This window comes from Xenopus laevis, chromosome 5L (assembly GCF_017654675.1).
Source record: "Xenopus laevis strain J_2021 chromosome 5L, Xenopus_laevis_v10.1, whole genome shotgun sequence".
NCBI lineage: Eukaryota > Metazoa > Chordata > Amphibia > Anura > Pipidae > Xenopus > Xenopus laevis.
Window position 1 is genome coordinate 79,225,692 of NC_054379.1, and position 72,089 is coordinate 79,297,780.

Sequence of the window (72,089 nt, forward strand, 5' to 3'; positions counted from 1 at the left end):
ACTGCCTGCAGAATTTTTCACCACAGCGGGCACTGATATACACTATGGGGCAGATTTACCAAAGAGCGAAGTGGCTAACGCTAGCGACAAATCACTAGCGTTACTGCCCGCAGGGACATCGCTGATTTAACAGGAGCATGGTTCACTGGACATGTGTTTTAAAAAGTGTAATTTGTAAGTATACAAATTTAACATAAAGACGTCCATACAACTTTAAATTTCCTCCCTATGCAATTGACCTAGGCGCAAGATCACTAGTGAAGTTTCGCAAAGCAGAAATGAATGCTAGTGCATCTTTACTATCAAATGCTCGTATTGCTGAAGTAACGCTAGCGAAAAATCACCATAGTTCTTCACCCACGACGCCATGGATGCGAATCAGTCGCTGGCGACATTTGACCTTTAGTAAATGACCTTTAGTAAATCTGCCCTTATATTGTGGGGGTCGCAACTTTTATCACCTATAGGCACTTTCAAAAGTTCAGGGAGCAACACAAGCATGAAAACATGACTCCGATTCCAGATACCCAAAATTGCTTCAGACTCCACGACTCCAACACAGATCTGCTTGCCTCCAAGCATGGAATTGAAAAATAATCACCTGTTTTGAGGCCACTGGGAGCAACATTCAAGAGGGCAACGTTAGGGATTAAAACAACCTAACCGGCGAAAATTCACCAGCGACGGCAGCCATTGCAACACTTCACCATGCGTAAATTCGCTAACACAATGCTAATTCACTAAAGTGCGTCCAGGGCATCGAACGCTGACAAATTTTCGCTAGTGTTACTTCAGCAATCAAAGCAAAGACTTGCTAGCGTTGCCTAATTTGCATAGGACGGGAAATTATAAAGTTATATCAACGTATATGTTCCAGGGAACCTTAATAAATAAAATAGAGTTGTTATAATGCCCTACACATGTGCCCACTGTATAATTTATGTTCCATATGTTAGAAAATGGAGGGGAGAACCTGGTTACCCAAAAAAGGTTTTACGGACCTTTGCAGGCTATCACTCAGAAAAAAGGAGAAGACCCCAGCGTTTTTTGGGACTTTTGCACTAAAAATTGAGGAAGTCCTATGCACTCCATTGCACTTCACCTGGTCTGAGCTGGCGAAGGCAAGTCTGGCGAAAGAGGCAACGTTCAGTAAAATCCACATCTTAGTGAATTTGCGGAGTTACGTTCATTCGCCAGAGCAAAAATTCGCCTGGAGTTAGAGTGCGAAGCAACGCTAGCGTCTATCTCCTTTGCTAGCAAAGTGATGCCTGCGCCCGTTAGGAAATCGGCGAAGTCCCTGTGGGCGGTAACGCTAGCGAATTGATGCTAGCGTTAGCCACTTCGCTCTTCAGGGAATCTGCCCCAAGGGGTTGGAGAGCAACATGTTGTTTGTGAGCTACTGATTAGGGAACACTGGCATATTGGCTAATGTGTCCTAACAGTGGAAAGTGAATACATTTGTGTTGTTGTGGAACAAATCCAGGGCAGAAAACTTGACTGCAGTATTCTTTATTGGGGAGTAGAGTTACACAACATGTTTCGGGCTATGCCCTTTGTCAAGTGTAACAGAGGAAAGTGCACACATAACCATTTATTTACTCTGTAGACTGCTTATACTTAAAATATTAAGGGTTCATTTTGATAATTTTATCAGAGAATAAGCCCTGCTCTTCATAACGGCACTCCAATTTGGAGGGTTCTGACTCTCCACGTGAATTGCCCAGATCAACCTAGAAGAATAACTACTTTTTGTAATAATTAAAATATATATTATGTGTCACCGCATTCTGCCAGTGATATATAGGGTCAGGGGCAAGCTGCAGTGCCTTCTTTCTTTTTCAGTTATATTTATTAGCATTTGAAAATGTCTGCAGTGCTTTCTATTGCTGTCAGTAGGTAACCCACTACAAGTGCCTGGTGTTTTGCTGAATATTGCCAGTAGCCTGTGTGCCGTTGCTCTAGTGCTTACAAATAGGAAAGTGAAAAAGCCCATTGGTTATCCTCTGGTTACTCAAAATGAACTTTAATTTGCAACTTTGTTGCTAATATATAATATGGGATTCTCTTGTGTCGGAAGATATAATTTGTCTTGGACAGAGTCAGTACTTTTATGATACAGAAGTGTATAATTTATGAAGAATTTCAGTACAACTGAGCGTGTCAGTAAAGCAACATGTGGCGCAACTTGTAGCAACATTTTAATGACATCAGTATGAGTGTGTATTGGAGGAATATGGGGCTCAGCCTCAGGGCTGGATTTACAAAACAGGTGCCCCTAGATCCGCTGCCACTCATCGCCCTGGCACCTCCGCTTCACTCATGTGCAAATCTCATTTGTTAGGTCTGGAACACTGGGGATTGGCATGTGGGAAATTTAAGAAAATCTCCAGTGTGTCCCCAGTGCTTAGGAACCAATGAGAATGCATCTTGGCGGCATGCCACCCCTAAAATCCTGTGGCCTTCCCACAAATCCAGGTCTCCCAGCCTCAAAGTACAGACAACCCGCCACCATTCTTTTTAGCAAAGCATGAAGACCCAGGCAGCCACTAACATGGCATTTGAATTTCAGGCAACTCATGCCACTGGCAGGTGATCTCCAGCCTAGATAACCAAATGACACACATAACCAGCTGCTAAGGCTCAAACTAAAACCCCAGACAACAGCTGCTACAGGCAGTTCTGTACACTAATCATACTGCAAATCCCAGGGTGCCCTATCACAGGTATTTGCACAGACCTTTTGACTCCTATCCCATGCCTTTAATAGTTCTGCCCCAGTTTGAAGACCTGTCTGGCCACCAGAGCTCTGGCACAGAATAAATACCAAAGGGACCAGGCTGTGAGGATCATGTTGGCACAGCTCAGTGACATCAGCGCCATTAATTATCTGAATTAGCCCCTGGTTCCTGACACAGGCAACTTCACCCCCCACTCACCAGCAGCTTATAAAAATCAAACTATTAGCAAGACTCATTTTTGCATATATTTTATTAGTATATAGGAGCATTCCAGTAAAGATCACCAGCCATAGCTTACTAAACATACAGAGAGATACATTAAAAATACATTCATATTTTTCCAAAAATAATTGATGCTTTCTAAGTTCTATTTTCATATTGAACGTCCTCCTACTGCTAATTTGCCGACAAAGTTTGAGTGCACCACCCACATATGCAGTGATTTGCAGTTCAACAATAGTGGTGTGCCTGTATTAAACTAATAACGTTCAGGCTTGTCTGTTCTTTAAATTAATGACTATTCATTGGCCTGTTATTTCAAACTACGCTATTTGTGATTCCGATTGGCAGGCGTCAGAAGAAGGGGTGTGGCTGTATGAATTTAAGGCCATACTGATAGCCGCCTGATGTCTTTGACAAAGCTTTTTTTTTTGTGGGATAAATGTGGGTGGGGTGGTTCTGTCTGAGGGGAGTATACTAGTAATTAACTGTATGTGACTGCTCCAGTAGTGGGGGCAGCGGGGTGGTTGTGATTCAAGTGTGAGCAAATGCTCATTCTAGAGGTAGCAATACATTTGAGAGCAAGAGAGAAATCAGGGGAGAATAGTGTTGTTCTGATGTCCTGGTTTATTTCCTGTAGTGAGGCAGGGATAGAGGTGAGGCTGAGCCTACCTGATTCTACGTTGAGCTCAGTTGTTTACGAAAGCACACTACAATTGTTGTTACACACATGATTTGTTTGTTGTCTGGTCTGTTGGAATGAATACTAAATGCTGCTTTCTAGAAATCAGTGGAGAGGTGGTTGTGTTTTTCTTCTGAAAAAAAAAAATATGATAGGTTTGTAGCTTGAAAGCTATTTCCACAATTATTTCAAAGTTCCACTTGGTGGTGCTGAAGAGCTTCGACTGATAGAACTAAGTAGTTAATGAGAACCTCTTCCAAAATGGCAAATCCTCATTTTTTTCATGTGTTACCATTGTAAGACACTAATAGGGTTGTGCAGCGTCACAATACTAAGTTCATACATTCAACTATTATTGTCTCCAACCCCCCAAAAAGCTACAAAGTTATTCACCAGAAAATCCATGACAACTCACAAGCAACTTTATTACAGTAAATGTAGTAGCCCACATTTTTCATTCAAGGGGTGTATATATTTTAGAATCATTTTTAGGCAAGATTTAGGTCTAAACAAGATTTAGGTCTGAAGTAAAAAACTTATGTTTAAACAAAGAAAAATGAATTATCAATATCACAGAGGTAGGTAAAGAACTGCAGCTGAACAAAGAATTAGACTATAAATGATACCATAAGGACAAAGGCAATTGTAATTGATACTACAGGTGTAGGATCCATTTTCCAAAAACCCGTTATCCAGAAAGCTCGGAATTACGGAAAGGCCATCTCCCATAGACTCCATTATAATCAAATAATCCAAATTTAAAAATGATTTCCTTTTTCTCTGTAATAATAAAGCAGTAGCTTGTACTTGATCCCAACTAAGAAATAATTAATCCTTATTGGAGGCAAAACCAGTCTATTGGGTTTTGGTTTGAAGTTCCAAATTACAGAAAGATACGTTATTTGGAATACCCCGGGTCCTGAGCATTCTGGTTAACAGGTCCCATACCTGTACTCAAAATGGATAGTCATTGCACGTATTGATGCCATTCAGGTACTTGCATCCAAAGACTTTCCTTTCACTTCCTTATAGTTGCATGAACATCCATCCAGCCTTCTTTCCAAAATTTGTGCATATAATAATGCAAGGGAACCACCACCTCCTTCAAATTGGGAATAATGTCAGTGTTCTCCCTGTGGCTCGTGTCAATATCTGCAGGAGACTTGCACCTGAGATTCACATGCAGACACTGAGCATCAGAAATGGCACCATTATGTCTACTTTGTCAAATGCGTCCAAAAGGTTGTACACATTTGATGCATCAGGTGTAATTACAACCCCCCTCGTTGATACTAGTACTCTGGAAATGTGGGAAAAAAACACACTGTTCGAAGTGAAAAACATAGTGAATTGCATCTGAAATAGTACTTTGCTCACTGAACTTGCGTTTCTAAATGAGCCCTATTATATTTGGGGCCTTTATACCAGCTCAAAGCCACTACATTCTTTAGCAGTAAAGTTATGTGCCTCCAAAGATCCCCAATGTAGCTCCTCATCTTCTTTTCTGTGGATTCAGTGAACATGCTCTGTGTATCTATCTTAGCCGAGCTTAACACACACTATGAAGTACTATATATATATATATATATATATATATATATATATATATATAAGGGCCCGCACCCCCTAAGGGCACTGCGGCAGCCAGCGCACCACTAAAATGCGGGTTGAAAAATTGTGTACGGAGGGGGGCGGGGGCCCGGCTGCGCGTCACGCACCAGGGCCCGCCCCCCTCTAGTTACATTACTGGCTGCAACTGTCTTTGCTCTTATTGCCACTTCTCTATGTACCCTGATAACCCCAGATCCAGACTGCCAATCTGTGGATTCTGGCAAACACCAGATGGGCTGCGGTAAGATGCCAAGGCATAGACAGTCACTATTTAGTGGGATTTTTGGGCCTCAGTGTACTTTAAATTCCAGGGCCTATTTTGAATCCCAGTCCAGTCTTGTATAACCCCTCCCATGCATTGGGATATATATACAACTAAATGTCATAAATTGTGTTATATTGTTCCTATGGCAAGGTGCAACTAGAGACATGGGCTATGTGCATAATACTTTAATGCCTGTAATTATAAGGCTATTACTACACTCACATCTGATGAAAATGCCTTAAAGGGGACCCTTCACCCAAACAAATTAGTCAAAATCCTATTTTATCACATTAGTTAAGCAAAATGAACTTTAATTATACTATATAAATTATTTCTTCAGTCTGGGGATTCATAATTATAGCAAGCAGACCATTTTGTTGACACTGTTATTATGACAAGCCTTGCATCATCTCAGAATCTTGTTTGTGCACCAGAATGGGGGACCTGATGTCCATCCCCATGCCCTGGTTACACAATTAAATGGTAAAGAGAACTGGGGGAATGTGTGGAGTACATCTAGGAAGTGCTGAATGGAAAGTGAAAGTAATTGCCTAAGGCATAGAGGAGGGGCAGACAATATTTGATTGACAGCTGAGATTTTAAATGAGCTTACTACAGCTATGAATACTTTAATAAAAAAAAGAAATTGGATGTCATGTTTAATTTGAAAAGGACTTTTATTATACAGATTTTTGTGTCTGGATGACAGGTCCACTTAAATATCTGTTGTCCTGTATCAGCAAGTAAATGATTTCTTGTCAGATATTATTTACAATGAGAAAAGTTTTTATCCTAAAGGTGTGTAAGAACTAATAACATTGTATTCTAAGCAGGCCATTTATTATTATTTATTTATTGTAAAGGGTGCAAAGTGCAAAAGAAAACAGGCTGGAGTTTCCATGTTTTCCACAATGTGATGCAGAATATGCCTGTGTTCCGCAGTGCAGTGTTCATGAGGGGCAGGCGGGCAGGCACATAGGTCCCATATTTACAATTCAGCATGAGGTGCATTACAGGACTCAACCATTTTGTACCCAACCGCGTTCTACGATTTGCATTCAGGGTTAACATAAATGACCCCATTTATTTCTTTTCTGCTACATAAACGTGTCAGACCCTTAAGAATTCATTGGGTTTCATTTGCCAACTCTGTCACTGCTTCTGATGTTAATATATGAAAACCACAGAATTCAATGCACAAAATGTGGTCACCTGCGGACAGGTGCATTTCGATCTTATCTCGCAGAATTTTAGCAGCTGTGTGCCATAGCCAATGTTGTATTCTGATCTGGTGCCACTCTAGGCTGTGCCCCATCAGCACATGCACAGTAGGGAAGTGACATCATTTGTGTGTGTATTTTGTCACTTCTGTCTGTCAGGGGCCAGTCAGGTACCCCTCACCCCCCATTCTCCCAGATTTCGTTTGGAAGTATCTATCAGTGATGAGGGAGATTTTTTTTAGTTTTTTTTTATTATGTTTTTATTTACCATATAGGCACATGACAGTCGCTCTCTAAAGCTGCCTACCTAGGCACAGGCCCACGTGTGCCTGTATATCATCAGTATGGCCTTGGTCTTAGCACTAGTACTTTAAAGTAGCTTACTTACACAGATAATATTACATACTGAGTTTTCACCAGTGCATTTACATGCATACATCATTTACTAGTGGTAGGACCTATTAAGAGAAGAGACAATTCCTGTGGCCTCTGACCTGATGATCTTATGTCACCTGAGCCACAGCTTTAACAGTACATGTACAGGCCACATTTCTGTGGGATAATACAATTGTTCAGAGCCAAATCTTTGTGTATAACTCTCAGGGGACTCGATAAGAAAAACGGAATTACCCCTGTGTGTTTATTGGTCATTTCATTTGGGTACATTTGGCAAGATACCTATCCCTACCGGACAAGAACCAAGCAGTTAAACAGTGGAGACATCATGGTGGGCTGGTGGGCTTCTAGGAACTCTTAGAATAAGACATGGAATATTCCCCAGGGCAGTCATTATTTGAAAGCAGAAATGAGTGCATGTGAATACCTGTACCATTAATGTATGTCGAGGAATTATTGGCATGCGAATCACATATTTGAATCATTTGGGGGATTTCAACAGATCCAGTGTCACTGACATGTTTTCTTTGATCAGTAATGGCAGAAACAGACACGTAAAACACAAAAACATGTGGCCTGGAATGCAGCCAGGGAGATTATCACAACAAAAAACTAGAAAATGTGGGAGGCCTGTCACTGTAATTGCTCGCTCTTGGTAATTGTAATGTTCCTAGTTCCAGATCATGGTGCTAGGCATTTAGCTGTGCTGGAGTGGAATTCACTTAAGGATATCCGGCACCAAGTTATGCTTGTGTTTATTTTATAACGTACACTGTGATGTTAAAGCTGTGCCTCTTCAACTTTAGTTTTTGTGAATGGCTGAAACTTTCTGTCATTGTTATACAAGTTGTAAGATAAAAGGAATATACAGATGGAAATCATCACATGGGGTGCAGGCTGCACACAAAACTACATGCCACAATATCACAACGTTCATTTTAGCAGAAAAGGTGTTATAAAGATCTGTTTAAATGGATGAGCCATCTGATCCAAATCTTCAGGATAATATTTTCTCCATCTGTATACCAAATGTAGTCTTGTTATTACTAGTACCAACGGCATGCATTTGCTATGGGGGGCAGTTTTATTTGTCTCACCATACATCAACTTAATTGTTTATTTTATTCTGTACTGTGAATAGCTACATTGAGTGTCTGTCAATGTCTGTTACCCATTATGTGCTCATGTGTGATAAACTAGTAGAACCCTGTGATTTTAGTCAGGAGATGTGAAGGGAATTGTTTGAGGGGTGGGAATATGTTTACTTAGGGCTAATAGGGCTACTCAACTCATAGAGCAGCCCTATGGCTAGGACATTCACAAGAGTGGTTAACTGTGTGAATGTCAGGACCATGCGGCGCGGTCCGTCCGTCCAGCGCCTCCATTGGCTCATCCAAGATGGTGGCGCCCATTGAAGACACGTGGCCATCACACGCATGGACTTATAACCCAAAAGCTTCCTCCTTGGTCCCTACTTCTCTATGGTGGGGAATAGGAATCAAGGAGGGGCCGATAGGCCCCCTGACAGTCAGAAAGTTGATCCTTTTGCACTCGGTGTTCAAAGAACAGAACTCAAGGCCTCTTGTCAAAGTATACTTGTACTGTTGGTTCCCTAGCTGCATGATGCAGGCAAAATGTTTTGTATTAAACTGGCTTCATAACTGATATTTGCTGAGGTTTTAGGGGAGGATGGGGGGGGGCATCTTCCCTGGCCTCCAGCAGGCTGGAGATCTCTTCTGATCAGTACTGGAATATCAGCGGAATAGGAGTCCTGTAAGCACCAGCCATCATCTGGGGTAACCATAGAATACCATTAAAATAGTTGCAAGAAGTATTTGCTAGGCATAGCCTAAGTAAAAGTCTTTGAATGGGTGCAACATCCATATCTGTGTGCTGAGTATGCTGTATGCATACAGACATTGTACTGTATTGTGAAAGAGATTTCCTCCCTTGATCAGCTGTTGGCTTGGAACCAGCTTCTCAGTTGGGTCCAATGTGAGCAAGTTTGTAGGGGTCCCTCAGTTACAACTGACAATGTTTGGTTTTCAGATCTTTAGAGACATACCTTAATGGAGGTTTCAGGATCAGCTGTCAACTTTCAGAAATGAGTAGCACTCTGGGTGTCAGATTCAAAGCTGGCCTTCCAAGAGATGAGTTTTCCAAAGACATCTCTTGGCTCTAGGTATTACATTCATATTACACGGTAATACATTACATACACGGATGGATGTCCATAGAAGAAGAAATTGCCAGGAAAGACTGGAAGAGGAAAAGCTCAGCACTTGGCTCAAATGGCAACTGACCTGCAAGGAAAGGGTTGGAATAGTAAATGTTTACCTGGTCCCATTGTTTCTATAACTCGCTATGTGTACTTTTTCGGTTCATTTGTTTACTAAATTAAACACAGTGACAACAATTTATTGATGATGTGTCTGGTAACATTGCTTGCATCTACATTCTTAAAAGTTTACATGTCTTGTATAGATGCAAACCCTTTCCTCTATGGGAGACCTTCAAACCCTTTTAAAATTGTGCTAACAAACTTTGCCAAGTGAGGCGCAATAAGATAGATATCACTAAGTACGTGACTTCTCGTCTTGTGTGGATGATATTGACCCCCTCCCTAGGAAGACCCGTTTTATTTTCATGTCACACAAGATGTCAGTAACCCGTGTGTCTCCTTGGCCAACAATAAATCCAACTAAATGTTTTTGGCAACTCTTGATCAGTAATGCACATCGGCTTGTAGGAATTTTAGCCCATTCCTCCTTCCGGAACCATTTCAATTCAGGGATGTTGGTGGACTTCCTTGGATGAACTGCCTGCTTCAGGTGCATCCAGAACATTTCTATAAGATTAAGGTCAAGACTCAACCATACCAAAAAATATACTTTCTTCTGCTTTAACCATTCTTTGGTAAATCTACTTGTGTGTATGGTATCATAGTCTTGCTGCATGACCTACTTTCTCTTGAACTTCTGTACACAGATGGATACCTGTGGATAGCGAGTCGTGGTGGTGTTCTGGAGTGCGCGGCCTACAAATCTTCTGCTTGACCTTTGGCGTCCCTTCCTAGTGACGGACTCGGGGCTGGCTGCACCCGGGTCACCTTTCCAGCGGGTTAAGATTCGTGATTTTACGCCTATTGCTCAATTAATTGCATAACGGAACTGGAATAACCCGTCGTTTACGTTTAAGAGTGGGGTCCGGGGCAGGTTGCACCCGGACCAATCTGTTTCTACGGTGAGCAGGGTCCAGTGAGCCTTAAGTTAAATTATTTGAATCTATCCCCGCATCCTGTTTTTTACTAAGATTGAATATAACTACGGAGCCGGATTCACTTTATGGATACCTGTCATGCACACATTGCTGTTTACAGTTCTCCTGATAGTGGAATGAAGGCTCTATTACATTGGTAATCATCAGTGACGTTTACCAATGTAATAGAGGCCTTCAGTTCCTTAGGCATTATCCTGGGGTTGGTTGAGATCTCCTAGAATAATACATGTCTTGCGCTTGGTGTTATCTTTGTCAGTCAACCACTCCTGGGGCTGGAAATTATGGTGTTTAATTGCCTCCATTTTTACATGATTGACTGTTGACTAGTGGAACCCCAAACACTTTATTAATTGTTTTATAACCTTTTTCCAGCCTGATGAGCAGCAATAACAGTTTTTCTGCAGTCCCGAGAAATCTCCTTTCTTTGAGCCATAGCACACTTCACAAACCTGAATTGTTCAGTGTAAAACATAAAAACTGGGTAAGTCGATTGTATGTGCAAAATAAAAAATATTTCTAATATAGTTAGTTAACCAAAAATGTAATGTATAAAGGCTGGAGTGACTGGATGTTTAACATAATAGCCAGAACACTACTTCGTGCTTTTCAGAATGTGGAGAAAGGTTTTGTGATATTTGTATGGGAACCCATCTGGCCCAGGAGTTTTAGCAGTAGGCATTGATTTGAGCGTCTCTGCTATCTCCTCAGAGGTAATCGGACTGTTGAGTGTTTGCAGGTCTAGTTCTGTCAATTTTGGGAGGTTTGCTTCCGCAAGAAAATTTATAAGGGGGTTTGGCTCCGTTAATGGGTGGGTCGGTGGCTGCATATCTAAGTTGTAAAGCTGATGATAGAAATCATGAAATATCTGCCCTATTTGATCGGGGTTGTAAGTTAATTGGCCCTTCTGGGTTTTGATAGCAGCTATTCTATTGGTAGTTTTTTGTTCCCTCAGCTTCTTTGCTAAGAGTGTGTGCTGCTTGTCTCCTTGCTCGTAATATTTTTGTTTTGTCCATACTATAGCTTTCTTAATCTCCTTATATCTTGCAGACTTCAGTTTACTCCGTAATTCTAGAATCTGGTTTATTAGAGTGTCGGATTGATGGACGCTATATGAGCTCTCTAGTGTGCAGAGTTGGGACTGCATATTTTTGTAAGACTGAGTGTATTGGTTTTTTTTTTTGCGCTGTCAGTGATATAAGTTGGCCCCTAATCGTAGCATTGTGCAAAGAGTTGACACAGACGGCACTGAGGTTTTGTTTAGCTGGAAATATTCTTTTAATGCCATTTCAATTTGTTTAATTATATCTGGGTCGTGGAGGATGGTCATGTTTAACTACCAGTGTGGTTCTCGACAGGGGGTTACAGTAATTTGTATTTGTATGGAAATAGGGGAATGATCCGACCATGTAGAGTACTGTAATTGCAGGCATGAGAGATAATGAAGTAGTCTATGCATGTGTGGACTTTATGAGGATTAGAATTGAATGTGAACTGTTTCTCATTGGGGTGATTAATGCGCCAAGCATCAAATAGAGAGTATAGTCTGAACAGTCTGAATTTCTGGGAGGTATTATGGGTTATATGGCTTTGGGCTTGTTGAGAGCAATCCATGGTCTGTGAGTATGTCATGTTAAAATCACCTCCAATTATTAGGTAAGGGTGGAAGATATCTGAGTATCTTTGAAGAATCTTGTGTAGGAATGTATTTTGTCGTTTGTTAGGGGAGTATATGTTGAGCAGACTAATTGGTATCCCTGCATATGTGGCTAATAACAGTAAGTAGTGTCCTTCAGCATCCCTAATGACTTGGTTGAGCACAAGAGGACAGTCCTTGTGGATTAAAATAGCTACCCCAGCTTTCTTGCGTGGATTAGAAGCATAGTAGCATAGTAGCTAACAGGGTAGTATTTGGAGCTCAGTTTGTGGGGTTTATAGGCGTCAAAATGTGTTTCCTGTATGAAGGCAATGTCTGTTTTAGAAAGCCTTAGCTCCTTTAGAGCGAGATACCGTTTAGTTATGTTTAGTTATGCTGTTATGCTGTTATGCTGTTTAGACCTTTAACATTTAATGATAGCAGTTTAATCATCATTAAATAGAGAAGACCATAGCGCTAACCTGGTAGAAGGGAGAAACCTGTGAATGACATGCCTGTTATCCATTCCTGAAAACATTCCCAATTTACCTGTCATAATATAATTATACCGTTGCAACAGCATAAATCGCCTTCCAGCAAAAGCTCTGCTATCTAACTGAAGTGGGTTGCAGAAAATGTCAGCAGAAGTAAGCAAATATACAAATACAGAAAAAACAATGCGTTTCAAGGCTGAAAAGAACTTAAAAAAAAACATAGGTAACTGTATGTAACTTCCAGTATGTTGATAAGCATATTGTCTGCACTAGAAACAGAGGAAAAAGTCTGGGAAATATTAATCCTGGCTCAAATAGTCTAGCCATTTATGAGCCTATACGAGCCCACGGCTCTGTATGTGGGGGGGGGGGTAGGTGTTCGATGGGTTAACACACATCCAGTCGGCATCCTGCCTCAAGACCGTTGTTTATCTATTAGTTCAGATATTGAAAGGTCTGTTAGGTCAGTTCATCCATCTCTCGTTGGAAGAGATGGGCTTAATGTAGGCCTAGGCTTTTGTGACAAAGTAGGAATTCTGCTCCATTGAGGGGTTAATGTTGGTTTAGCAGGAGATTGTCGAGGTGAGGGATTAGGGCCTTTGGACTGGAGCCCTAAAGCTGCAAGTAGTTAGTCTACTCTGGCCGGGTTTAACAGCGTGTGGTTTGTGCCTCTGTGGTTTACAACCAACTTAAAGGGGAAACCCCAGCGGTAGGGAATTGCATTCTCTCTCAGTTTTTGTGTGACTGATTTGAGCTTCCTCCTTTTAGTTAAGGTGACCGGGGAGAGGTCAGCAAATATCTGTATCCTGTGGTTATGGAAGTCTACCGATTGCATAGAGCGTGTTGTAGTGGCAATCATCTCCTTGCCTTCATAGTAGTGGAAGCGTGCAATTATGTCTCGTGGCGGTTTGGTATCTGGAGGTTTTGAGGCCAAAGAGCGGTGGGCCCTATCCAAACGCCAGAGATCAGAGGGGGTCTGAGGGCATAAGCTCTGAAATAGTTCTTGTAGATATTTTCCAATATTGGAGCCTCCAATGGATTCAGGGATCCCTCTAAATCTTAGATTTTGCCTTCTGGATCTATTCTCTAAATCAGGGATCCCCAACCTTTTTCACCCGTGAGCAACATTCATATGTAAAAAGTGTTGGGGAGCAACATAAGCATGAAAAATGTTCCTGGGTGGTGCCAAATAAGGGCTGTGATTGGCTATTGGTAGCCCCTATGTGGACTGGCAGCCTACAGGAGGTTCTGGTTGGCTGTACATCTGGTTTTCTTGCAACCAAAACTTGCTTCTAAGCCAGGAATTAAAAAATAAGCACCTGCTTTGAGGTCACTGAGAGCAACATCCAAGGGGTTGGGGAGCAACATGTTGCTCGCGAGCTACTGGTTGGGGATCACTGCTCTAAATCCTCACAGGCATCCTTGAGATATGTTACTTCCTCTCTCAGTGTGAAATTCTCCTCCTCTAATAACCCCAATCTCTGTGCTATATCATCTGTGAATGTTTCCAGCTTATCAGTTCTTTCACCAAGGTCAGTCACCTCTCTTTGCATCTCTTGCATGACTACCACAGCCACAGCCTGAGAGACTGTTAGTGTAATGGATTCCTGAATCGCATCTTTAAGTCGCACGAGATGTTGTGCAAGTATTTGAGTTGTAACTGGCTGTAAATGAGAAGTGTCCCCTGCGTGAGACTGACCTGTACGATTTAGCGTCGGGCGGTAATGAGGAGGGAGACGCACTTGACGAGTTGCTGTCCATATGCGTGTTAAGGCTGTCGGCGCCATCTTGCGATGCGGCCCGTCTCTCCCGCACTTGAGATCTTTGCAGGTACGGAGACTTTGTCGCGAGTTCGCAAGCTTTTTTTTGCCCATCTTGTGGAGCAGAGTGCTTCTGCTATTATTATTATTATTATTAGCTGATTGCTATTTTTCGGGTGTTTTTGGCCTTTTGAAGCTAGGAGCTCTCCCTAGACGCGTGTACTCTCCAACAAGGCCAGCCACGCCCCCAGATTTCTATCTTATAAACAAGGCAGGGCCTCCCACACGTATACCCGATTATCAATCCATTGACTGAAATACCGGCTCATTTTTCATTTAGATGCACTGAAAATTGTAGAGGTTCACATATTTTTATCACACACAAATGTGTAACTTCGGATTAATAAATTAACACATTTAATGCTCACTTATATGATTGTGTTCTCATCTAGTTTTTGGAATTGCATGAAAAACACATCATGTTTGGGGTAACATTTATGAAGAAATATTGACAATTCAAAACGACTGAATTCTAAAACAAACAGTTTGGATAATGGTTATCCTTTCACGGCAAGCTGAAAATAAGGGGTAACCTTACTTTGCCCAACCATTAAAACCTAGTGGAACTTCTTATTATCCTTAACCTTTAAACTGAGGTCCTCAGTTCTATAACTGATTGGATGCACACACTCTATGATGCTGTAATTGTATTGTTTGTCAGCACTTTGACATGCGTTAGGTTATCATAGCTAAGTTAAGTTTCTCAGTAAGTCATCATTAAACCCTCCATACTTGCATATAATAGAGCCTTTACCGAGTGCTGATACTTGTTTATACATCTTTTATAATTTCATGCCCCAGTACATGCCCCAGTACATAATGACTTATATAATTGTATACATCATTTTGTTACTCTGCAATGCCTGTCAAAAGAATGCATCACTTGTAGAGAGGTACATTTAACAGCTGCAAAAATGCAGTAGGTACCAGGTGCAGAGCTTACCCTATGGGCTTAAATAGAATCAGATATAGGCAAGCAGGAAGTTTGTGGTTAGCTATGCAAGTGCACAAGCACTTCTATCACTGCTCTTATTCTAACAGTGATATCAAGCTCTTGTTTATTACTGACTAATGATTAGCAGAACTGATGTTTATTTCACTCAAGAAACAATTTGTAAAAACAAAAAAAAAAAAACAATGCCATACAGTTTCTAAATAAGAATCCAAATGTATGCAGAATGCATTATTTTATATGTGATTCATTTCATGGAAATAAGAACTTTTAAAAATATAACCAATTAAAAAGTCTGTACTGTTTCTGGCATAATCAAGTCTCCTATACCCATCTCAACAAGTAGGAGTTGGATGGCAAATTTTAAGTGATGGTAAGGACAAATACAGTACATTGATGTGTGCTCCCTTTGCATAGATAATGTATTAGTCAAATACTAAGTTTAGTAGAGAGGACCCACAGCTTTGTAGCTCTTTTTCTCATTTCCTTCTGTAGCAATGTTTCAGGCACAAATAAAAGGTAGCCATACCTCTCATGCTATCAGTGTAGGACTGGGATGCCAGGGGCCCACCAGAAAACCTTAGACCTTGGACCCACTGGAAAATCTTAGACTGTGGGACCACTTTTCAAACTATTATTCTTACTCTCCTCTCTCAAACTCTTTATTCTCTTAGTCTTGTATTACTTACTTCTACTTACTATATTCTTCCATTATTAAGCATTTTTCCCCATAAAGAAATAGGGAATGACCATGAAATAGGCTAAATGTTTAGAAGCAAGACGCCTGGGCCCACCGGGAGTTTTCCTGGTATCCCGATGGGCCAGTCCAACACTGCATGCTATTGTATGGTTTTGGCTGGCCGGTTATAATAGCTTGTCTGTTTAGTCCATGTATGAACACCTTAATGGCGATTTTACACAAGGAAAGAAATTTGCAGATGTGCACATTATTTAACCACAAACATATGATATATTTATGGAACAAATATAATATATTTATATATTTCTTATATTTAAGTATACAGAGATAAAAAATAAAGCAACCTGTATTTTAGCTGCTGTTCCAGCCTTCTATTTGGTATACCCATTATCTGTCTCCCTTTCCTCTCTTCTATCTCTACTCTGTTTGTACCCACTGCCTTTTAGCCAGCTCCTCCTCATCATCATTTCCCAAATACACAAACACTCTTTGCTACTCTCCTATTCCAATTTCAGGGTCTTCAGAGCCTTTCCTTTACAAGTGAGTATTTCATACTGTATATACAGTAAATAGTAATCTGTACTACTGTGTAAAACTCAGACATGAAGGCAGAGAAACCCAGTGTTCAGAGTGCAGTTGTACATTGGGCCTTGTTCCTAAAAAATACTTGTTTTTAGCCCATTTGCACAACCACAAGACCCCGAGGCTGCCTATAAATACAATAAAAACAAAATCAAGCTTTATCAAGATATTGAAATATTTGCATATGTGTTGGTGTTTCAACATGCTCTTTTATGTCAGCGAGTCTGCAAGGTTTTTGTTTCAGTTGCTGCAAATATGACATGACTGGGAAACTTGCTTGGGAATGTTTCTTGCTGTGATTTCAAAGAAAGAATCAACACTTAACAGGGGGGTACAGGCTCCTAATTCTGCCTTGTGGGCTTTGGCCATTGAGGACAGATGAATTAGAATAGTTACAGGCACAAACACACTGTGGGACAGCATTCACTGTATTTAATGAACATATTATATTTTTAACCCAATATTACTATTAAATAACATCAAAGTGACAAGTTACAATTACATATTTTATGCATTAAAAGCTCACGTCTTTGGTGTTGAATTGTATTATGTATTAAGAATTGTTTTGTATCTTACAAAGAAAGCTATGAGTAAACTCACTGGGTCATTAATTCTTATGCTTTTTTTGGTCTTTTCCATGTTTGCTCATTTCATCTAGCCAAACCCCTTGATTTCTAGGACAAACTACAGTACGGCCATAAAGAACATTGCGTCAAGAATAGGGACAATGATGGAGACCATGGGCAAAGCAGAATCTGCAAGAAAAATAAAAAAAATTTAGGTAAAACAATTAATTTTATATTCAACTTTTAATATTTCCTTTTGACAAATACAACCCTATATTATTGTCGGTATCTGCTACAGTGTATGTCATACATGTCTGTCTGTACAGTGTAGGTTTTACATCTACATATCCAGCATGTCAGCATTTCATTACATATTGAGCATCCGAGGTTCTAGGTTTTCTGCAGATCATAAATCAAATAATGATGGAGTTAGCACTGATTGCAAATTACCATCAAGATGTGGTATTGCTTATTTGGTTTTATTGCATGTGTTTTTAATATGTTTTTGCTGGTTTTTAGAGTGGAATAGGATCGACGGTTGGACACTCCACAGCTGAGTAACCTTCCCCGTTTCCTAATTTTTCACCTGCACGGCTTACAAGTCAGTGCTGCTTGGCAAAATGAACCTGCCTATTGATTGGATGCATGCAAAAAACACATTTGCTATTTATATGCATGATGCTTTTTGTGACCTTGAAGATAATGTTGGAGTTCTAAGTATAAACATGTGAATTTGTGTATCTCCAGTGTGACTTTATTATATTTGCAGTTATAGCAAATAAAAGGTGGCCATATGTGTCTTTTCCAGAGAATGGTTAACACGTTGCTTAAGGCCCACTAGTGCTGTTACACAGCCAGCTTCATACCAGGTAAATTCATTAGTTACGGTGGGTAGAATGTACTCCATATGTGTCTCTGCCAGAGAGTCGTTATTACTTTGCCCTAGGCCAGCAACATTCTGTATGCAGTCATCTTTGTACCAGGTAAATTAATTAGTTACAGTGGGTAGAATTTGCTCCATATGTGTTCCTAGCAGAGAACTGTGCCCCAGGCCCACTAGCTCCTTTATAGAGTCATCTTTATAGCAGGTAAATGAATCAGTTATGTCGATCCTCAACAATCTCAGGTTCAGCATGGAGTTGGACGACGCCACCAAAACAAAAGGCCATAGTGGAAATATATTTACAGTAACTTTATGGAGCTAATTCTTTTGCCCGAATTATAGACAAGCAAAATAAAAAAAAAGTTGTTGCTTAATTGTAGCAACCGTCAATCTACTGGAGGTACAATAATTAAAGTAACTCTCTAATTGGTTGCTATGGTTTGGCTAAGCCATCAGCGTAATCATGGCTTCTTCAACAAATGTTAATACACTTAAATATGCAGACATATAAGGCTCTGTGTGGACTAACCTTTACTATTATATTTTATGAAAATAAATAGAAAAATAAAAACATATACACTCTGCTCATAAATAGGTTATATTTTCCTTTAGAAGGTCAGCTGTACTAGTGCAATATTGAACAGAAACATTCAATATTGCATCTGGTAGAATGACACTGAATTCGTGTTGGGTCAAGGCAGGCATATAAAGACAGGAAAATGCAATCACTTAGGGGGTTATTTATCAAGGTCCGAATATCCGAACCTCGAATAATTTGTGGTTTTCGGAGAAAAAAAAACTAAGATTTTTTTGTGATTTATCAAAGTACGATGGTCTAAAAACTCAGAATCCGAAACCCCGGCATCTAAAAGCTCTCGAGGTCCTGTATAAGTCAATGGGGAAGGTCCCAGTGTCTGCGCTGATGTCCGTACCAAAATCTGATGAGTTTGTGGTTTCTGTGCAAAAAACTCAGAAAACATAGTTTTTTTCATAGAAACCACGAACAATTCAGAGATTTTTTTCTTCATAAATAAGGTCCATTCGGGCAATCGGAGTTGCTGGGATTTCTAATTTAGAAATATTCCGATAAATTCGGACCTTCATAAATAATCCCCTTATAATTACAATTGTCAGTATGCATACAGGTGTGGTTAGTGGTGTAAGGCAGATTGCATCAGGTTTAGGATAGGTTAGATATCCAGAGGGTCCTGGTCACACCAGTCCCAGTAAATCTTGTCAAACTTATCGTATGCTAAGTTTCATAAATTAATCGTTAGAATTAACTTATGAAACAAGGGGTCAGAGAGCAACATGTTGCTAGGGAGCCACTGGTTGGGGATCACTGACATAAGGTCTTTGCAGTAAACAGTGAAGTATCAGACTGTAACTTGTTGCATCAACAGGACATTCCTTACACGCATTCTACTTGCATTAGCCGAGGCATCGTCTTTAGACACCAATAAAAACTCATCTGCTAAGAACAACTAAAGGTTTACAATCTACTAAATATGGAGGATGGTTCAGTAGTGGCAAGCAGTGTTGCACAAACTGCTGATATATAAAAATACAAGACATATTCTGTTCAAACATCAATCTAGAGCAGTGATCACCCAACCAGTGGCTTGCAAGCAACATGTTGCTCACCAACTGCTTGGACGTTGCTCCCAGTGGCCTCAAAACATGTGCTTATTTTTGAATTCCAGTCTTGGAGGCAAGTTTTGGTTGTATAAAAACCATGTGGACTACCAAACAGAGCTTCCTGTAGGCTGCCACACATCCAATAATTGGCACCCCTAGGAATGTGGCACATGGATGCAAAAGGTTGAGGACACCTGATCTAGAGCATCCAGTCCAGAGTCTTCAGTCATAAATTCTTAAGAAACACATGCAATGCAACACACCTAGCAATATGCCATATTAAATATTGGAGAATTGATTCAAAGCAACAAACTGTGCTAATATTTATTGTAACCAAACTTGAAAGAGATTGATCTTTAAATATATACAGTCATATGAAAAAGTTTGGGAACCCCTCTTAATTCTTTGGAGTTTTGTTTATTATTGGCTGATATTTTAAAGTGGCAACTTCCTTTTAATATATAACATGCCTTATGGAAACAGTAGTATTTCTGCAGTGAGATAAAGTTTATTGGATTAACAGAAAATATGCAAAATGCATCATAACAAAATTAGACAGGTGCATAAATTTGGGCACCCCAATAGAGATATTACATCAATACTTAGTTGAGCTCCTTTTGCAAATGTAACCGCCTCTAGACACCTCCTATAGCCTTTAATGAGGATGGCTGTATTTTTGACCATTCATCCATACAAAATCTCTCCAGTTCAGTTCAATTTGATGGCTGCTGAGCATGGACAGTCTGCTTCAAATCATCCCATCGATTTTCGATGATATTCAAGTCGGGGAACTGTGACGGCCATTCCAGAATATTGTACTTCTCCCTCTGCATAAATGCCTTTGTAGATTTCAAAGTGTGTTTAGTATCATTGTCTTGTTGGAATATCCAACCCCTGCGTAACTTCAACTTTATGAGTGATGCTTGAACATTATCCTGAAGAATTTGTTGATATTGGGTTGAATCCATCCGACCCTCGACTTTAACAAGGGCCCCAGTTCCTGAAAAAGCCACGCAGCCCCACAGTATGATGCAAACTCCACCAAATTTGACAGTAGGTAGCAGGTGTTTTTCTTGGTGTCCTTCTTCCGCCATGCAAAGCGCTTTTTGTTTGAGTGCAGAAAGGGCTTCTTTCTCATCACCCTGCCATACAAATGTTCTTTGTGCAAATTGTGCTGAATTTTAGAACGATGTACAGACACACCATCTGCAGCAAGATGTTCCTGCAGGTCTTTGGGTTGTCTGTAACCATTCTCACAATCCTCCACATATACAACTCCTATATTTTTCTTGGCCTGCCAGACCTGAGTTTTACAGCAACTGTGCCTGTGGCAATAGAATTCTTAATGAATCAGATGCAATTTGAGTGTAGGACTGGCCAGATATGGGATGACTTTGACGTAGTTGGCCAGCTTAAATATATTGCAATATATGGACAAACAATCCCTGTTTTGTTTAAAGGGCAAGGCATTTTTCAGTAGCAGTATGCACAAAATGTCTCTGTCTTAAATATATTGATGGTTGAGTGCAGGGGACTCTTGTATTTGTCTATATGTATTTTGTGGTCACACCCTCATTGCACCCCCGCCTAATGGTTTTAAAATTAGTGGTGAGCACAACTTTCCCTTGTTTGTTGCCACAAACATTAATGAAAAGTCAGTTATGACCAATGAATGACTATTTATTTCTAGTGCCCATATAAAAGATGACGAGTCAGTTAACCTGGATAACCAAGAAAGGTTGAAAAGTCTGACAGATGCTTTGAAGCCACTGGGAGAAATAGACAAGGGTTTGGTGAGTAAAATGTTGCTCACATGCCACTGGTTGGGGATCACTGGGGTAGATGTTTGCTGAAAAACAATTAGGGGCAGATTTACTTATGGTCGAATATCGAGGGTTAATTAACCCTCGATATTCAACTGCCGAATGTAAATCCTTCGACTTCGAACATCGAAGTCGAAGGATTTACCGCAAATAGTTTTAATCCATCGATCGAACGATTTTTCTTAGACCAAAAAGATTGCAAAGCCTATGGAGACCTTCCCCATAGGCTAACATTGACTTCGGTAGGTTTTAGGTGGTGAACTAGAGGGTCAAAGTTTTTTTTAAAGACACAGTACTTCGACTATCGAATGGTCGAACGATTTTTAGTTCGAATCGTTCAATTCGAAGTCGAAGTAGCCCATTCAATGTAGCCAAAAAACCATTCGAAATTCGAAGTTTTTTTTATTCTATTACTTTACTTGAGCTAAGTAAATGGGCCCCTTAGTGTCCCCAAAGTTATGATTATTTTTATAGGAGTATTGCACAGTATTTTAAGTAACTTCCCTCTGGTCTGCTACATTTTGCTGCTTTTTGTTAATTGTTGCACCAAATATTTTGAAGGCATCCAAGTATGCTTATGTGAGTATTGCCCCATGGTAACCAACGGACTCTAGTTTCCATTCATCTATAAATACACTGGACTAGTATGGTACAATTCTTGTATCATTCTTGCAAGTTATAAGGCACAAATGTTTATGGAATGATTCAGATAGTTGGGGCTGGATACAATGTAGAAAGTGATATACAGCTTCCATTTAGATGTCAATCAGTTATTAACTCACCCATGGTTTTCTGTTCTTAAAACCCCTTTAAAGTTGTCACACCCCGAGGCGTTATTCATTGTTTATAGATACAGAATGACAGCAGAGTGCTCTGGAAGAGCTGCTTCCTAGACACAAGGTGGCTAGTGGATATACACGGAAAGGAATTATTTTAGTTACAAAAAATTGAAAGTAAGCAGAATGTGCTATAAAAGAACGAGTGCAAATAAATGATTTAATGCAGAGCTTGAAAGAAATGAAGCATATTACCCTTATTGACACAGAGCAAAGGCGCAGGCAGTTCTAGGAATGAAACAGGATTGTATCTCAAGTAGCCCCAGGATACAGTCATACTGAATCTCTTTCTTACACATGATAATAACTAAATTGCACTGCAGGGTTAGTATTGGCTCTTTTCTTAAACTCAGAATGGTTATGTTCATAAATAATAACTGAAACTCAATAAATAGAGCATAAACGCAGCATTCCGGGTAAAATATCCAGAAGTTGCCATTGGGGCGGTTGGCAGCAGTGTTTTACCTTATCGGTTGCTTTGTTCTTTCATCTGTGTGGATTGTAATGCCTAAAGGCCTGCATTTCTTTAGGAACTATGCCTCAAGACTGAGGGATCAGGTTATCTGCATACAGACCCCCAAGGTCAGTTTTTCTGTGTCACAATCTTTCAGTTTAGTCTTGATAAGCTGTCACCTCAGTGCATCAGACTGCTGCCTGGCAAGTGTAGAGACTAGGCTTTATTTAAAGGGGATCTGTCACCCAGACATAAAAAGCTCTTTAATAAATGTCCTTTTTAAATTAAACATGAAACCCAATTTTTTTTAATTAAAACACCCATACCGGTTAAAAACATGTTTAAAACTCTCAGCTGTCAATCATATATTGCCTTCCCCTCCTCTATGCCTAGGGTTGCCCCCTTTTCTGGAAAAAAATACTGGCCTTTCAATATATTTATCTTTTTTTTATCTGGATTTTTTCAATCCGATATCTTAGATTGAAAGGTGAAAAAGGAGAAAAGGCACAGGATACATAGCTGACAATAGATAAGCTCTGTAGCATACAACAGTATTCTTCAGAACTTATCTGTTATCTGTCACTATGGCTACCCAGCAGCTTGTTTACATAAAGTACAGTTGTATTTCTGAGGCAAACAAGCCAGTTTTACCAGTGCAGAGCACCAGTACTTTATATTGCCTTTCCTATAAAAGGCTTTCATTTTTGAATGTTACTGTTCCTTTAAAACACTCCTTAACTGATCCTGGTTTCACAAATGCAACAAAATAGTATCCCTGACATGACTCCATGCTGCACTAAATGAACAGGTACAATGGAATGAATAGTGTAAACAAGGTCCTACTATCATACCTCACACAGGTAATAATGTTGCTGAAGTGATTGACTGGATGTGAGCTGAGGGACATGCATTACTGCCCATACAGTTTGGCTGCAAACCATTATGAAGCAATGCGACGAAACGCATGCAACTTGTCGGATGTTCTGACTATAACAGGAAGTGAAGGAGAAATCGCAGGAATGAACTACATATATCCGACTGTCAGATGAAAATACAGTGCAATAGTCTAAACGGAAAAAGATAAGGGCATGGATTAGTGTATTGGCTGTTGTTTGCGAAAGAAACGGGTGTATCTTGGTTATATTGCAAAGGAAGAAACGACAGGTTTTGGCAGTATTATTAATATGATTAGAGGAGAGGGACTGGTCAAAGATGACCCCTAAGGAGCGTGCTGAGTTAACCGGGTTAATAGTCATGCCATCAAAAGTAATGGTGAAAGGAAGAAAGGGGCTCAGTTTGTGTGGAAAGACCATGAGCTCAATCTTGGCCAAGTTGAGCTTGAGGTGGTGTTGGTTCATCCAGGAAGAAATAGCTACTAAGCAGTCTGCTATCTGGGTTTGAACATCAGAGGTTAGTGAGGGAGTGTCTAAATATATCTGTAATGCCCCACAAACGACTGCTTTCTAAACTAAGGTCTGTTGGGCTTAAAGGGGTTGTTCACCTTCAAACAACTAGTTGGTTTCAGATAGATCACCAGAAATAACGACTTTTTCCAATTACTTTCTATTTTCTATGTGTGACGGTTTTTCTAATATTGAAGTGTAAATTGTCATTTCTCTCCTTCTGAAGCAGCTCTGGGAGGGGGGATCGCCGATCCTGTAAACTATTCTAAATGGATACATTTAGTTGATACATTTCTTATCTTTGTCCCTGATGAGCAGAATCTCTGGGTTTCATTACAGGCAGCTGTTAGACTTGATACAATTGTTGCTAATACTCCAGAGATGCTGCTGAGAAATGGATCAACTCAATGTTGCAAAATTGTAACAGTTCAGAGTCTGCACCTGAATTACTGAGCTGCCAGACTTAAACACCACAGACACAAACATTCAACTTTACACTTAGATTTTGGAAAAAACTTAAAAAATAAATAATGGAAAGTATTTGAAAAAAGTCTTTATTTCTGGGGAACAATCTAAAAACAACTGAATTAAAAAAAGTGTTTGGAAGGTGAACAACCCCTTTAATGAAGTCGTTTACACATGGATAGGAAACTGGCTACAGGATCGGGTACAGAAGGGTGGTTGTTAATGGGACATTCTCTACTTGGAGTAAGGTTCTTAGTGGGGTCCCCCAGGGCTCAGTATTGGGTCCACTTTTATTTAACTTGTTCATTAATGACTTAGGGGAGGGTGTTGTAAGTAATGTATCAGTGTTTGCAGATGACACAAAATTATCCAGCCCAATTAATTCCATCCAGGATGTGGCATCCTTGCAGCAGGATCTTGACAAACTGGCAATCTGGGCAGCTAAGTGGGAAATGAGATTCAATGTTGATAAATGTAAAATCATGCACCTGGGATGTAAAAATATCCAAGCCACTTATACCCTTAATGGGACTGCACTAGGCAAATCCATTATGGAAAAGGACCTTGGAGTCCTTGTAGATGATAAACTTGGCTGTAGCAAGCAATGCCAGTCGGCAGCATCAAGGGCAAATAAGGTCTTGAGCTGTATTAAAAGGGGCATAGAGTCACGGGAGGAGGGGGTCATTCTTCCACTGTATAGAGCACTTGTAAGGCCCCATCTAGAATATGCCGTACAGTTTTGGTCTCCATCACTCAAACAGGACATTATTGTATTAGAGAGGGTACAGAGAAGGGCAACTAAGCTGGTAAAAGGTATTGAAAATCTTAGCTATGAGGAAAGACTGGCCAAATTGGGGATGTTCACGCTGGAGAAGAGGCGCTTAAGGGGTGATATGATGACTATGTATAAATATATAAGGGGATCATATAACAATCTCTCTAATGCTTTATTTACCAGTAGGTCTTTCCAGTTGACACGAGGTCACCCATTCCGATTAGAAGAAAAGAGGTTCCGCCTAAATATTCGGAAGGGGTTTTTTACAGTGAGAGCTTATGAAGATGTGGAATTCTCTCCCTGAATCAGTTGTACAGGCTGATACATTAGTTAGCTTTAAGAAGGGGTTGGATGGCTTTTTAGCAAGTAAGGGAATACAGGGTTATGGGAAATAGCTCATAGTCCAAGTTGATCCAGGGACTAGTCCGATTGCCATTTTGGAGTCAGGAAGGAATTTTTCCCCCTCTAAGGCAAATTGGAGAGGCTTCAGATGGGTTTTTTGCCTTCCTCTGGATCAACTGGCAGATAGGTAGTTAATAAACAAAAAAAAAAAAAAAAGGTTGAACTCGATGGACATGTCTTTTTTCAACCTTACTTACTATGTTACTATGTCATCGGCATACATGTGATATTTAAGGCCAAATGAAGATATAAGGTCTCCTAAAGAGAGAGTGTGCAAGGAGAACAACAGAGGACCAAGTACAGAACCCTGAGGCACCCCCACATTAAGATGATCAGGAAGAGAGGATTTGTTTGCAAAAGTAACAGAGAAGGAGCGGTCAGAAAGGTAGGAAGAGAACCAGGATGCAGCTTGATTACGGATACCAACATATATACAGTAGAACCCTCATTTTACATTTTTCAGGGGACCAGAAAAATGGTACAGGTTAAATAGTGAATAACAGATAACACCATTATGTTCTACAGAGCTTATCTGTTATATGCTGTATATCCTGAGCCTTTTCTTCTTTGAATGGCTGCCCCCCATTGCTACACAGCAGCTTATTAATATGAACTATAATAGTGTTACTGAAGCAAACACATCAGTTTTAGTAGTGCAGGTCAACACTGTATAATATTTTTATTTTTTAAAAAAATTTCATTTTTCGATGTTACTGTTCCTTTAACTTGTAAAGCGTCTTTATTATTGAGTGCAGCATTTCTTGTTGATGCCTGATCTATAAATGTTGGTGAATGCATTCCAAAGCTAATATTAACAATTTTCAATGATGTCGTTTTCTTGATCTTGTTTTCAGAGTGCAGAATTTGTCCATATGTGGTAACCCACAGCAGGCAGTCAGATGGGGAAACCATATGGGTTATTGGATGTGTAGAAAACCTTTTATTACATGACCCCTGCTTCCCTCAGATGTTTACTGGAAAACATAACTAAAAGGTTCAAGCAAAGGCTTAAATCAAAAGCCGGAACATATACCTTAATACAGTGCTACCGGGCTTTTTTTAGGCGATTCATGCTGTGTTCAGATATGTCGTACAATTGGGGCCATAGGGAGCTTGAGGGCCTTAATCTGGGAAATATTTGGCCTAACAGGTCTACTAGTTGACAGGTAGTTACAGACTAGCATAGGTTTGATGGATTTAGGGACAGGATTACAAATAGCAGACTGCTCACATAAACGTGACAAATTTGAATTGGTGTGGTAACCACAGCAATGACATTTTCCTGTTCCTCTGCATGGCAGTTGGCACCAATGGGATGTACCCACTGCCATGCTACTGTCCAGGAAAAGGAAAGAAATCTCAGTAAATACATTATTTTTTCTTTAATTTTTATACTTGAAGTAAATCAAAGCACTGATAGCTATGACTACTTGTGCACATTTGCCCAGTGATTAAATGATTCCCAATATAATTATATGTACAACTGTGGTTGCAGTAGCATGACTTAAGAATTGAAGTTGCACACATATTTAACGTTATCCTACTCCCCATAGAAAACTTTCATATAAGGGATATTTGAGAGTAGGTACCTGCATTATGCAAAAATCCAAGTGAAGAGAAGCCCATTTCCAAGTAAAGCAGTAGCTCAAGTCTTGATAAATTAAAAAGACTTTATTGGGACATGCATAACCTGAAGCGTTTCATGCCTGTGTGGGGACTTACTCATAGGCTGTATGTGCCCACACAGGCACAAAACCAGTTAGGCGTATGCATGCAAATAGGAAGCATGGATTATTTGGGTAGAAGGACAAGCTTACTGCTTTCCACGGTGGGTCCGGGTGCTCATGCCCCAGACCTTCAGCAAAGTGGAGTAACAGACGAAAAACTTAGATGGCAGGCAGGCACCACTCCGGAACAAGTAGTTAAACAGTCAATGGAATCCAGGAGTCACATTTATGAATAGGAGAAAAAAGTCTTTATTTTACATTATGTAGAAAACTAAAAGCCTGACACGTTTCGTGTCCCTCCAGGACAGATAATCATAGGCTTATGACCAAGTGTCCTGGAGGGACATGAGTGTTCCGGAGTGGTGCCTGCCATTTAAGTTTTTTGTAGGCTACACACGGTCTAAAAATAGTCAAAAACTTAATTTGTATTAAGTGCTTTAGGCACTGGCAAGACTAGTCCGGGTTAGCTATGGATCTTCATATTTCTTTAATCGCCTCTCAACAAATGTACTGAATAATGGGAAGCGAAGCTGAAAGTGTGAGGTGGTTGCTTCCATCCATTGGGCTCTGAAATATTAAATGAAGCAGCATGATTGGATGGAGAAATGGAACAGATACTTTGATGCATAATGATCTTGTAGCCTAGAGAGCAACTATGTGAAGACTTGGAGATGATCACCATAAAAGCTGGGAAAGTAGACTTCCTAAATAACTATGTCCAGAGATGAGAAGTGCACCAAGGAGGCTGTCATGGCAACTGCTGGTGAGTAAGTTGCTTATGAAGTGCCCTTGGCTATTACCTACTCCAATTCCTTTTGAACAAGGACTGTTCCCTATACTGAAACAATACAGCAAGGTGGAGGATATTTATTCACAGGGGTTTCTAATAGAGATATCCATTTTATGGATAACATCTAAAATTTCAGGAGCCTCACATGTGGGCCCCCAACCACTCAAAAGTGGTTTTAAACATACTAAAGTGTTCTTCTGTGAAACTAGTATGGGATCAGAGCTGAGAAGAGCTGCCTGCTGGCCCTCACTGCATTAACGCTACATTAAAAAGGGCACTTCGAGAATAATAAAGATATTTCGTAATATAAAAAAAACTAATAGAAACCAATACTCCTATGTAACAATATAATTTTAAACTGTATAGTCTCCCGATTCACATTTTACACAAAGTGTGTGTTGTGTCCTTCAGCAGGACAATACAAAAATGCACAGGAAAGGAATACTTTTAAGTTTATATTAGCATCCCATATCCCAACATGCAATATAGAAGCCTAGGAGATACCAGTTTAAAAGGCATGTCTGCTTATATTCTAGTCTGACAACAGAAAATACATAAGTTTATCTTGCCAAGTAGGGCAAAAAATGTGGCACATTAAATCCAAGCAATCCATTAGTGTTCAAGATCATGCATGTGGTCAAGAAGGACTTTGTCAAATTTTTAATTTCAGGTCCTGTTCAGTGAACTGCCAATATGAGATCTAAAAAAAATAAAATAAAAAAAAAGAGCTCTGGCCAATTCTACATTGTTTTATGGGTAGTTATATGTTCCCTTTAAGAGTAAAAGTGCTGCCTAATTGTCCCAACAGAAGCACAACTTTATGTTTCAGAAGGAAAATTATGCTTTTTAGGGAGTAAATTATCCCTACAATATTTGGTCCTAGAGATGACACTCACCTGACTGTCACTACCATTTAAACTAGACAGGGTGGTGTAACTGCTACCTCCATCTGCCACAACTGCGCTGAAAAACCCAGAGACTTGAGATCAATGAAGCGGAAAGTGTTTTCAGCCTCATTAGTCTGCTCTAATTAATGAGCACAATAAATACAAGTAGAAAAACCAGTAAGAGGATTGCATGTCCAATGAACACACATGTATACCACTGCTTTAACTAGCTACTCTGACCAGAAACTATAAGGCTGCTTCCATTTGAACAAAAATGCACAAGTTAACTAAGCAATGTTTTACTATTTACAGAAATACTAACACCTGCCTTAAACAGGTTTTTTGAAATGCCATGTGTTATTACAGAGCATGCGAGTTAGTTTCAAGCAGTTGCCATAATAAAAAGACCAGTTAGCATTAACACTACAAAGAGACGCAGAGAAAAACGTATCATACATTTTATTCACATTTATTTTTCGCTTTTAGTGTGCTCACAGAAAATTAGAACACCTTAAGCAAGAGTTTAATAGCAATTTTGTAAGCAAAGTTACATTCCATCTCTAAGTCAAATTGGTCAAAGCTTCTCCAGTATTTACAAAACATGAAAGACGAGATGCTACACAAAAACCCATTGCATCTGAAGAGTTTTCCTTAAATCTTAAAGACAACTGGAAAAGAATGCATTGTCTGCTGTAATAAAAAGGAAAAAAAAAAAATGGAAAAAAAAAAAAAAATTACCACAGTAGAAACAGTAACCATTCCACTTATCACAGCTTGGTTGAGTTTAAAATTTGTGTTTAAAAGGTCCAATATGACTGCAGTTTTACAAAAATGGGCAGGGTGGAAAGGAGTTGCAAACTTCATGTGCTTTTGGATAATTATTCCTTTTATACAATAGTCACAGTTAAAAACACCCTGCTGGTAATACATAATTACAATTTTATTAAGGTCATAAACCAGCAATAAACAATAAAGCCTATACAACTCGTATTTCTACTTAATCACTGACTGATACAGCTAACATGAGATAAGTGAAAAGTTCCTATGGTTTAAATGAATTACTAAAACTATGATCTGGGTATTGATTTTTTATTTTACGTTTTCCTTGCCATCTAAGTAAAGACCTTTAGTGTTGTAAACCTTGTAGAAGGCTGCCCCTCACAAAATACATAACTTTCTCAAAAAAAAAAAAAAAAAAAAAAAAAAAGCCCAAATGAAAGAAAACTGGAAAAAAAAGTCAAACAAACCCCATTCCACGTGGCACAATATCTTGGCAGTGTGTGCACCACCTGAATCCCAATGTGGCCCTCAATCACTTCATTTGATAAACCCCCTTAAGACCCCCCATCTCCTTCATGTATGGGCATATGTCCATAAACTGACAAAAGTATACATTTCAATAAAAGATGCAAAGTACGCAAAAAACATTAATACTGATGCAAAAAAAAAAAAAATAAAGGAATAAGGCCGATGATGTGATTTTGAACTCGGCCTGTTGGAATGGTGATAAACAGAACAATTTGAGATGGGATCTGTAAGGAGAGAAAGACAGAAAAAAAATCTTTAAACCAATTCCTGGTTGTAGACAAGTTCTCCAAAACCAGTACCTGGCACCACTCCAACAAACAAGCAAGGGGAGAAAAAAAGTCCTTTGATTATCTCAAAACTGCCATTTTTTACTCTGCTGATTCTGCTGCTGGACTAGATTCAGATGTAGCTTCCTGTGTAGGAGCTGCTGGCTCTTCAGCTTTGGGTGCCTCTGGTTCAGTGGATGGGGCTTCAGGAGCAGCTTCTGGGGCTGGGGCCTCCTCTGCTGGCTTTTCCTCTGGCTTCTGCTCCTCAGCAGGTTTTGCCTCTTCTACTTTAGGGTTTTCTGGTGCAGCCTCTTCTGCTTTGGTTTCCACTGCTTCGGGAGATGCTTCTGCTGCAGGCTCCTCCTTTTTCTCCTCTGTGCTGCTGGCTGCAGGGGCCTCCTCTGTGGCTGGTTTGGCCTCCTCACTGTTTGTAGCCTCTGGAGCAGCTGCAGCAGTGTCCTCTTTTGTCTCCTCAGTGGAGGCAGCAGCACCCTCATTCTCTGCTCCTTCGCTATTCTCCTTCTTGTTCTTTTTAAATGAGAAACCACTCAACTTAAAAGATTTTTTGAATGAAAAACGCTTCTTTTTCTTCTTGGGGGTTTCATTGCTGGTAGAAGGGGTAGAGGTTGAACCTGCTTCCTCTGTTTTAGCAGCTGGTTCTCCTTCAGCTGGAGAAGCAGGTTCTGCAGGCTCCCCTTCAGCAGGGGATGCATCCACCTCTTTCTCTGGAGCTGCTTCAACTGAAGCAGCTTCCTCCTTGGCAGTTTCCTCTGCAGGGGCACTCCCATTGACTTGAACTTCTTCCTTTCCAGCCTCCGCTGCAGCAGGAGAGGCATCTCCATTTACCTTCACATGACCGTTTTCCTACAGAAGGGAAACAGAAGAAAAAAAACAAACCAAAAAATAAACAATTAGGGTCTGGCAGAAGATGTCTCCTCTAGTTGACTAACAGGAAATACACTTTAAAGCAAAATTAACTAAGTGATTGACCCATAAGTAATTTCTCTGCATATGCATTAAGTGGAATTGATCATACCGTTTTGCTCCGAGTAGGACAAACAGACCCACATCAATAGATTTATTAGTACTGCCCTCTCGTGGCTACATAATCATGAAAAACATAATACTGCTTGTTTGATCACTGATATTTCTAGGAAGTACCACTTAGACATTGAAGCCCACTTATTTTACTCTGATATCCAAAGCATTTATTGCTTGCCAAACCATACACTAAAGCGTATTTATTGAGCTGTGTTAAATATTATAAGAGTTAAACAGTGTAAAGAAAAGGCTTTTCTATATAAAAGAGCTCTGACAGTCCTGATACAAGAACTAAAGCTATATAGCAATACTTCTATTACAAAAGGTATCCATTTCTTTTAATGACCAGGACCATTATTTTTACACCAACCCTGGCATGACTCACAAGTCAATGAGACAAGTTCATGTTTGTTGTGTGAAAATCTTGTTTTTAAATAAATTGTATCTACAAGTCAGTCCTTTTTAGGATAGCACATGCCAAAAATAATGGTGTTCTATACACAGCCTTAAATACACGCATGCCCTTGTTCTTCGGATGGTTCCAAAGCAGACTGATATGTGCTGAAGCTCCTGAACTGCCACAACCACATCATCTAAAGGTGGCCATACTCTATAAAGATCCACTCGTTTGGCCAGATATGCCACTAATGGCAGGGCTATATCGGGGGTAATCTTAACGTTCGGCCCTATGGTCAAACGATCGTATTACAACAAGCGCAATGGGCTCTGACGGGTCTGTCGGGAGAAAAATCAAACCTTCCCGATCTAGTGTGGCCAGATATCGATTGGGAAGCCCCCATACACAGGCAGATTAGCTGTTAAATTGGTCTAAACGACAGATATCGGCAGCTTTATCTGCCTGTGTAGGGCCATCTTAAGGCTAAACTAGAAACGGATCAATTTCAGCTTTGATCCACCTATATCCAGCTTCGACTTTACTGTGTATTCTCTATTTTTAACAAAAGCACGTGTTACGGGAAGGGTTTAAGCAGATTGTATATATACACAGACTATCCACAACTGGGCTTATCTAGCCATCTCATCATAGACCATAAATCCATGCTCCAATATACTAAGATACCCCCACAGACACTGAACCACCAGCAGTAAGTTGATACAATCAGAAGATTTCTCTATATTAACACAGTAGTGGCATGGAGGAACCTACAGCCAGTATCACCTGATGGACGCATGGTGGCGAGAGAGAGCTAGGAATTATTTCCCTCCATAATCATCCCCCACCTCTGCTGTCCGAGCTACTTGAGTTCAACTCATTAAAGTGCAGGGACGATACAGGCCAGCAGAGGGCGCTGCGCTTCCACCCAGTAAGCAAAGCCCAGAGGAGCTCGCTCAGACTGCAAGTGCATTCATTAGCTTCCACATCACGCCTTCTTTCTAGGCAGAATACAGAGGCGAACGGTAGACAAAGCCTGCGCTTTCCCTCTCATACAAGATATTAGAAAAGAAAGGCATGGGGGGGCTGCTGTATCCGTTGATTTGCACAATGGCGTCTGAAGACCCTCACCAGCACCCTTACATTGCAGGGAAGTGACACAGCACGGATTTACACCACTAATGTCTCGAAATTACAGCGTACGTGTATAAATACTCGCTCTGCGGCTGTAATACATTTTTTAAAAAAAAGAGCCCACCCAGCACGGCAGCCTGTGTGAAAAGCAAATGCTTAAGAGATGTGTAAATTGCACCACATGTTGCTGACTGGAGCACGCTCCGTGCCTCGCTAAGTCTATAGCAGCCGCCCATGCTGTCTGTCTTTGAGGAGTGCCGTTTATTTAATAGTGGCGGACTATCTAAGCACATCTTTTCTTAACATCCCCACGCGGGTTTATCCCAGTAACAGGTAGTGTTGCTCCCCACAGACAGGCTGCGCATGGACTAGTCTCAGTAACAGGTCTAGTAATGGGACTATTCGAACAATAGAGAGAGGGGGATGCATTTACCTGGATTAGTGCCCCCAAAACCAGGCAGCAAGTGGACTACTCCCAATAACAGCTCTTAACAGGCACAGTATAATATTGAGGGAGGTGGGGGTCCATGTGCCAAACACTAAATTAAATGTACGGGCATTTACCTGGCCATTCGCCTTGGATGGGGAGGCTGCCACAGCTTCTCCGGGCTTCTCGGTAGCTGCTTCGCCTTTGGCTGCGGTCTTGGAGAATTGGGCTCCCATTGCTCTCTGTGTATCCAACAAACAAAAAAAAATGAAGTGACTCCCAAGAGACGATATATAGAATATATAGAAAAACCTACGACAGGCGATATAAAGTCGAATACAATGAGAGCAGCACCAAAAAAAGAACAAGAGCCGGGCTTTAGAAAGAGAGAGCGGAGGGAGACAAAGAGATGCGGCGGCTGAAGCACAATAGAGATGAGAGCCGGAGGAACGCGGCTGCAACTCCTCTACACAAAAAGGAGGGGAGGGAGAATAAAGTGCAAGACAGATATTCACCAATTTAGATGTAGACTGACGGGAAAAAAAATTGAGAGGGGGTGAAATAGATTTCTTCCTTCCTTTGCGAATTCCCCGGAAAAAAAAATAATTCTATGTACACACACACAGAGACAGGAAAAAAATCCCCCAGATTTGTAAACCGTGCTGGATACAACAGGAAAATGGAGAAATCTCCCCGCTCGCTAATAAGATGCAGAGTCCAACGCCCAAGTTGCACAGATGAATGGGCTTCCCAAAAACATGACGGCAGACCCAGCCAGAGCCCAGCCAATCAGAGAGGAGCTAGACAAAGAACGGGGAGGGGTTTGGAGTTTGAGGGCAGAACAATGCAGCCCGGGCATTGCAAGAAATCGTTGGGGGGGGGGGGTAATTATGATGAGCACTAATATACTAATACAGCACGGGGGGAAATGTACAGCTGAAAAGCGTCACAACATAATCCCACATAACTGTTTATTCATTTGACTTTCTATTCGTTTAACGCGTAATGCGACCCTCTGTAACTGATTTAGAAATCTCCGCTTTAGATGTGGGGGGCATGCTGGGAGTTGTAGTTCGTCAAGAGCTGTGTTTCTGATTGAGGCTAAATAATGGCCCCTGTGTCTGGCTGCTATGATTAACACTAGTGCCGAGATGCTGTGTATCCCCCGCCCCCTTATTTTATTTCTCCCCTCAGCTGATCAACAGATTGACCCCCCCCCTATTAATTGATGCAAATGAGCCCCACTCGCTTCCATTTAAGAAAGTATTTAAAAAGGGAGAAAGATCACATTTCTGTTGTTTGGAGATCACAAGTGAGAAAATGGGTTTGGTCTGGTGTCCAGATGTGAGAAAGCATCGTGTTTGTGCTGCTGCCACCCAATAAATACTCTGCATTATCTCTGCTGCTTTCTGCCATTTTATATCGATTCAGCCCAGGGCTCTGCCAATGTCTAATAATGTCTCCTTTCGAACGTGCCCATAAGAAGCCCCCATTTTCTTCCCCAGTCTGAGAAGAACGGGGATGTGACAGTGATTGACTAAACGCCAGTCAGTTTCACATTTACAGCAGCAGCAATATTGACCGTGGTTGATGGTGGCGCTTTTGTTTTGTGTCTACCACTAAAAGTAACATTTTTTTTGCTGGAACGTTATCTCTCCCCACCCCCTCCATTCCCGTGGGGGGGGGAAGAGTGTGTGAAAGGGTTAACTCGGCAGCTGGGGTGAGGGTAGGGAAGAATTTTAGGGATGAGAGGGGGAGGGGAGAGATAAATCAGGGAAAGCTTTTGTTAAGAATCAAAAAATTGCCCCCCCCCGTTAGGATGCTCCCGTTTGGTTTTGCCCTCCAGTGCCCCTTAGATATGACCCACTGATTTATTAGTGCCAGGCCCAATGTAACCCTTTCCGAGCCGGATATTCCTGCGTCAATGCTGAGAGATGCCTTTTTGTGTGTGTGTGTGTGTGTAGTTTCAAGACGTTCGCAGAAATACTTCTAAACACCAGAGTGCGTAGCAATTAAACATCCAGTTAATTGTCACAGACACGGCAAAGCGCTGCAAAAGCTCCTGCACATGCCAGGAATGGTTCAGTCTTCTCCCTTAAAGCCTGAGCGCCCATTAAGCAGTCCAAAGCGGGGAGGGGGCTATGTGGAGGTACACTAGGGAGTTTGATAATAGATGGCGTGGTCCATTGTTTAGTCTTTGTTCGCAGTCGCACCCCTTATACAGCGGGGGGATGGGAGGGTCCAAGCCAAACATCAACGATTGTCATTAGTGGAAAAAAAAGCGAAGGTTACATAGAGGGTGGGTGTGTCGCCCCCGAACAGATCTGACACCGCTGCAGTTCTCCTCCTTTACTATTACAGCATGAGCTGGACTGTGTTTAATCTGCGCCGGGCTCTAAACGGACGAGTCACGTGTTGGGGGAGAAGCTGCCTATTGCAGCACACATGGCTGAATGCAATAAGGCAGCTGCTTAGAGACTTCCCGCCTTTTGCTTTGAATACTGGAAGGGCAGCCTGGAGCCAAGCGTACTTTTTAGATCCGCAGCTCTCCAGCTGTTGGGGCTTTGGAAATTGTAGTTCTCCATTAAGAGAGGTGATCAGCGTGTTAAAAATATTGCTTATGCCACGCCTGATAGTATGGTGTGCACGTTTAATATGTCTCAGACCTTTTAGATATGCCATAAGGGTCCAATTCAATGCAATGTTGCCCCTGAGGAATAACATATTGTCAGATAAGGGTGAAGAACAGCTACCAAGCTACTGGCTTGTTTATAAAAGCATCATCAAAGTACAGCTTCTACATCCACAATCCTATAAATATATATATATATATATATATATATATATATCCAGCGCCAATTCTGTAGAAGGAACCGCCTGAGGTGCCTCCTGCAATGCTGCCCCCCCTTGCCGGTTTACCTGTCGGGAGGGGCGGCAGGAACACTAGTGTGGAGAGCGCAATTGCGGTTTAAAAACTGTAAATTCGGCTCTTAAAGGTACCGTAGCGGCTTTTTGCCGGCCCTGGAAACCTCTCTGGTGCCGCCTGAAGCTCGCCTCATTGGCGGAGCGCCCCTGTATATATATATATATATATATATATATATATATATATATATATATATATATATATACACATATACACATCATACTTCATGAATAATCCACTGTCTCAGAACTTATAAAATAATGATTTATTAACAGAACTTCAATCTGACGTTTCGCCCCTATCCAAGGCCTTTTCTCTTGGATAGGGCCGAAACGTCGGATTGAAGTTCTGTTAATAAATCATTATTTTATTTTATAAATTCTGAGAGTGCAGATTCTTCGTGAAGTATGACGTAAATATTTATGTTTCTGCACCCAGACGTATAAATTGATTTTGTCGAGAGTGCTGGTAGCCCTTTGGAATATATAGATATAGATATATATATATATATATATAGTGAATAAAGTACCCCCTCTTGTAAAATATAAGGATATTATAAGTTACCGAAGAGTTTCATGACCATATAAAAACACGAGGCCGAAGGCCGAGTGTTTTTATACAGGTCATGGAACTCCGAGGTAACTTCTAATATCCTCATATTTTACAACTGGGGGTACTTTATTTATTATAATACACAAATTTCAATGAGTCATGTGACTGAAATTACATCAGAACTCACCGTTTATAACTGATGACATCAGAACTCACCGTTTATAAGGATATAATTTACAAGATATTCATGGCTTTTGTGTATTATATAGTGAATAAAGTACCCCCTCTTGTAAAATATAAGGATATTATAAGTTACCGAGGAGTTTCATGACCCTATAAAAACACGAGGCCGAAGGCCGAGTGTTTTTATACAGGTCATGGAACTCCGAGGTAACTTCTAATATCCTCATATTTTACAACTGGGGGTACTTTATTTATTATAATACACAAATTTCAATGAGTCATGTGACTGAAATTACATCAGAACTCACCGTTTATAACTGATGACATCAGAACTCACCGTTTATAAGGATATAATTTACAAGATATTCATGGCTTTTGTGTATTATATATATATAAAATTGTAACCTATTGCTTTATATATTTAGATGGCTCATGTTAACCAGGTTACTGGCATAACATTACTAAGTGTGATGCAAATACATGTAAAATGAGCATTAGTTTGTTCCCTCTTTTTCTTACTTCCTATTTACAAAGGAAAAAGTCCCTTTAATACACTGCTTTAGGGAGGAGATTTTTACAGAGATATGCTTTGGAGGCGGCTACAGCTTCTGCTTTTCATGGGCCTATGTGCTGTGCTGGTTTCCATGGCAACAGCGGGGTAAAGCTTCAAAATGTGTGCATGATTTTTTCCCCTTACAACAGGGAAGGAGGGGGGTTTATAGAAGAAGCAGATGGAGTGCAGAATGGGGGAGGGAATAAGAAAGGATGGGGGGGTAAAAGGGCAAGGAGGAGGAATGGTAGGTTAAGGGAAAAAATAAGACAAGGATAATAGGGCACAGCCCTAGAGCAATGTGGAGGAGAAAGAATAGTCTTAGCGTTGTGTTGCTGGGTAGAATGTGGAGAGAGACGCAGGAGTGCAGAGTAATGTACACCCCTCCTTATGCCTCTAGTCTATCTGCTGTGAAAGAAGTGAAGGTGGATCATGGAGAGAGTGGGTGCTGCACAGGGTGTCTACGTTGGGGGGGGGGGCTGGAAAATATTGATGTCTAAATGCACGTCTGCATCTCAGGGGAGTTGGTTTGCTAATGATGCAGCATATGGTCTGAGCTGAGAAGAAAACTATAAGTCTTTTAATATCCAGCAACTCTATTAGAAAGGGGCTACAATATTTTGGATGAACAAATCATAATGCACCTGTTTAAAGCAATGATGTAGCAATTCATGTCTAGTGAGTTCAGAAGGAATCACGTCGGCATGCTGAGATGCCGCAACCTAGTTATCACAAAGTGAAAAAGGTATAAAATCATTAGCTAATTATTTTATATCCTTCTTTCCCCTAGATTGTCAGACTACAGTGCACTTTTGGTGCTTTAGAATGTATAAATATTACATGGTCTAGGCTGAATCATTTTCAGAATATCAGATAATCTACAACAATCCCCTATCCAATATATCAGATGAATAGATAATTATAGAGGACCATATTATCAATAACCCTTTGTATGACTTTGTGCCTTAATATTATGACTGCATTTCTGTTATTATCTGGATCTGCACTGACATCATAAGTGGGCAGGAAGTAGAAAGGGATTGATACATATATTTGATTTTTCTTACTAGCATACTTAGGCTCAGGATGTTAGTATATGCTTTTAGACTTCCATCTCCTCTCCATCCCAATTGAGGTCTTTCCTTGTGCCCTTCCCTATTAGGCAGGGCACAAACTTCTTTAGCACTTTAATATCTGTCCACCATATGTAAATAAACAATCTTGAAGGAAATTATTCAACCTAAACAATATTTCTTTAAATTTGGTGGACAGAGATAAAAAGCTGAATAATTCATTGGCCACTTTTTCATTCTTGAGGCCCAGAGAACTTCACCTCTTTATTGTTGGCCCCGTGCCATTTGAAGCCAGCATCTAACTGTGGCTGAAGAAAAGGTTAGTTATCAAATCTGACTTACATCTAAATTATTTGCTCTGATAAGATGTTTTTGTCATTTAGAACCTTAACATCAAGTTACAGATACAACACCCAGTCAAACTCAACTTTATTTATAAACAGTTATTTTTGGTTACATAGTTACATAGTTAAATTGGGTTGAAAAAATACAAAGTCCATCAAGTTCAACCCCTCCAAATGAAAACCCAGCATCCATACAAACACCCCTCCCTACTTTTAATTAAATTCTATATACCCATACCTATACTAACTATAGAGCTTAGTATCACAATAGCCTTTGATATTATGTCTGTCCAAAAAAATCATCCAAGCCATTCTTAAAGGCATTAACTGAATCAGCCAGCACAACATCACCCGGCAGTGCATTCCATAACCTCACTGTCCTGACTGTGAAGAACCCCCAATGTTGCTTCAAATGAAAGTTCTTTTCTTCTAGTCTAAAGGGGTGGCCTCTGGTACAGTGATCCACTTTATGGGTAAAAAGGTCCCCTGCTATTTGTCTATAATGTCCTCTAATGTACTTGTAAAGTGTAATCATGTCCCCTCGCAAGTGCCTTTTTTCCAGAGTAAACAACCCCAACCTTGATAGTCTACCCTCATAATTTAAGTCTTCCATCCCTCGAACCAATTTAGTTGCACATGTCTGCACTCTCTCCAGCTCATTTATATCCCTCTTAAGGACTGGAGTCCAAAACTGCACTGCATACTCCAGATGAGGCCTTACCAGGGACCTATAAAGAGGCATAATTATGTTTTCATCCCTTGAGTTAATGCCCTTTTTTATGCAAGACAGAATTTTATTTGCTTTAGTAGCCACAGAATGACACTGCCCAGAATTAGACAACTTGTTAGCTACAAAAAACCCTAGATCCTTCTCATTTATGGAAACTCCCAAAACACTGCTATTTAGTGTATAACTTGCATTTATATTCTTTTTGGCAAAGTGCATAACTTTGCATTTATCAACATTGAACCTCATTTTCCAGTTTGCTGCCCAGTTTTCCAACTTAGACAAATCACTCTGCAAAGTGGCAGAATCCTGCATGGAACCTATAGTTCTGCACAATTTAGTATCATCTGCAAAAATAGAAACAGTACTTCCAATGCCCACCTCCAGGTCATTAATAAACAAGTTAAAAAGCAAGGGACCTAGTACAGAGCCCTGCGGTACTCCACTAACAACACTGGTCCAATTAGAAAATGTTCCATTTACCACCACTCTTTGTAGTCTATCTTTTAGCCAGTTCTCTATCCAGGTACAAATACTATGTTCCAGGCCAACATTCCTTAATTTAACCAGTAACCTTTTGTTACATTACTACTATAGTTGTGCACATAGATTCTACTCATTCTTCTAGCCTTTCTTAGTAATTAGATTTTTGAATACATTTATATCAATTAAGCATTGGGTCCCACCAATTCAGGTGCCTACCCACTTGAAGATAACAGATGCTAATGATAGGGTCAGTATATCCCCCTTTTATACATGCAATCAATGAATAAGGTTTGTGCTAAACATTCATTTTGTTATTATTTTAATACTAAAAAATGTTGCTATTTGAGCCAAACAGAGAAACTGAAGCTACTCCCTGTTGGTTCTTTGAGAGTTAGGTGATTAGATTACCAGTATACGATTCACGCCCTTGACCTTTAGGGTCAGGGCACACGCTCAGATTCGGGGAGATTAAACCTGACTGAACATATTTGAATTCATAATTATCCTCTAAAAAAAATATACAGACAGAATGGGGCAGTAATTTGGGCCTTGGGTGAACAAACTGACCTGGACTAATAAAAGAATCTAAAAACACCTAAGTTCTGAGTCTGCTTTGCCCATTAATTTGTTTGTCTTTGAAACTATACAAGAAAGCGAACTGTCAGACTAAGATAATAAATTAAATTAAAATGTCATTCTCTGAAAATGTTAGCCATCAAAATAACAGTTCAGTAAAACTCTCATGTTCATGTTTAAATATGTTAATAGTAAAAAAATGAAGCAGGAAGGGGTGGGACCCTTACTATCAGAGGGGGGTCAGCTGGTTGATGAAAACAAAATAAAAGCGCAGATTCTGAACTCATATTTTTCATCTGTCTACACAAATGAGGAACCAGTAAGTGAAGGTTTCCTTCTTAACAGTCCCAATTCTAGTAATACAACTAATGATGCATGGTTCACACATGAAGAAATTCAAAAGAGACTAGAACATGTTAAGATTAACAAAGGTCCAGGGCCAGATGGTATTCATCCCAGGGTAATTAGCGAGCTTAGCTCTGTGATTGCCAAACCTCTTTACTTAATTTTTCAGGATTCATTGAGATCTGGCATAGTGCCGAGAGACTGGTGAATTGCTAATGTGGTGCCTCTATTCAAAAAAGGATCCCGTTCTCAGCCTCAAAACTATAGGCCAGTTAGTCTGACGTCAGTGGTAGGAAAGCTTTTCGAAGGTTTAATAAAGGATAAGATACTGGACTTCATAGCAAATCATAATACTATGAGTTTGTGCCAGCATGGTTTTAAGCGTAATAGATCTTACCAGACTAACTTAATTTCTTTTTATGAGAATGTAAGTAGAGACCTCGATTCTGGGATGGCAGTGGATGTGATTTACTTAGACTTTGCTAAAGCATTTGATACAGTGGCACACAAAAGGTTACTGGTTAAATTAAGGAATGTTGGCCTGGAACATAGTATTTGTACCTGGATAGAGAACTGGCTAAAAGATAGACTACAAAGAGTGGTGGTAAATGGAACATTTTCTAATTGGACCAGTGTTAGTGGAGTACCGCAGGGCTCTGTACTAGGTCCCTTGCTTTTCAACTTGTTTATTAATGACCTGGAGGTGGGCATTGAAAGTACTGTTTCTATTTTTGCAGATGATACTAAATTGTGCAGAACTATAGGTTCTATGCAGGATGCTGCCACTTTGCAGAGTGATTTATCTAAACTGGAAAACTGGGCAGCAAACTGGAAAATGAGGTTCAATGTTGATAAATGCAAGGTTATGCAGTTTGGCAAAAATAATATAAATGCAAGTTATACACTAAATGGCAGTGTGTTGGGAGTTTCCTTAAATGAGAAGGATCTAGGGGTCTTTGTAGATAACACGTTGTCTAATTCTGGGCAGTGTCATTCTGTGGCTACTAAAGCAAATAAAGTTCTGTCTTGCATAAAAAAGGGCATTAACTCAAGGGATGAAAACATAATTATGCCTCTTTATAGTTCCCTGGTAAGGCCTCATCTGGAGTATGCAGTGCAGTTTTGGACTCCAGTCCTTAAGAGGGATATAAATGAGCTGGAAAGAGTGCCGAGACGTGCAACTAAATTAGTTAGAGGGACGGAAGACTTAAATTATGAGGGTAGACTGTCAAGGTTCGGGTTGTTTTCTCTGGAAAAAAGGCGCTTGCGAGGGAACATGATTACACTTTACAAGTACATTAGAGGACATTATAGACAAATGGCAGGGGACCTTTTTACCCATAAAGTGGATCACCGTACCAGAGGCCACCCCTTTAGACTAGAAGAAAAGAACTTTCATTTGAAGCAACGTAGAGGGTTCTTCACAGTCAGGACAGTGAGGTTGTGGAATGCACTGCCGGGTGATGTTGTGATGGCTGATTCAGTTAATGCCTTTAAGAATGGCTTGGATGATTTTTTGGACAGACATAATATCAAAGGCTATTGTGATACTAAACTCTATAGTTAGTATAGGTATGGGTATATAGAATTTAATTAAAAGTAGAGAGGGGTGTATGTATGGATGCTGGGTTTTCATTTGGAGGGGTTGAACTTGATGGACTTTGTCTTTTTTCAACCCAATTTAACTATGTAACTAACTATGTAACTATGTGCTGGCACTTTATTTAGTCAAATTCCTGAATTAAAGACAATGGGATTAAATATACTTATATAATGGCAGAATACTCTAGGAAAATCATAATACAATTATAATAATTGCATTATACCTTTCTGTCTCCACTATATGCCAGCCTAAAAAATAGCCCTATAATTGGTACTTAGTGAAGTGATTTATATTTAGTGCTTGGTAATGATGCTACACATGACACATATAAATGTAGGTTTTTCCACAAATAATATATCCCATACAGGGTAATTAGACTACCAGGAGGGATCACAGTGGTAAAACTGTTTTTCCTCATCAGCAGTTGCTTCTAATTCATGTGGATATGAAATGTGCTGCCCATAGCAGATGCTGGCAGGGATAGTTTGGGAAATGTTTACTTTTGCTGGGCACTTTGATCATCACGATTCCCTGAGAGAGCAATGCAATGGGCAAAGCCCTTTGTGGCATTAGCCTTAGGATATTAAGTTACTGCTGAGGCAAAAATAATAAGAAACTTCGTAATAGTTGCATGACCTGTATAAAACCACAAGCCAGTGGTGCCTCTATTCTATTGGTTGTTTGATGTTTTCAGTTCAAGCCCTCAGCTTTTTTCAGGACCCCTTGTAAATTCAAGATGACTAAAAAACAAGGTATCTATCATTCAGCCATGGTTCCAAAATATCCAGAACAGCAAATTCTCCCCTTTACCTTCAAGCTGTGTCTTAAGGGTGTATTTCTCACCAAGTGGGACATTCACTAAGATTCGTTGTTGCGCCAGCGTCCGATTCGCAGCGAATCGCCGAACTTCGCCAGGCATATTTTCGCCAGCGCTACGCAAATTCACTAAAATCCAAAGTTGCGCTCAGGGGAAGCATAAGGTTGCGAAGTTGCACTAGCGTTAATTCGCCAAGCAAGGCAAAATTTCGCTAGCGATGCTTAATTTGCATACGGCGCCAAATTCAAGTTACAATGGAGGTATATGTAGCAGCACTACACAAGCCTGGGAAACGTTCAAAACAGCAAATAGAATTTTTATTTTGCCCTACACATGTGCCCACTGTATAGTAAAGTTGCCATGAGTTAGGAAATGTAGGGGGGAATTTTTTCAATCTTTTTCAGCCTATCATCATAAAAAATGAAAAAACGCCAGCATTTTTTGGCACTTAGAACATTTTTTTACTTTTTTTTGAAGCAATCCTTATCTACTCTATTGCACTTCATCTGGTCTGAGGTGGCGAAGGAAGTCTGGCGTAAAAGGTAGCGTTCAGAATAATTTGCGCATCAGTGAATTTGCGTAGTTATGTCCGTTGCGCAAATTCGCCAGGCGCAAGGGTACGAAGTAACACTAGCGAATTTACGCCAGCGTCCGTTAGTGAATCGGCGAATTAACGAAAATGCGATACGCTGACGCATTCACGCTAGCGTTAGGCGCTTCATCGTTTAGTGAATTTGCCCCCAAATCTCTGAGCTTTCCTCCCTCTTCTCCAAGTGGGAACAGCACCAATCTTTGGGATCCACTGCTTTATTCTGTCATAGAACTCCCAAGTGACTTTTTCTCAAATTTTATATAACACACCCACAAATGCATTTACATCTAGAGTTTTGTTTTCTTTCAAGTTTTTTTTACATTTTACAGATATCAATATATAAATATGTTTGCATACTTTTAGACCTACTGTATAAATACTTTTTATGCCAACTATTTCCTGCATGGGGTAGAGTCTTCTAATTCATACAGCACTGGCATAATTAAAATACATTCTCTGATTTTTGTTGTAGAGCAGTTTCGCTTGTTGCATGCTATAGCATCTTTTGACTTGTGAGTGATGTAGCAAATTCGCTTTAAGGCAAAATACTTAACAAGAGAGTTGTTCACGGTGCCAGGGACATAATAACTGAACTCTTGAGCATTCTTAGGCCACCAGACATTGCTGGTTTATGTTTCAGTCAGTGATATGTTAAATACAGCACCCATCCTCAGAGCCACACAAACACTCTTTTGATAGATGTATGTCATATGCCTCAAGGCAGTCAATGATAATATTGTAGAAATGCACTGTGCTCCATTGTAAAATAAAGTATAAAAAGCATTGAAAGAGATGGGAATTACTGGCATGTGTATAGCCCAGACACACACTCAATACAAGAGGTCATTGTAGAGAAGCTACCGTCTAGAGAATTAATCTGGTCAGGTGGCACATTGGGAGAAGACAGGGACCGGGATCCAGGGTCAATGATTGCACATATAACTGAAAAGCACAGAAAGAGTCAGGGAGTGGATAATTGCACAATATAATTCAGATAATGCTACATTTGACTGATGCATGTATTTAAAGGGACAGTAATGCGGAAGAACAAGTTGCCTTTGTTGACATTTTTTAAGCAGAACAAAGTTTCTTTTTCCATACCCAATTTTATATTTTTTTGGTCACATATCAGAGGTTCCAATACACAGGCAGGCAAATATATGTTGTTGTATTTGTTTAAAGTGACGTGCTATAAATAGATTAAAAAACACCAACTATGTTAAAAAACATTACGACACAAACACTTTTTAAATACTTTTTTTATACAGTAGTATAAAGTTTTACTTATATCAATTTTTTCAGCTCTGACTTACTGAAGATAATATACATCACAGCAAACACAGGACCTGCTATGAGCACAAGTAAACGTAACACGGTGCCTGATGCATATAAATGAGACGTGTCTGCCTGTGTCTGATGCAGGTGTCAGAGGTTAACAGACTGGTGCATAGCCAACAACCTGTCTCTTTTGTAGACAAAACAAAGGAGATGGTTGTTGAGTTTAGGTAGACTAAGAGTGACCACCAGCCACTATACATCGACGGCTGTAATGTGGAGATCGTCAAAAGCCCCAAATTCCTTGGTGTTCAACTTAGCCAAGAAAGCCTAACATCGCCTCTACTTACTCTAGTTATAACTTACCAATCAGTGTTTTACTTTTATTTACTTGCACATGTGAACATGCCATGACTGTATACAGACCGAAAAGATTGTGTGTGCTTAGTATTCATAGCAATGAGTCACTTGAAAGTACTGGGACAAAATCACTCTGTAGGGAGTTTCTTGTACCTGAGTAATAATTTTGAAACCACAATGACTTCATCAAAGTGCTAGAATGAATGTTTACTCTTCTTTATCCAGTTAGCCCCAAGTAATTCATGAAGTATCAATCCATAGCATAGTTGTAATCAAGCAGAATTTACTGCATCTCACCTCCCCTGATTGGACATGAGTTATGAGCGTGTGATTGCCTGCATTCAGACTAGGTTTTTTGTTCCAAAAGAACTAGAAATAAGATAGCACCTCACCTGACATGGCTCTAAAACTTGAAACTTTTGTGTTGTCCGCTATCTACATTAATAAAGGAACAGTAACACCAAAAAGTGAAATTGTTTTAAAGCAATGATAATATAATGGGGCAGCCATTCAAGCATGGGATACACAGGAGATAACAGATAGGTTCTGAAGAATCACGTTGTATGATACAGAGCTTATCTGTTATCTGATGTGTATCCTGTGCATTTCCTCCTTTTTCAGCTTTGAATGGCTGCCCCCATGGTTACCCAGCAGATGTTTATATATACTATAGTAGAGTTTCTGAAGCAAACACACTAGTTGTACCATAGCAGAATAACTGTTCATTAGATTTTCATTACTTTAAAACACTTTAAAGGGATCCTGTCATCAGAAAACATGTTTTTTTCAAAACGCATCAGTTAATAGTGCTACTCCAGCAGAATTCTGCACTGAAATCCAATTTTTAAAAGAGCAAACAGATTTTTTTATATTCAATTTTGAAATCTGACATGGGGCTAGACATTTTGTCAATTTCCCAGCTGCCCCTGGTCATGTGACTTGTGCCTGCACTTTAGGGGGCAAATTCACTAAGCGCCGAAGCGCCTAACGCTAGCGTCAATTCGCTAGCTTTGGACATTTTCGTTATTTCGCAAATTCACTAACGAATGCTGGCGTAACTTCGCTAGTGTTACTTCGCACCCTTACGCCTGGCGAATTTGCGCAACGGACGTAACTACGCAAAATCACTAACGCGCATTTTACTGAACGCTACTTTTTATGCTAGACTTCTTTCGCCACCTCAGACCAGGTCGTAACTACGCAAACGGACGGACGTAACTCTGCAAATTCGCTAACACGCGCATTGTACTGAACGCTACTTTTTACGCTAGACTTCTTTCGCCACCTCAGACCAAGTCCCAAAAAACGCTGGCGTTTTTTCTATATTATGGGTGATAGGCTGAAAAAGATCAAAATTTTTTTTGGGGCTCCCCCCTTCCCCCATACATTTCCTAACTCATGGCAACTTAACTATACAGTGGGCACATGTGTAGGGCAAAATAAAAATTTTATTTGATGTTTTGAAGGTTTCCCAGGCATTTGTAGTGCTGCTACATATTCCTACATTGAAATTTGAATTTGGCGCCATATGCAAATTAACCATCGCTAGTGTCGTTACGCTTAGCGAATCAAAGCTAGCGCAACTTCACAACCTTACACTACCCCTGAGCGCAACTTTGGATTTTAGTGAATTTGCGGACGCTGGCGAAACTACGCCTGGCGAAGTGTGGTGAAGTGCGGCGAAGTTACGCCTGGCGCAACTACAAATCTTAGTGAATTTGCCCCTAGGAGTGAAACGCTTTATGGCAGGCTGCTGTTTTTCCTTCTCAATGTAACTGAATGTGTCTCAGTGGGACATGGGTTTTTACTATTGAGTGTTGTTCTTAGATCTATCAGGCGGTTGGTATCTTGTGTTAGGGAGCTGCTATCTGGTTACCTTCCCATTGTTCTTTTGTTTTGCTGCTGGGGGGGAAGGGAGGGAGGTGATATCACTCCAACTTGCAGTACAGCAATAAAGAGTGATTGAAGTTTATCAGAGCACAAGTCACATGACTTGGGGCAGCTGGGAAATTTACAATATGTCTAGCCCCGTGTCAGATTTCAAAATTGAATATAAAAAAATCTGTTTGCTCTTTTGAGAAATGGATTTCAGTGCAGAATTCTGCTGGAGCAGAACTATTAACTGATTCATTTTGACAGTATCCCTTTAATTTTTTGGTGTTACTGTTCCTTAAGGCCATACTTTAGGCCCATGTATATTTAGAATGGCAAAACAGCTACAATGGCCTGATGACACCTACCCAATACTGAATGGTGATGCGCTGAAAAATGCCACCTCTCAACTTGTCATTCAGTAGGTTGCTGAAAATGCTCTAGTGCATTTTTTAGTTGTTATTATAATTTCATTATTATTTCAGTTATTTTTAGCAGATATTCTTGAGTTTTCAACATTTGAATTTGAATGACTTGTTTAATTCACATCTATATATATTTTAAAATGTTTGCATGCTCATACTTTATACAGATTAACTTGCTGTTATCAAACAAAGGGCCAGAATCAATTCAATAAAAAAAACTTGTTTCCTAATTCAATTCCAGATTTCCCCATAGACTTGTATTGAGTTTTCATGAGAGAAGTTTTTCTCATCAAATTGAATCTGGCTCCAAATCTAATCAAATTAACTTATTCAGGCAAACTAGGCACTAGCTTCTGCATTGTGTAGAAAATCAATAGGAATCTCTGAAAAACAATTTGAAAACATTGTATGGTTAGAAAGTAACCTCTGCATTATTTCTACATGAAATTGTGATATATATGTTCAATAAGGTAAATGCCACATTATATTTGTATTTGTGATCTATTTGGATTTTGACAAAGCGTTTGATACTTTCACTCACAAACGACTGCTGTCTAAACTAAGGTCTGTTGGGCTTAATGAAGTAGTTTACACATGGATAGGAAACTGGCTACAGGATCAGGTACAGAGGGTGGTTGTTAATGGGACATTCTCTACTTGGAGTAAGGTTCTTAGTGGGGTCCCTCAGGACTCGGTATTGGGTCCACTTTTATTTAACTTGTTTATTAATGACTTAGGGGAGGGTATTGTAAGTAATGTATCAGTGTTTGCAGATGACACAAAACTATCCAGCCCAATTAATTCCATCCAGGATGTGGCATCCTTGCAACAGGATCTTGACAAACTGGCAATCTGGGCAGCCAAGTGGCAAATGAGATTTAATGTTGATAAATGTAAAGTCATGCACCTGGGATGTAAAAATATCCAAGCCACTTATATCTTTAATGGGACTGTACTAGGCAAATCCATAATGGAAAAGGACCTTGGAGTCCTTTTAGATAATGAACTTGGCTGTAGCAAGCAATGCCAATCAGCAGTATCAAGGGCAAATAAGGGCTTGAGCTGTATTAAAAGAGTCAAGGGAGGAGGGGGTCATTCTTCCACTGTATAGAGCACTGGTAGGGCCCCATCTAGAATATGCCGTACAGTTTTGGTCTCCAATGCACAAACAGGACATTATTAAATTAGAGAGGGTACATAGAAGGGCAACTAAGCTGGTAAAAGGTATGGAAAATCTCAGCTATGAGGAAAGACTGGCCAAATTGGGGTTGTTCACGCTGGAGAAGAGGTGCTTAGGGGGCGATATGATAACTATGTATAAATATATAAGGGGATCATATAATAATCTCACTAATGCTTTATTTACCAGTAGGTCTTTCCAGCTGATGAGAGGTCACCCATTCCGATTAGCAGAAAGAAGGTTCTGATTAAATATTCGGAAGGGGTTTTTTACAGTGAGAGCTGTGAAGATGTGGAACTCTTTCGCTGAATCAATTGTACTGACTGATACATTAGATAGCTTTAAGAAGGGGTTGGATGGCTATTTAGTAAATGAGGGAATACAGGGTTATGGAAGATAGCTCATAGTATAAGTTTATCCAGGGACTAGTCCGATTGCTATTTTGGAGTCAGAAAGGATTTTTCCCCCTCTGAGGCAAATTGGAGAGGCTTTAAATGGGGTATTTTGCCTTTCTCTGGATCATCTAGCAGTTAGGCAGGTTAAAATAGAGTTAAAAGGTTGAACTTGATGAACTTTTTTCAACCTAACTTACTATGTTTACTATGTTGTGCAGTTGGGGTTGCACAAATTTCCCAGTAGTCCGTGTCACGATAAATGCTGGGCTCCAGGCAAATGCTGCAGCACACTTGCACCAAAATAAAAGGGTGCATAAATTACTTACCAAGTGGGCTTAGAAAATTTCCAACACAGTTGCGTCCAATATGCATTGAAGCACGAGTGCAATTTCGGTAATTGTAACACAACTGTCACAATTGCTTCAGCCCCTTGGCGATCACAGCAATTCAGGAACCGTGGGAAAAAAACATGGCAATTGTGCTCAAAATTCCACTTTGCTTACTGCACTCACAATCATGAGTGACCCAAACTTAGAATGACCGAGTATTATATCTACCATAAAGCAAAAACATTATGGGGCACATTTACTAAGCTTGAGTGAAGGATTAGAATGAAAAAAACTTTGAATTTCTACGTTTTTTTTTGGCTACTTCGACCTTCAACTATGACTTCGAATCGAACGATTCAAATTAAAAATCGTTCAACTACACGACCATCCGATAGTCGAAGTACTGTCTCTTTAAAAAAAACTTCGACTACCTACTTTGCCACCTAAAACCTACCGAGCACCAATGTTTGCCTATGGGGACCTTCCCCATTTGCATTTTAAGCAATTTCTGATCGAAGGCAAATCGTTCGATCGATGGATTAAAATCCTTCGAATCGTTTGAACGATTTTTCCTTTGATCAAAGTAAATGCGGTAAATCCTTCGATATTCGAATTCGAAGGATTTTACTTGATGGTCGAATATCGAGGGTTAATTAACCCTCGATATTCGACCCTTAGTAAATGTGCCCCTATATGTACTGGAAATCTGCCATATGTGTATTTAACTGATGTACTGTTTTTTTAATGATTTCTGTAGTTTGTATCACTTGTTTGCAGTCAAATAACCATTATCTATCAGCAGAAGACTGTGTGTGATACCTTCCTGGAATCAATGGTTGCTGACTATTCACCCACATTGTCCAAAATACCTCTTCTGTTGCCCAGAGAGACTTGTGGTGACTGGCAAAATGTGAGATAATCTATAAGCAGCTAATCACTTTGTGTGCCAGTCTGTTTCGTGAGCTGTCATGAACCAGTTTATTGGGGCAGCATTCTGTGTTTTCAAATGCAGATATTATCCATGGAGGCAGTGATTAAAATGAAAAATGTATTTTTATTAGTATATCAATTATCTCAATTAAGAAATAAGGATTCGACACTGTATAACATCACTTGACACGTTTAATGCTTCTGCAAGACATCAGAGCTCTAGGTGTAGCTATGTACGCATTACAATGTCTTCATATCTGTACCTTCCTTCTTTATTGACCACCTTTTTGGGTAAATAGTATTTTCTGTTGTTCTCTTGACATCAAATATTTTGTACTTTTCATTAAAGTAGCTGGGATCTGGGGACACTGTAGAGCACACTGAGGGGCCTGGCAAATACGCTGGATAGAGCTGTCTTGATGTAACAAATTAAAAAGGCCCTTCAATTCCTCCGACTCTTGCATCTGCTGATGCTCCATCCATCCTCTAATGCTTTCTGATAGGGCTGAATAGGATGCCCTGTCACAAGCTAGTACTCACCCCAAGGACCCATGCATGTCCAGACTGAATTTAAAGAACTATATTATCCAAACAATATTGATGCACCAAATGTGTGTACCACAGTGCATGTACAGTATATGTGTGTAATGTTTTTTTTATTTATATCACTTTCCTGAATGCCTTTTTGCTTCTTGTGCTTTTTACATTAGAACCTGAAACTAAGTTTTTTATGGTTAACATTACTGTGTAAGATCAAATTTTGTGAGCTAACATCAGATAAAAAAAGGACAAAGAGCAAGTCAAGAAAAATGTTCTGCATGCCCCTCCCTGTTTGTGTGAGCTGTGAAACTCACGCATAATCACATATCGGTCTAAATGGGTGTGATTTGTCTGCCCCTCATTTGATCCGCACCTACATGCAAAGGGCTGCCAAATAAAACTGGTAGCATTTTGTTAGTGAAGGGGAGTGCCTCTTGGAAGCTGCTGCTTTCTTTATTCAGTGGATGTTTCACCTGACATTAGGTCATATGTCTGACCCCAATGGGACCGACTAAAAGAAAAAAGCTATGAAAATGGCTGCAAGAAACTCACCCATCTGCATACTACAGATGTAATAGTTAAAAATACATCCCAAAGTGAAACCTGACACCAATTCTACGGAGAAATGTTGATTTAATTAGTCAATGCTGTGTTCAAATATTAATTAAGCCCTCTAAAAAAATAAATCAAGTAGACAGAAATATCACAGCAAATCTCAGACTATATGCTTTCACCAAGTATTATTTTGTTTTGCTTTTTGCTGTTAATGGCTAATGTTTAACAGGCATTGCTATCCCCAGTGCACACACGTGGCCTTTTGTTGACAGAAACAGATGGCATTGTTCCCTTCAGTTACAGTCAGTTTTCTGTTCGCCACCAAGCAGATGGCGTGGAAGCTGAAGTTAGATGTCCTGCTTCTTTGTTTACCAACCTATTACTGTACCAACACTGAATGCCGTCCCATTCACATATATTAAACACGCAGAATCAAAATTAGCTTATGAAAATATTGTACATGTGGAACTGTTTCCAGCATTGTGCAAGCTCTTTGTTAGGGATAATGAGAGCAACTGTTCTACTAGAACATCATCTTGTTCAGCGAGATCATTTTGTGTGCATTGCCCTTGTTTATAGAAATCTGTCTTTCTGTCTCTCTCTTTGTATAAATTGTTTGAAGGGCAGTATTATGTGGATACTAATGTCTGACTGTGTGTTTGTGTGCCTGTGCAAATGTGCCTGTATCTGAATATCTAAGTTAATCAGTAATATATGTGTACAAGACCATGTCTTTCTCTGTATGTCTATACATATATAGTCTGCATGTGTCTGTGTCTGGGATAATTAACTGCCTGTTTGTGTATGTATGTGTACTGGTATGACTAGAAGTTACTGGGCCCCACAACAAAATCATTTTTGGGCCCACATAAACTTTGGTAATGAGACTTTTTTCATAAACATATACTGATATACTGACATTGCTTATAAGTCAGTGCCTCACTGGGTCCCCTATACCTCAGTCACAGGATATGCTTCCTCTATATTTTCACCTTATGTACGGGTATATATGTTTTGTGTATTTATTGTATTTGTATAAGTGAGTGTGAGTGCATACATATATGCCTGTTTAATTTACATATGAACCTGAGTCTCCTTGCAAGAAATTCTGCATAACCAAGTTGGCATTCAATCAGGGGTTCACAAACCTCTAAGCTGTGTAGTTGGTAACTAAGACATGGCTCTTTGTTTACAGCAAAAATATAAATGTTTGTGCCAGCATAGCAGCAGGTGATGTTGCAATACCAGTATGTGCTCACTGGCTGCAGCCTGAGGTATTTACAGGTGGGGAGTCGCAATCTATCTGACTTCCATTATTTGATATCATTGCTACTTTGTATCACGCTTCATGTATTTGCATCTGCTGTGTAACTCTTTGCATGCATTGCTTTCTGCTAAATTCAACATTAGCAACCTGAGGCCCTCCAGCTGTGGTTGTACTTCAGCAAAAGTTAGAGGGGCCCAGGTTACGTATATATGCATTACATGTATACAATGTATGCAGTTTATTTAAATTATTTTTAACAACAGTTTTTTTTATTGTAACCCCAGACTATTTTCAGCATACTAGTCTACTTGGGACTTCCATGAAAAGGCTAAAAAGGTGGAATTTCTGGCAAAATATCCTGTAATTAAATATGCTATCAGTGGTAATGCAAACCCTGTGCGTGTATCCGGGTGGTGCTCAATCTGGAAACCTTGCTGCAAACCTTGGTTTCGGTAATCCTTGTACAGTAAAAAATCAGATGGCACACACTCTGGCAAATGTGCAAAAAACTTGTAGTTTATCGAGATCCACACACGACGTTTCTGAGGTACAACCTCCTTTCTCAAGTGCTCGCAGTATTCATGAACTACAAGTTCATGAATTAACATGAATGATCTGCGTTATTATCCATTTTTACATTGTCTGAATTTTTTCTCGAGGACGACCTGCCATATATTGCCATCCAGATGTAAGGTCAATTTGCACTGATGTGTTGGTTTGGAAATTTACTCAGTTTAACTGCAACCTTGGGTTGGGACAGCTTAGTGGCTTGAATCTTAATATGTACAGTATTTCTGCTAGTTGTTGAATGCGTTGATATGCCTAATTTTTCTGTCATTCCCTCTTTCCTCTCTTTTTAAATGTGTACACATAAGAGTGATTTGCTATAGTATAATCCTTGCAACAATATAGCACCTATTATTTACACTATTATGAAATTACTATTAAAGTTATTATATATTCTTAATATATTATGACATTGTGACAAAGAAGTTCATTTATTAAGGGAGTGCAGCTGGAAAATGAGCTGTGAAGCTAACATGTGCCTATTAAGTCAGTTACCAAACCTATGCCAAACAACAAAGTAGTTGGTTCAGTAACTAAACATTAGCTAGTGTCGTTACTGTGGCCACACAGATATTGGTTACATTGCATGTCCCTTTCAATGGCCTTCTATTTCTAGTCATCTCAGGACATGTTGCAGTGTTTTGCATAATTAAAAGGCTGTTTTGCTTCTTAGCTTCACAAATTAACATGCTTTTGATGTGATCTTAGGGTATTTGTATATGATTGTTGTACAGATGTTTTGTGCAATCTATTATTGTCAGATGCAGGCAACCAAGTAGCACACAATACGTACTGCATGCTCCTTGTTCCCTGTGCATTTTAGTTGCACTATAGACCACCTGTATTAATAGGAAGTAGTGAAGATAATCTGTATTTAGTATCAAAGTGTGTGTATGTAGTATAGTTTATTACATGTTTTAAGTGGGGGTTTTGGATAATTCTCCAAAGACCCTTAGACAATTGGCACACTTTAATGTTTCTCTATTGCTATCAGCGTTGAACTGGGCGGTCCAGGACCCACCAGGGTTGCCACCTAAGGGGCCCCAGCCCCAGTCGTGAGGTCGCCCTGACACTGCAATCTCCACCCCCACACATACCCCATGTATTCCGGCTATTGCAATTGGTGACAGGTGGGTTTATTAATAATATTATGATTACTGTTGCTGTCATTGCACATTTGCATATGCATACTTGCATTTACAAATTACATACAAAAATACAACCAGTAAATTATACAAAAGGGAAAGGTAAAGTGCCCTGCTCAAAAGAGCTTGCCATCCTACATTGTTTCAGTAATGTCAATGGTAGAAGTCATGGGGGGTATTTTTTTTTTAGTAGCAGGGAGCACCACCATAAAGTTGAATGGAAAGCTTGACAAATTTCTGTCCAAATTACATTTGATGAGTGCTAACACTAGTGCTGTTCAGATAATTTCACCCTTTCGTTTTTGGAGCTATCAAGAGCATTTTGACATTTCCTTCTCACGAACAATAACAACAGTGCTTAAAGCACTCACAGTAGTCCTTTAGCGGCCTAAGGCTTCTTTGGCTGTAATGGTATTTGTCTTGTAGATATTTTAATGTTTGGGAGCGTTAGCATATAAAACCTCTGAACCTCTATTCAAACCTTTTTATTTCTGTGTGACAAATTGAACTTTAGCCATATGCAAATATGGTTTTCCAGGGAAGTAGAGATGGCCAAGATGCAATTACTTAACAATGCCTTTAACGATTTGGTTCTCAGTTAACAGAATTAACTTATTCTGGGATGTTTCTTTTGGTATGTGCGTATTTTGTGTGGGGTGGGGTTGGCAGAAGAACAGGATTATATTATAGGGGTTGGGATATTGTACATTACTGAGCCACCATATTTAAAAGAGACTTTCACTAATTGCTACATAGCTCCTCTTATTTTGTTTCCATTTAATTGCATGATTTAAGGCTTGCACTAGACACCCTGAGCTAGAGTCCTGCAGTGGGTTGGGTACCCGCGGGTTACCCACAAAAAAAGCAGGTACCCTGCGGAATGAGGGTCGGATTTTCAGATGCGGGTATAGATACGGGTCTGCGGGTTGGGTCTCATATAAATTTCTTTTCTTATGCTATATTGTCTATATTTTACTCCTTTGAAAATTTTACAAAATTTGTTTCTGTCCCCGTCCACTTTTGTAATGTTTGTGGCAACACCACTTCCTGTTTGATGGTGGTCAGTGGGTTACAGGTCGGGTTTTGGATAAGGCAGTTGCATGTCCAGGTCAGGTACCGGATTAAAGTGGGTAAAATTGCAGTTCGGGTCGCGGGTTGCGTTTTTGGGTCTTAGAAATTGGTTTCACGTAGGACTCTACCCTGAGCAATATAAAAATTTTATTTTTAAGTTATATTGTTAACGTGGTACTGACTGTTTTCAACAAACTGTGCCCTGATGTTCTGGAAGAGGGGCAGTTATCTTCTGACTTTCCACTGCCACTTTTTAATGGTGTATGTTTGCAACCAGGGGGACATGCATAGCACACTATTCTCTGCTGCTGAAAATAGAGGTGACTGAGTAACTACACTGTTTATCTTTCAGCTCCCCACATGGACATTGGGTCCAAGCGATATTTTAAACATTGAAGCAATATTTCAAACATTGATTGGCGAGAACTTGTCAGCATCAGTGTGAGCCTGTCCCTACATGAGATTTTATACCAAGGGTAGCTGGCTAACTCTTTACAAAAAATGGAGAAGGATAATTCATCCACATGGATTCAACAACAGAATAGCTCACAATTGTAAACATATTAGGAGAAACAATGACAAGAATAGCTGTGAATTTCTATTTACAGGTAATTGCAGATTTTGCAGACTATGGGGAGGTATCTTACAAAGTTAAAAGGAGTAAAATGAATGTATGTATAATATAGTTAATACATTTTATATACATTGAATAATGTAATATTATAAAGTATATAATATATTGGATATTCCATGAATATATGGGATATTCCATGAATATATGGGATATTTCCAATGAAAACTCGATCAATTTGAGTATTCGCGTTTTTCACCCCGACTACACTGATCTGAATATTTTACATTCAATTTTTTTCTTAAATTCAAGTTGTGAGTTCATTCATGGTCTACGAAAGCTCTAAAAATTGACCTTTGATAAATTACCCCCATAATGTGTGGGTCCTGGATTACATTTTTGCAAAATCTGTTCACTGGTTGCTGGTGTTACTGATAAACATAAAGTAAGACACTGGCCTGCCAGTCACTGTAAATACTCCATACCACCATTTGAGGTGGTAAATAATATCACAGTGTTAAGCAGGCACTCATAGAATACTACAAAGATAGGTGTAGTAAAAATGTGTATATTTTATAATTAAATCATATATGGTAGAATGACCTTTAAGTGATTAAAGACACAAAAAATGAAAACCATGAAGTGCAAATACAGAATAGTTTTGATTACTTATGTCTTCAAGTTACCGAGTTAACTTTAAACAAACTTTTGGTAAGCATTCTTATGTGAAATGTTACTTGAATTATTTTTGTTTTGTATAGGTTTTATTATTGAATGAATGGAAAAAATTTCAGCTACCATTAAGTGTTTCATTATCTTCATAAAATAAAGGTTGCCTTTTGTTCTTTTCCACTGTAACACTGTTTTTTCTAGAGGAGACATTATGTCAATGACTCACGAGTTCTGGTTTGCCATGGTACTCTGAAAGCCCCTACACCGATGGTAGTTTCTTCGTCATGGGTAATACCCTGCCATATGACATAATATTATGTAGTTATTCTATTTGTATGCTGACGTCTGTGTTCCTGAGCTGCATTAGCTTAAAGAGATACTGACACGAGAAATTAAACTTTTTTACATCTTCTCTGCATGCTATTTGTAATTTTACCATTAAAGTATTTTTATGGCCGATGCTTTTACATTACCAATTTTATTCCCCATGTTCCTATATGAGGGGGGCTGCCATATTTGTGCAGCAGTAGTCTGTTAGCATTAGAAACTCTGACAGGTTGAGAAGGGCCAGTCAGGTTGACAAAACAGTCAGGTTTAGAAACTTCAAGTAACAATTACTTACAAAAGCAGACCCATTGGCAAAAAATGATCAACATGACCTATAGGTAATTTTTAATGTAGATTTATATTTTGAAGATTAGTTATTTTAGTGTCAGTGTCACTTTAATGCTACTACTGTATGCAATTTGCCATTCAACATAAGGAGAAAATTGCATCTTGGTAGCTGCGGTTCCTCCTGAAGGGAATGTGCTCAAAAAGGTCTGTGCATATTCTGTATTTATGTACATTTGTGTGGTACAAATTCCTTTACAAAGAGTAAACTGTAATACAGTTATAGGTATAGCATCAGTGTTTGGAGATAAAGGGGCTATCTATTATGTGGAGCATAATAAAAACCTAAAAATCATACCTGTAACAGTTCTCATAATTTTCCTTAAAGTCATCCCTTTTCCAGACACCCATCCTTACATAAGTGAATGAAAATCTGATGGTAGATATAGTTACCAGTCAATAGCTTAGAAACACTCAAAAAAAAAACAAAACAAAACAAGGAGCACTATATTATAAATATATATGTATATGCTATACTTAATTTAAACAGAACATTTTTTAAATGACTGCAGGATATATTTCACACATTTCTTTATGCGGTTAAGTGTGTAACTTAGGGAACTTCCAAATCCCTGCAGTCAGAAGGGGAACCACACAATGACTTATATTTAAATAACCAGTATTGAAATCAATTGGGCATGTTTCATCCTCTCTCCTCTCAGCAGCAATAGCTTTACTTTTCAAAGCAAAAGTGCAGTTCCCCATGAAGATATGGGGACTTTATACCAAGTAGTGAAATCTCCCCAGGTATTATTGCTTTTCCTTGTTGTTATTATTGTCTCTGTATATAGAGATTTTTGTGGATTCCCCTTGCCTTGCATAATCTGATTAGTGCTGTGTAACTTTCATGTTGACAAAAACAATATACTATTGGTTCTGCCTAGAAGTTTCACAACACGTGACGATGCACAGTGAGTGCTAGACGGTGAAGTTAAATTTCTTGTTGCATAATGAGGATACTTCAGTTGTCAAAGAAATACCCTCCCCCTTTTTTTAAACAAAATTACAAAACATAACAGCAGTTTGGAGTAATGCATACACAATTCTAATTTTATCAGAAATCTCATTATTTTCTTTTTTACCAGATCTTATTTATATGTACATGACCCCTTTTCCATGCCTGTGTTGTTCCCCAACTCTTTTTACATTTGAATTTGGCTCATGAGTAAAAAAAAATTGGGGACCCCAACATTGACTGGGGTAATGTGGTAGTCAAGTCAAAAACGCAAAAATGTTAGTGAATATGTTAAATGACAACCTTTTGTCTCAGGTAGTTCAGGAACCTACTGAATATATCAACTTTTTGGGATATTGTAATAACGAATACCACGTCACTAAAACTATATATATATATATATAAATATATATATATATATATATATATATATATATATACACATCAGATTTGTTACCCTCGCTCTCTACTCATGCTGAGTGTTCTGGGAGTCGGTACTTACAAATAGTTGCAATGGAAGAACCCACAGTATGTATTCCACAAACCAAAACCAATCTTTGAGTAAGAATACATCATTCTACAAAACAATACCATAGTGGTTATAACAGGCACAAAGTTTGCTCCATGTCTACTAATGTATAGATGTACAGTATAGTGGTCACAACATTTTCCAAGCAGTCTCGAAAAAGGGTTTTGCTTGGACCAAGGTTCTGAATTAATTATGTTACACAGTGAATTAAGTCTGATGTGTGGTGAGCATTATGCCTAATGGAAATAATCTGTTGCAGTTACTGAACACACCTTGCAGTTATTTACTTTCAAAAAGCAAACTAGCGAATGCTACAAGCTGGTTGGTTGGTATGGGTCAGTGGAACTGGAGCAAACTTTGCACCTGTTATTACGCCAATGGTGATGTACATAGCAGCTTAAAGGGAGAGGTGATTTTTACAACGGACAGAATGGACTGTACAGCTTGTGCACACTGTATTATATGTCTCTCACTCTAGAAGCTCTGTAAACAATAATTTAAACTGCCATTCCTCCCTTAGAAATCATGTAAAAAGAATGAACCATGAAAGTTTTAATGCTCCATTTCTTAACTATTTAGATATGCCGCCATTGTATATGCATTTTTTTATTTAAACAGCATCTACTGTATTGCCATGGCTCAGTTGGTTTAAGAAGTCAGTTTGGATTCAAGAAAATTGTCCCTCATGTTAGAAGTGATGAATTGTTGAACCATCAATTGCATTATTATCATTATTTATATAGCCACATCATTTCCAGCAGCTCCTTACAGAGCAAAAACCAAGACATTTCATCATGGGACAGTATAGTACACCTATGCTACTAACATAGTTGTGTTAACATGTTTAAAACTTATTTGGCTGAAAAAATCCTGTTGTAAATTTCCTGTACCAGAATACATACATTTTACAAATCGAATCATTAGCAAAGCCAAGCTCCTTCTCATATACCAAATGGAAAGTACTGGGCCTTCTGAATGTGTAATTTTCAGCAGTGTGGCACTCCGCCTGTGCTGTGACAGAAAAAGCAGGTCAGTCTGCTTATGTATAATGTGTAATACTCTAAAGGAAAAGCTACACCTTAGTAATTCAGAAAACGAATGAGTACATATAGCACTTATATGAAAAGTACTTATTTGGCAAAGAGTTGTTGTATGAGCCAGCATGTACATCAACTGTGTTTGAGTATATCAGCAAGGCAAAAGTTTATTGAAGGCTGCAGTTTTTGTTAAAATCATATATTAGAATGCTTAAAGAATATTAAATAAATTACTGGTCTTAGGTGTTACTTAGGTCTTACTGTTATCTGCCTAGCTACATTTGACACATTTATAAATGCAGTTAAATCACTTGGATACTCCAACAGAAAACAACACGATGCTCTGTTGAACTAGAAATAGATCATAAACCTTTACTTTTTAGTGTGTATGTGTGTCCCTGTTTCATACACAGAAGAGTGTTTGCAGTTCCTAATACTCCCTAATCCTTGGATCAGCCAGTAAAGTATAAGCAGACACCCAAGCAGTAAATGTGTGACTTGAGAGAGAGTGAGAGCAGATGTTGTCAGCCCCAACACACCCTTCTAGAACAACATAAATGAAGGCCTCTGTCACTAATCTGCTAACTTCATTATTATGAAAGTTCCCGGACCTCAAAGCTATACATTTTCTTTACCAAAGAAACCCTGTGTGATTCAACAAGTTTGCAATATACACTTATTTGTAAGACAACGGGTTTGCTGCCTATCCTCATGATGATAATTCATACAAAACTCTTAAACTGTATAACTATTGATCTGGACAAAAATTATTGAAATGTATGTAATTTGCCTGAGTTTGTTAATTTATAAAACTGCAACAGTGGCCCTGTCGTACCTGGAATTATAAAAATGCAACAGTGGCCCTGTGGTACCTGGACTAAGCCAAAGCTTAGATTGTGAAACCTGCAAACCTTTTTAACTCTGGGCATGTGTTTTCATCTGCCTGTGATAAAAATCAAATTGTAAGCTGTAGGGACATAGAGCCACTAAATATACATTATAAAAAAATATAGTGATGTAATCACAGTGCAAGATTGAGGGTTGTCAGCCTTGCTTCAGGTAAAACATTGGGGTTTCACTTGTTTTGAGTTTGAGCCCTAGTAGGCCTGATTAATCTGTGTAAGTATTGTTTTTGGCATGTTTATTCAGTTTCACCTTTACCACTTTTTCAGAAAGCTATATTCTCGCAGACTTGTGCCTTTAAGTCTTCTTTTAAAAGAACAGTTCAGTATAAAAATAAAAACTGGGTAAATATAGGCTGTGCAAAATAAAAAATGTTTCTAATATATAATATTATATAAATATATAAAAATGTAATGTATAAAGAGAACATAACTTCCTGCTTTTCAGCTCTATAACTCTGAGTTAGTAATTGACTTTAAATGAGTGTTCAGTGAGTTTACAATTGATCCTTAGCATGCAGCTCAGATTCGAAAGCAACAGTTATGACCCATGTGGCCTCCTTCAAGTCACTGATTGGCAACTGCTTGGTAACCATGATAACCAGTCAGTGGAAACCAAGAGAGCTGCAAAGCAGGAAGTTGTGTTCTGGCTATTATGTTAGCCATCCAGTCAGGGCCAGAACTAGGGGTAGGCAGAGTAGGCACGTGCCTAGGGTGCAAAGCTGGGGGGGGCGCCAGGCACGTACCTGCTATGTTGCCTACCCCATGTCCGGTCCCGTATCTCCCCGGCCGCTGCCGGAAGTTCAGTGAGAACATGCGCTTCTGCGCAGTTTCTGTCTCTCCCCAGCCGCTGCTGCACGATCGCAGTTTTGCGCATGCGTGCTTCGAATGTAGTTTCGCACATGCGCAATCGAGCGCGTTATCAGCCGTAGCCGGCCAGGTTGCCTAGGGCGCCTGGCCGGGTTGGCCCGGCTCTGCATCCAGTCACTCCAGCCTTTATAGATTACATTTTTGCCTAACTAACTATTATAAACATTTTTATGTTGCACAGTCTATGTATTTACCCAGTTTTTTTATACTGAACAATTCCTTTAAGCACGCTGCTTTCACTTCAAGGCATTTCCTGACTGCTAAAGTGCACATACACCGTTTAATATTTTATTGATTGTAAGGCAATGTAACTTAAGGCATGGCCCAGGTTAATTTTAGGAGATTTTTAGGATATACTGTACAGCTTAGTAACAATAAAATGCAAGGTACTTTTTTGTTATTATAGAGAAAGAGAAGCTATTTACAAAATAAGAATTACATGCATAAATATAGCTTTATGTAAAATGGAATTCTTGTATTTTGCAGCTTTTAAAAGTTACTAGATAGTAGACCCCATGCCTGTATTCATTAGATCCCAAATAAAAAGGCAAGTAAATCACAATCAGTGGGGCTCATTTATCAACACTGGGCAAATTTGCCCATGGGCAGTTACCTATAGCAACCAATCAGGGTTGAATGAATGCAGCAATTTGATTGGTTGCCATGGGTTACTGCCCATGGGCAAATTTGCCCAGTGTTGATAAATGAGCCCCAGTGTATTTTATGGAGGAAACTTACATTGGGGTCAATAAAAAACATCCTTGCCTTTATAATGCATTTTTAAAGCTAAATTATTGTATTTGTTGCAATAATAATGTACAACTGCATTGTATGATATTTATTCACCCATCACTAATGAACATCTTTCTGGTTTTAAATGTAAATTCAAGCCTCTTAAATGACTTGTTGCTAATGGGCATTGGTTTATGGTTGCAATTCAACAAAACAGTAATACCTGCAGACCTAATGCTAAGATCCCACCAACTGAGATCATCAATTATCAAAAAATATTTTGTCAAGATCATGTCATGTATTAATAGCCTTCGCATGTTCTGCAGAATTACAATTTCAACAATCATCTTCTTACCATATTCTGGTGTGGTTAGCATTTATTAGCATGGTATTATTACATTCCCTGTAGGAATCACATTAAAGTATTTGTTGTTATAAATAATCGCTGTGGCCAAAGCTGATGTGTTTGTAACACGATTTCTTGACAACGATGAATATAAACTAATGATCAACGTTTCCTATGATAAGCTGGGTACAAATTTCTTGTCTGTAAACTCCCAGCAGTGTCTTGTACTATTGAATTTTGCTAGATCATTCACAATTGATTATTGTATATTTAATCCAGTCATTACAGATCTGTTATCCCAAATCCTTAATTTACCTATGTGTCGCGCAAGTGACAAAGTCCAACAATAACATATAAAATATATATATATATACTAAAACTCCTTGCACTAATATTCAAGTTTATTGCAAATTATATTAACATATTTTGCCTGTTTTGAAAATACCCTGTGGTCCTTATGAACGGCGGTGCATTTAGTAGTAGCAAAATGTTTTGGTTTTATTTTTCAGTCTGCTCTTTTCAGTTTCTATGTTTATTATGTTCCGTCTGAAGCTGATAATATCTATACCACTGGGGTATGCATTAGATCAGCCGAGTGATTAAATTACAGCTTATTCCTTTTTTAGGCCTGGGAGGGTGCATGGGATGTAAAATTATGCTCTCCCCAAAGGGTTCAATAAACCTGATGCAATCAAATGACACTATCTCCTGTTTCTGCCTCATACACATTTCTGGAAAGCAAATCCTGGGGAGAGTTGACTGAATATGCTTATATTGTTATTACTGCTTGGGAAGGATTGGTGAAAGACACACACAGGAGTTGTTTTAATGATAGAATTACTTCAGTTCTGTACCAGTGTGCAGTGACCCTAAAGTGAAATTCTAATTGTTCTTCTTTCTTTAAACCCTTGCATTCAGGAAACTATGAATATAAGTGTCAATCTTAATTTTTCCTCATAATAAGCAAAATCTTCATACAGTTTGCATACTGTGGAACCCCCCCCCCCTCACACACACATGTTGTTGCAAGATACTGAAAGTTAGACATATGCACTTTTTAAATCCCTGTTTTAGAAACTGGTCTGCTAAACCCCCTGGTCTGCTACTTATATGTACATTATGTAGTGAACAAACTACCTTCTCTTGTAAAATTTAAGGATAGTATAAGTTACAGAGGAGTTCCATGACCATAAAAAAGCACAAGGCCAAAAACCGAGTGTTTTTATACAGGTCAGTTCACTTCTAATATCCTCATATTTTGCAACAGGGGGTAATTTATTTATTATAATACACACATTTCAGTGAGTCATTATAAACAAATACTGCTGCAATTGTCATATGGGATAAAACCAACTTTAAATAAATACATTTTTTAACTGTTGTAAATCCTGGTTAAAATAAAATAGACTTTTCACAATGAGCCTGTAAGAAAGCCAATATGTAAATTCTACTCTTAAGTAACTGTAATGCATTTAAGGTGTATAGTTTACCTCTGTGTAGTTACCCATAGCAGCCAATAGATATTTTTGTTTAAACAGCTGGAAGGAAACTGGTATCTGATGATTGGTTGCTATGAGTTACTAGACCTTTATTACATTACCCCTATACAGAAACATGCGTTTGCAATTGCTTATTAGCTTCACAACATTGAATACCTATGTTATTACTTTACTGAGAACACAGAATATCAAACTTACCATTATTTGCCAGTATTTGCCTCCCTAGAGAAAGCTTGTACAGGCCCACTAGTACCTAGTATCTAATGGTAACTCTAGTAGAATGGCAGATGTAGGGCTAGACTATAAGATTTGCATATATAGCCCAGGAGGAACCTGTGCCGTAACAAGGGACTGCTAAATGATAATCTATAGTGTCTAACTGAGCAGCTTAAACTCCATCAACAAATTTGGGTGAGGTAAGTATAACTTTACCATCCATCTGCTTAGTGACTGAATTTTAAGATGCTGCCTGGTAGTTCTGTTTAGGATGTGCCTTTTTATAGGTAAAAATATGTACTGCAACCTTTATAATTTTGAGTTTGAATTCAATTCAATTGATGAAGTGTATTAGTCCATTTTCATTTGAAGGGTAGTTCGCCTCTTACAAAACTTTACATTGTGAAGTAGTACACCACAAATACTGATATTTCTCGATTGCTGACTCTCTAAGACGTTTTTTGATACATTTGTTGATACAGCATCAACCTCTACTGTCCATGGTCCCTTCAATCCAAAAAATGCCCACAAATGACTGCATGTGCCATTTCCATTTGTTATATCACTGTTTATATTTTATGGTTATGCTGTTAATATTGAATTGTTAGTTATATATTTATGTTATGTATTGTTAATCATTACAGTATGTATCTGTGCAACAAAGCTGTGGCCGATGAAAGAGTTCAACAGAAAGGAGTTGGTAAGAGTTCAGTATTTCTAGGCCAGTTTGGGGATGTAAGGCAGGTACTTGTCTCTGCCCATGTCAACCTAGGAATTACCAGCTGTGAGGGGCTTGCTGACACAGAGATTCACATTTCACAATCTTCTCTATTTGCATAACATTGCTTAGCAATGATTCACTTTGTTAAAGAAACAAAATATTTCTTTTTTGTGACATGTAATATGTAATAGTTTTCAGTAACAGGAAGTGAGGCTCCCGTAAAACAGCAGCAATAGGACAGCACTTCCTGGCAACGTGTAAATGCATGTGACTGAAATATATCTGACACATCCCAAGAAAAATTGTGAAACCAAGAAATCACTAAATTTAGAAAGACCGTTGCCTTTTAATTACTTGCACTTGCAACCTAAATTCACACCACAAGAAGGAAGAATATATTTAAATGCAACATGCTAGTGCACTTTGTGGTTAGCTTAGCTTATTCATTTATGATCTTGTTCTGTGGGGGGAGTTAATAACTATGGGGGCACACCATGCAAAACCACTGCACAGCTGCAACCTATTCATTTATCATGAGCAAAGAACTGGATATTGAATTAAGTTAGTCAGGTCACAGCAGCAGACTCTGCAGGGAACTGTGTCCTGAAAGCTAAGACAATGTGCAGGCTGATCCACCCATGGGACAATATAAGCTGAAAAACAGGCTTTAATATTCTCTATACGAGTAGCCACTTGGTCTATAAAAGTGTAGCATATACTATACTCCTAGGAAATACAAAATTTCACCCTGCTCAAAGCTGTTTGGGTGTCATAGCCCTAAAAGAGGCATGTTTATTTAAAAAAACAAAGGCAGTGTTGCATTGTATCATTAGAATACCTATATAAGGCAAAAAACATTCATTTTAAACCACTTTCTATGATTTGGGGGCTTATTATGTATGATACAGACTGTATTTTAACATTGACACACCATCAATGGATAACACATGATTAAATATTTTAAAAGTTTCTTAAAACAGAACAGTCTGAGACCATCTGTTATATTTACTAAAGAAAAAGTAACACATTTAAAATTTCTTGCAGATCATCCACCGTCAATACAAATTAGGAAGTGTAGCTATAATGGCATTAAATAAGCAAAAGGGGCTACTACTACAACATACTTAATTGTTGTAAATAAGAAAGTGCACCGATTTTCATTCTTAATTTGGTGCTGGTACTTAAAAGCTGTAGGACCATCTGTGCTAACAACGGGGGCTAAACAAACAACCTACTTAGAAGTGCTTTTAAATACTTTTCTTTAGTAATCTGCACCCATTAGAGGACCATGGGTTGTAAAAAGACATTAGAGATCATTAAATCCTAAACTTAAGTAGGAACAAACATTCTACAGAATAAAAGGGTGGACCAGGGATCATTTATCCTCTAGCTCACTAACGCAACCTCCTAATTATAACAGTTTACTGACCCCATCCTAAATGTATTGTATTGGGCCATAGTAAAGTGTCCATTACATATTTTTCCTTGATATTAATTGCATGTTAAAGGAACACAAGCACCAAAGCATTAAGATTTTTTTAATGTAATGTTGTGTCGCAGTTTTGAACAGGTTTGCATTGAGTAATACATTATATTAGTCTCTGGCTATTTATGGATTATGTACTCCTCATACACTCCATTTTGTATATTAATGGCCAGATTTCCCTATGGAATCAAAGGTCAACTCGCCAAGTAATGCACTGGATAGCATTAAAACTACTCCAGTCTTCTTAATCTACAGAAGAGATAAAATTAAAAAAAACACCCAGCGACTATGGGCCTACTGTATGTTTTAAAGCAAAAAAAATGCAATCAAAAAAAGGATCCTATGCTTTTATTATTCATTTACAAATATTTTTCTGATGTAAAAATGGATATGGAAATTTATACTTTTAAGCAGTGATTTCCACAATTTGTTTGGTCAGGCTCCCCAACATGAACCAAGCCCCTCAACCCAAAAATAGTTAGTAAATACTGTTTACTGTAAAGCGGCACTTACAAGCATGCTGTATTTAGCAAAGCATGTGTCATATTAACTAACAAAAATGCATGAACAATTTACCGTTTTAATGTGTGAGATTGTTGCATAACAAGGTACTATATATTGTGCCCAAATAGGAGGCGTATTAGTCACAAAATGGGAACACAATTTAATGTGCCATGGGGAAGAGTGTCAAAAGTGATGATGGTATATGCAAAGCAAGCAAATGGAAAGAGGAACAATAGTCACAAGTTGAGGCTTACTGACAGTGACAGACAGACACTTGATAAAAATTACAAAACAAAGGCCTTGACATTTACCATACCTTTATGACCTAGTCTCAAAACAATCTTCCCAATAAAGTCTATGCATTAGCTTTGTGTAGCTTGTAGCGAGCTACACAAAGCTAATACACAGATGTTATTGGGAGCAAAAACACATTTAAAAGCACCAAAACATTATCTCATATTTCAAAAAAGCAAGCCTCCTGGCCCAATAATCCTGGTACACACATATGGTCCAGTTCAGTAATTTCAGACCACTGGATATCAAAATACTAATGATCGCTCACCCAAATGGAAAATGTAATTGGTTAACATATAGAAGATGCCACTGGCCAAGAAGGAGTAAAATTGAGCCCTACCTTTCTTACCAACTGATAATGCACACCCTCTAAAGCCAAGTAAGCTTGGCATTATCTTTTGGTTATTTGCTTGGGTAGAATGCGTCATTGCAAATATAAGAATTAATTCTGTACTCCAATATTAAAAAACATTACAAAAATCATTAATCTTTATATTTGCATTTCTACAATAGCAATTAATATCCCTCAGTAACTTACAGAGTTTTTGAGAGATGTAGTATTAGTCAAGTATTATTTTATGTGTGCACATACAAAATTTCCTGCCGGCTCGACAGTATTTTGTTTGTGGCGATTTTGTAACTTATGTGTATGTGCACAAGAGCGCAACTAAGAGGAAACAGAACCTAAAGGCCTTTCGCAGTTTCAGAGGATAGACAAAAGTTTAGCATAATATTGCCAGGCAGCTCAGGCTTGATTCCTGCAAGTAACTTCCTCTTTTATTAGAAAAAATATAGAGTGTTCAGCTGTTTTAAGAATAGCACCCTTGAATAAGCTTTTGTATCATATGTAAAACACAATATATTAAATATTACAAAACAACATACTTGTTCATGCTGTAGAGTAGCTACAAAACAAATTCAAATACAATTATAGAATATTGGATTAATGCAGTGAAAATTGAAAAACAGGGAAAAAGTTTGAGTAATGAAACAAACAAAAAATAATTATTACTGGGCAGGGCCCTCGTCAGTGCTTATATCAGTTATTGGTTGCTTTGTATCTAAATATGTTCACTGTATTCACCCATTTATTGTACATTTCTGAAGACTATGTTGGTACTTTATGAATACATGGTCATAATAATAATACTTCTGAGGTTATACAAATGCTGCTACAAATATCTATACAGATACATAAAATAATAATTATTATTATTTTCTCTTGCTGTTGATTTTTAATTCTTCCCTTTATGTGCAAAAAATGCGTTTATTGACCCTCCATGGTTAGTGTGTGGGTTTCTATTTGAACTTTGGATTGCTGTTGTTTTACTCGAGGAGAAATGAGGATTGTTGGGTGCGAAAACAAGGGGATATTTCAGAAACCTTGGTCACAAAAATATTTTTATTTTTTGGTTTGTAGTAAGTGGGTTTCTTGTTTTACCTCCATGCTTCAGGCCAATCCAAATCTGAATTAAGAAACTCACAACCTCATCTGTCAGCTAGCATGATTCTACTCAGCACAGGGAGGCCAGTCTCTAGAAAATGTTGAGATCTTGAAATCAAGGTTTTCTAATAAAGAACTCATACAATAACTTGAATTTTAAAACTGCTGTACACCTTTCATTGTCTTCTGTAGAAGCATATCAAATTTTAGATTCCAAATGTTTTCATTCACACTTTTGAAATATATATAGGTAAATACAAGTATGGGATCTGTTATCCAGATACCCGTTATCCAGAAAGCTCCGAATTACGGAAAGGCCGTCTCCTATAGACTTCAATTTATGATGCAAATTTTTATAAATGATTTTCTTTTTCTCTGTACTAATAAAAAAGTACCTTGTACTTGATCCAAACTAAGATATAATTAATCCTTATTGGAAGCAAAAACATCCAAATGGGTTAAATGGTTTTCTAGTAGAATTAAGGTATGAAGAAAGATGCGTTATCCATGCATTCTGGATAAAAGGTCCCATACCTGTATCGCAAATTCAAGTTTGGAAATTATTGAATGAAAAATTCTCAATTTTTTGCTGCAATTTTCTAGAATTCATATTTGAGTAAAATCAGTCCTTATGTATGGTCCCACATGCAACATCTTTTGAGGAACACCTTTTTCCACATAGCTCATGATCTTCTTCATAACCCTGGATCTTCTCATATCCAGGGTTTTCTGAGCCAACTTTAGCCACAGCAAGAGCTATTTTTATTTGTCAGTTCTTCAGAGCTGTTGTTATTGCTTAATATTTAGAACTGCATTAGAACTTTAGAATAGTATATTACAGTATTTAAAAACACGCTGGGGCAAATTCACTAAGGCGCAAAGCGCCGAACTCTAGCGTTAATTCGCTAGCGTTTGGCATTTTCACTACTGCTCAAATTCACTAACGAACGCTGGCGTAGTTTCGCTAGTGTTACTTCGCAACCTTACGCCAGGCGAATCTTTGCTAGCGACGAAACTACGCAAATTCACTAACTTGCGCAGTGTAGCGAACGCTACCTTTTACGCTAGACTTCCTTCGCCACCTCAGACCTGGCGAAGCGCAATAGAGTAGATAGGGATTGTTTCAAAAAAAGTAAAAAAATTTTCTAAATCCCAAAAAACGCTGGCGTGTTTTCTACATGATGGCTGATAGGCTGAAAAAGATTTTTTGGGGCTCCCCTTCCTCCCCCCTACTTTTCCTGACTCATGGCAACTTACCTAGACAGTGGGCACATGTGTAGGGCAAAATAAAATTTTTATTTGCAGATTTGAAGGTTTTCTAGGCATTTGTAGTGCAGATACGTGTTCCTCCATTGAAATTTGAATTTCGTGCAGTATGCAAATTAGCCTTCGCTAGCGCAACTTCGCTTTATATAGCGAATCAACGATAGCGCAACTCCGCAACCTTACGCTACCCCTGAATTTGTGAAGCGCTGGCAAAACTACGCCTGGCGAAGTGCGGCGAAGTTGCGCCTGGCGCAACTTCGCATCTTAGTTAATTTGCCCCAAAGTGCTTATGAACTATAAATATTATGAATACAGGGATCCATTATCCAGAAACCCATTATCTAGAAAGCTCTGAATTACAGAAAGGCCATCTCTCGTAGACTCAATTTTATCCAACATTTTAAAAATTATTTAATTTTTCTCTTAAATTATTATTCAGTACCTTGTACCTGATCTAAACTACGATATTATAAATCCTTATTGGAAGCAAAATCAGCCCATTAGGTTTATTTAATGTGTTCAAAATTTGTTTATCCGGTCCCAAACATTCTGAATAACAGGTCCCGTACCTATATTTTGAACTATATACAGATATACATATTTTATATTAGTGCTGTTAGCATCATAAAAAGGGTCTTTCTGTCAGAATGACATATGGACACAGGTCATGATTATGCTTAAATACACTTAAATTTTCAACACTGCATACAATTTAGGTAACTTTGCAACTAAAATGAGCTTGAAGATATGTGGTATTATTATGAACAGTGTAACAGTGTAAATCATTATTTTAAAGAAATATTGTTCATATTATCTGAGTCTGATTTGAGGCCCATTTAGATAACTTACATAGAGGATAAAGCTAATGATATAATATA

At 39.0% G+C, this 72,089-nt stretch overlaps 1 protein-coding gene across 1 annotated transcript; it reads right to left on the reverse strand.

The window, feature by feature from the left end:
- Nucleotides 1-29,693: 29,693 nt before the first annotated feature.
- Nucleotides 29,694-34,577, reverse strand: marcks.L (myristoylated alanine-rich protein kinase C substrate L homeolog). Its single transcript, XM_018263290.2, has 3 exons — nucleotides 34,326-34,577; nucleotides 33,948-34,052; nucleotides 29,694-31,678 (listed from the first exon to the last, which is right to left on the reverse strand). The coding sequence occupies exons 2-3, from the start codon at nucleotides 34,044-34,046 to the stop codon at nucleotides 30,917-30,919; spliced, it is 861 nt and encodes a 286-aa protein (XP_018118779.1). The 5' UTR covers nucleotides 34,047-34,052; nucleotides 34,326-34,577; the 3' UTR covers nucleotides 29,694-30,916.
- Nucleotides 34,578-72,089: the final 37,512 nt, after the last annotated feature.

Bases quoted from the DNA above. Each gene is read 5' to 3' on its own strand.
- marcks.L (XM_018263290.2), bottom strand. From the start codon at position 34,046: ATGGGAGCCCAATTCTCCAAGACCGCAGCCAAAGGCGAAGCAGCTACC. The intron at 31,679-33,947 runs GTAAATGCCCGT...TCCCTTCTGTAG, and splicing joins CATCCAAGGCGAATGGCCAG to GAAAACGGTCATGTGAAGGT.